Raw genomic sequence first — 68,934 nt, forward strand, 5'->3', positions numbered from 1 at the left:
TGCAAACTGTTTTTCTTTGGCATTTTGGATTAAAATATTGTTTTAGAGGGCATATGCAGTAGATGTATGTACTGAAATAGTTAAATTTTGCAAACTTTGATTTTGTCGTTACCTCTCATTTTTTACATTTTGATTAAACTTTTGTGGGAGACCGTCGGTATGCGAAGGACCAAAATAAGAGATTTTAGTATTATTTAGAATTTGTATTTTGTGTTGCAAAATTGGTGCAAAAATTGACATAAAATGAACTTATATACAGATTGATTGCTGTTGTTTAACATGACTCATTATGACTTATATATATATTTTATGAAAATTTGTGACAGAATACTATGTGAGATTTGAAATTTTGTTTACTCTATTGATGGTAAAACAGCATGCAAATTGCTAAAAGGACTTTATTAATTTTAGATTTAAACAATGTTATTTTGTTGGCATTTTGTCTAAAGTTTGGTGAGGAAGGACTGTATGCAATATATCAAATAATGTTTTATTGCATTATAATTTGTCCTTGCAAATCCCTTTTTTTACACCTTAGATAAAAAATTCTGTCAGAGGCACAATTTATTGTTTATTTTTCACATTGTGTGTCAACCTTTGGCAGGGTTTGCAATAAACTAACTGATTTTAACATATACAATGAGAGAGATTTGTGTTTGACATTGATCAGCTTTTTTGTATATATGTGGCGTTTTGAGTGATTTAAATTTTATGGGTGACATGTATGTTGAAATGCTTTTGGAAACTTCTTTCCGAATAATTTTCGCATTTGTCAGATGGTCAGAGCAAGTAATTTTAGTAGATTTAAATTTAAATGTCACATAAATACTGCAGTTGTTGAAAACCTTTAATTTTTTTGGTCATTTATATAATAATGCAGATGTAAGATGCGCACTGCTGTATTGTTTGTTTTTTGAGGGACATATATCTGCTACATAAATTAAATGGAATACAGTGGATTCTTCCACGGGAAACAGCTAGTATTTCATTAATTCAATATTTCATTATTCCTATTACCTGTACCTTAAAATCTAACATTCGGGAATCATCAAAAGCTACCAATTTAAGGTATAGGTAATAGTATTACTGAATATTATAATCCTAAATGTTAATACAAATTAGAACGACAAACAATTTATCCACTTTGACAGTCTTAACGATAACATCATCAAATTTGTTATTATAAATTTAAGGATTTTGTAGGTTATTTAATGTGGCGTGACGCCAACATTTATTAATAAGATAATCCAAGAAATAGGACTTTATCGCGATATCCAGCAACAGAATAGCATATTTTGGCAGTTTTAATTGGTTATTGCTACACCTCTGCAAGCTACTTCAAGCTTCATTAAACTTTGGCACCATAAATACAGAAGAGAAACAGAGAAAACTCAACCAGAAGGGGGCTAAAGTCGTGAAGAAACTACAAGTACAAGATTCGTGCCAAGGTATGAATATTTATGTCTCTAGGTAAAGCTGTAGATGTAGTATTTCAAGTTTTAAATCAAGCTTTCTCTTTTTTTTAGATGAAGATTATTTTTGTGGTGATGATTGCGGTTATTGCAACGGTATCCGCTTTTAATACTTATCCAGAACGCAGAGGTATGTAAAAACTTTGTTTGGCACTAAATAGAAGTAACATAGCTTTAAAAGGATAAACAAACAGAAAATATGTTCACACTATTTTTTTGAAGAAACACTAACAATCCTTGACTTTAAACCCGATTTAAGGCCACCTCCCACCTCAATGCTGGTAAGGCTGAGCACGCCGGATGGGAAATTTAACTATCTTTTATGTGGGTCTGTATTTTGATATTTTAAAGTTGAGTAAACACAACTTATGGGTAAAAGACGGAATTTCGGTATTTCCACACTGCTGAGACACCATACGGCGTACTTTGGTGTCTAAGTGTTAATGATAGTATTCAAAAATAGTTAAGGTCGGCCACTATAGTCTTCTTAGCGTATTTGACTGTAGTAATTTTTTTTCAGCGTTGTAATTAATTTTCCTCGTCATTTAGAAGCTGAATCTCCAACATACGAGGAAGGCTATAGAAGAGGATACGCTGATGCAGAAATAAGTATGTAAAAGTAAATACATTAATAAATACATTAATTTGATTTTTCGCTACCTTAAAACTTTTATACATAGACAATCGAGTTGCAGACCCCCGTCGTCGTTTCTTCGGCACTGTTACCAAAGACTGCAGCTCAAGTGTAAAGAACTGCAATGGATGCCGAGGCTATTTGTCAAGTTGTTGTTCGGATAAGAATTGCAGCGGTGGTAGGAGATGCAAAAGAGGACTTTGGAGTTACTCGTGCGATAATTAATATGTATTGCTAGTGTAATGTGTATTGGTTTAATATACATATTCGTACAAAAGTATTTTTTAGAATACAAATCCTTCTCTATTGCTACACGTTAATGACAAAATATACGAGTTATATTTAATATCTTGAGTCTTAGCCTCTATAGCAATTATTCGCAGAACCCCAAATTTCCATTATTTTTTTCCCTGAAGATCTTTCGACTTTGAACTTGGTTTCTTTTTAGCTACCTCCCACCTCAATGCTGGTCAGCCTGAGCGCTGGTGGGCATAAGAAGTTCAATTCTTATTTATACGGGCTCCATCTTGATAACTTAAAGTTTAGTGATCATGAGTAATGGGTAATAGAAGGCATGTTGGAATTTTCACCAAGAACTGGAAACGTATTAAATTATTCACCTACACAAAAATCCCCCAAAAACGTAAATGAAGTTAGAATTTTTTAAAAAAAACATAATGCTGACATCAGCAAGTTTTAGATTTATCCCAAATTTGCGAAAACAATTCACCAGCTCAGTTTTTTTGAGGCAAAAAACTTAGTTTTAAAGCGCTATCATTTGGTTAATAGTTAAATTCGATTCTTTTGGTTCTTTAGACCTGGGACAAAATCTATTTAAGGCACCAAATACACACAAAAGATTAAACAAAATTTTAATATCACTTTTACCGCGAAATGCCGCTTATCTGTAGCATATTTTGTCTATATTTTTATATCATGTTCATGAATATATAGAAAGATACATGAAGATATAAAAAGGCGTGAAAGGGCGTACATTTAGACAATATTAACGCCTATGTACAAAAACTAGCCCAACTATTTTATGCATGTAAGTCACACAGTTATTAACAGCGTTAAATTGTAAGGCATGTTCAGGTATAAATAGCATTAAGAGGGGGGCGGTGGGACTAACATAGCCCTCCCCACTTAAAATTTGATGAGGGACACATCGTGTCGTTGTAATGTATCACTTTGTATTCCCGTCGCACATTGTAATCCAATTTTGTCGCACTTTGTAATTCAATCGCACTTTGTAATCCAATTTTGTCGCATTTTTTAATCTCATCGCACTTTGTAACCCATTTGATCGCACTTTGTAATCCCACCTTCTCACATTTTGTACAGGACGTATATTTATAACAGTATTTGTTTACTGAATACTCATCCTGTATATAAATTCGCAATTAATAATAATAATAAAAATAATAATAATCCCTTACAGATGATGACCATAAGATTTTTTTTTTGATTCATACATACACTTTTAGCTTCTTTCACATGAATTTAAATACTACGTATAATACTGAGTATTTCGTGGATATTTTGATGATATGCATGTATTTTCGTGTTAATCTTTTTTAGTCACTGTCTATTCTATTTTGTTTGCATTAATTGTGTTACCCATCTTTTTTTTAAACATAAAAGTCTGTCTAGAAGTTTCTCGTGAGAATCTCAACACTCAATAACTTTGTCTTTTTGGAATAAATCAGCTACCAACATATCGAACGTTGCGTTGCTGATGTCTTATGAACTGGAAATAAACTGGAGCATGCACGGGGTCTTGCCTCTTGTGTTAATACTTACAATATGGCGACTACTGAAGTACGCATTATTTTATAAATAATGTGACGTAGTTATCGGAGAGAATAAAGAGTCAGAAGTTGAGATAGATATACCCCAATTACGTTAAACTTTTGGTTATTTGATTTACTTGAATTATCGCTTTAGCGAACTACAATAATGTAAAAACCTTGATAAGCAATAGAAATGTCACCTGTTAGAATTTATTTCTATGTGCAGTGTTAACTGGAAAAAACATGTAGCTGTAATTGTCATCTCTTTTATAAATATTTAATACAAAAAGTGTTTAGAAACATTCGCAGAAATATACGAGAGAATATTCTATGGCAAAAATATCGGAGATTACAAAGTGCCACCAAATCGTCCATCCTTTTAATGATCTGACTGACGTACTAGTATGGAAATTTTACAAAATTGTATTGCTTTTAATCCTGGAGGAAAGTAAACTCTTCTGTCTTTATTTTAGATCTATTGCCATGAAGCGGTCACTGATCTATGCATTGTAGCCACTTTTTGCAAGTACGGAAAAGTGCTAAACAGAATGGGGCACGAGATTAAAATTAAGATTTTAAAAAGAATTTTATCCTGTTGAAACTCCTTGTAAGCAAATACAAATCTAGCTTCATAAAATTTCAGATCACAAAAAAAATAACAAACGACCGTTGTAGTGGCTTGGTGAAACCATGGTGAAACTGGCGAAAACAACTGAACATAAAATAATAATTCAAAATGATTTATTTGTAAAAATAATAGGTTTTTGTACCTTTTGTACCGTTTAACAAGGTAGTTCTGTTGTCAACAATCAAAACTAATAATTTACGTACCACTACACTAGACTGGAACCATTCCGTGCTTCACTAGTCTTGATAGTAAAAACGGCGACAAAAAAACAAGCCCTTTTTATAGTTCTACCGGCTAAAGCCGTAGAACAAAAAGTAGCAAATTAATTATTCATAAACAGGTTGTCTGTGTGGTTCTGAAGAGTGTATAATTTCTGGCACCTGGACCTTTTGAGTGGTCAGTTTATTTTTTCGGAAATGGCGGGGATTGAGCTTATTGAATCATTTTGTAGCCCCTTTAATACTTCAGCTATTTACAGTTCATGTATTTTATTAAAAAGTAAAAATGTAAAATCACACAAAGACATTAGGTTTAAAAAAAATCGTTACGTCATCGTCACTTTTAAGGAAAAGGTGTTTTACAACCCTTTTGAATCGTCATATACTCATAGGCTTTTCATTATAATTTAATCGTTGTTACATCTTTTTAAAAATCTCGCCTCTCGTCCCCAGGGCGTTTTGTATCTTCTCTGTCATCGGGACGGTGATACGGACATGTGTGTTTAAAAAGAAGACAACAGGCGCTGGGAACAACAGGCATTATATTTTGGACTTTATAAATATATTTGAGCACAAATCTATAACTTTAGAGCAAAAAAAATTCAAAACTGTCAATATACTTTCTGTGCTGTGTCGTTGCATGCCTACGAATAGCAAATCTCTAACGCGGTAAAGTTCCAAACCCATAAAACCACGAAGCCGCAAAATCGTGGAGCTACGGAGCTTTAAAGCTATGAAGTGAAGATTATAAAAGCTAAAGCGGAAGAAAAGCTGTGAAACATTTTTACTCAGGTTCTACAAGAACTTTTCTGTTCTGTCCTGTAATCCTGCATTTGCGTACTTTAGGGCCAGATTAACTCTTTCAACGAAAATGCAACAATTGTGAAGAGATAGTTGAGGGTACTAACGTTTGGGTATTTCGGTCAAAAGAGATTATCTGAGTTACGGAAAATACCCTGTTTACGCTATGTGGTTCTGTCTTTTTTGCCTGTGAAAATGCACTCGTCTATCCGAAACTTTTTTTAAGTAGCTTAAGCTCGCCTATCAGCATAACTATTCACCAAGCAGTTTGTTTACCAAATTAAAAGGAATTAAAATTTGGTTCGTAAATTCAATATAGGTGATTTTGTTTGACGTCGTATATCTGTTCAAGTTTTTTTTTTTAATTAGCTCTAGTAGAATTAAATCGTCTGTTTGATGGCTGATATAATTAATACGAACAATAACATTCTTGCACAACAATTTTTATGTATTAGTTTCTTATCGTGCGTTATCGAAAGTTTTAGGTTTATTTTGTAGAGCCCTGGGGACGAGAAGATCACATGATACGCAATACGAAAAATATTCTACTGTACTGGACTTTGTCCAGTCAAAAATTAACTTATAAACGAATTTCTGGGAACTAAACAAACGAGAGTTCCATCATCCAGTGTTGTAGGTATTGGTGTTTACGTACAATTTAGGGAAAAGAGAATCGCCAGTTTCATCAATTAGTTGTATTTCACGACGCATAAGGTTATTATCAAGTCATATTTACAAAAACCTATTTCGTAATAGGCGATATAAATTCATAGTATGCGGTGCGATAAAACAATCTTGCGATATATCACTGTACAAACTGTCCTTCAGATCTAGATTGTAGTTATCCCTAACGGTAAAGAGTATCAAAAAATTCTCCAAACGAGACTTAGACTCGCCCTATATCACCTTTTACATTTTTCTTGATTTCAAAGCCTGAGTGATATTTTCTTAAAAATGGAAATATGATCAGAACGTCACGCATAGGAACAGTTTAAGGGATATTTGAAAGGACCAATAAGCATGTAAGTTCAGCATTACCCCAACTGTAATACAATAAAGTATCACAGGGAGCATTTTAATAAGACAGCAAAGATGTTTTTCTTCCTTATTCGCCACTGACATATCTGTTATGGAATATTTTTGAATACTTTTCGATTCGTCTAACTCCCACAAATTTATGTTGAAGTTGTCTCATAACAAAACTTTTTAATTAAATAAAACTGTCAGTTCAAAGATCACAGTCTGTAGGTAATTAATTTATGTCCACGATTAAAATAGTTCATAGCAAGGTATAAGTGAATTTTTTATCATGGCATATCCGTGTGTCCATTCTTGACAGGAAATATTTCCACCCAATCGAACCTTCTAGCACGACGGGCTAGTAATATTGGTACCTAAGGAAAATGGACATGCTGATTTTTCATGATGAAGACTTACCTTCATATACACGCCAACTGCATGCCTTACTAAGATGTTGCCGCACGCAGTGTACCAGGCTTGTCTGTCACTCGTATATCTAACTCTATATGAATGATAGTTATAGGTGCAATTTCCTAGGCCGTTATGGCGGTACCTGATAGCTCTTTTTAAGGTACTGCAAGAAATATACAAAAGCTAATGCACCCCTATTTTCATGAAGATTTTCATGAACTAGTAATAGCTAGCCAACTGCCTTTGTAATGCACCCTTAAAATCTACAAGTGTAGCTGAAATCTTAAAATTTGTTTTGTTGAGATTAATATATGGCTTTAAAATATGACCAAATATTTCTCCTAACATGCATAAAAGGTAGGACCAACCTCGTACACAGTTATTTAATTTGTACGAAGTTGGTATGGATGAGAAAAGTTCAAGTTAAGTATGAGAAGTGAAGTAGGACAAACCTCGTAAACAGTTATTTAATTTGTATGAAGTTGGTATGGATAAGAAAAGTTTAAGTTACGTATGAGAAGTGAGTTAGGACAAACCTCGTACACAGTTATTTAATTTGTACGATGTGGGTATGGATGAGAAAAGTTCAAGTTAAGTATGAGAAGTGAAGTACTCTCAACCTCGTGCACAGTTATTCAATTTGTTCTCCTTTGTTGATGATTGTGGAAATTAGGAAGAGATTGTTAGGTTTTCTTTAGTTTTTAGGTTCGCTTGTGTTAGTCCCCAGTCCTCCTCACGTTTCTCACGCCTTCGGCCTTCTTGTGGCAGTTCGTTTATAACTCTTATCGCAATTAGTCGTTCTTTCTGTGCAAGAGACAGAAAAGAGATATCTGTAATGCTCAGGTGAGGCCACATCAGCATTCCATTTTTTTCTCCTAGCCAACCTGTCTGTACTTCTAAGGGATTTGGAATATTTTTATGCTGATAGCTAAACTGTTTTGCTCTAATATCAAACTTCTTTCTAGTGAATGCTAGTAAACGATGTCTATTCATGCACTGTTAACTGAGTTGCAAAAGATGTCTAGCAAACGTTTTTAATGTGTAAGTAGTAAAGCCGTTTTTAGCTAGCTAGCTAGCTCAATTATACAACCTAAGTAAATGTTAAAGTTATCCTCTATATGTTATTTAACCTTCGCCAGGATATTGTTTTCCTAAGATTTAGCCCACCGAAATTATCAACGCAGTCGTAGTGTGTTCTTTGTACCTGGCTGCAAGCTCTTCATCACTTCCAACAACGTGTTTTTTTCGTATGGAGAGAAGTTTTGTGAGTGCCAGATGACTCCATAGCTTGAAATCATTTAACGTAACCTTGCTAAGCCATGACAAACCAACAATAACAGTTGTCTGACTTAACTTGAGGCACCGGTGACTTAAAATTTTCGTGACTTCGTGGCACAGATTCAATATAAGATGCACGAAATTAAATTCTGGCAGGCTCGGCGAGATTGTAATAATGGCTTATTAACCGTTTAGTCGGTCTATACGGGAAAATATAGACCGATGTCATGACGTCATGGACCGAACGCAGTGAGGTCCATGCGAGTGACAGAGGTCTATATTTTCCCGTATAGACAGGCTAATAAGGTTAATAAGTCATTTATTACCCCACTGATTATTTCATAACCATTAATGAAAAAAAGGTTTTAGAGTCCAGGGGTCTTTAACAAAAACAAGGCTTAGGTGGAAACCATGTAACTTTCTTTATATTTCGAACGTACACAGACATTCGATCCACAAGTCGTTCAAAAATAAACAATACAATACAACTTTTAAAAATAGAATATTTTCAAAACAGTTTTAAAATTCAATTCTTTGTCGTTTCGCTGGTGGAGTGTTCGTATTAAAATTAAATGTACAATTGTTAAAATTTCCTCCGGAAAAAAATGAAGAGAGGGTTGAAGACTGCGTGGAACTGGAAGTATTAAGAGCTGTCGATTGGTTATGTACGTCAAGTTGGTTATTATTTGAGCTCAAGATGTTTGACATTTTGTAACGGTTAGTGGTACTAGCTGATTTGTAATTTCTTAACGAATCAATATTTTTGTGACCACTGTGTTGGGCTACATTAACTTTCTTGTTTTGTTTTTGTTTTGATGTCGGTTAATACGGCGTCATATAGACTGGTCACGTGAAAAAAAAAACCAATCAAATTTTCCGAAAACGTTCGAATAAACGTAAACATTCGAAAATACTCAACAGTGGGGTATTAATACGGTGTAATGAAAATCTTACAAGGCAGAGAAAGACATTTTCAAGAGCGTTGAGGATACGTAAGTCACAAGTTAGCACGCGTTAGTACAAAGGAAAATCGTATCACCAAGATGCACAAATGATAACAGGTTTCATACTTTTACGTACTAAAACCAGTAAATCAAAATTCTCGCCTGTTACTATATATTTATATATATATATCATTTCCAATATCTAAAAATGACAAATGGAGTGTTCACTTGGGTAGATATTCTGTCAAATGTCCCAACAATTTCTCCTATGGTTTGATGGACGTCACAGTAGAAGTTCTGACAAAAGCAATTCTCCGGCCTTTTACATATACCTTTCGATATGATCAGTCAGGTATACTCTAACTTTACAAATCACTTAAAATTTTACGCACAACTTCAAACTTTTCGCTAAACTTTTTCCATGCATTGACATACACGCAAAAAAATTTTCATGTAATGTATGTTTACCAACATATATTAGGTATATTCTCTATGCAAGTTTTGCTCGGCAGCGATCTGTTAGAGCTAGATTTCAACGTTATAAAGTAAGTCCCTAATAAAAAAAAATTGGAATTTGGTCATTCTTTTGCAAAAGAAAAGACTCGTTTGAGCTCTTTGCGCTCTAATTTTTTTGAAATTAAGGACCATAGAAAATTTAACACATAGCATACAGAAAATGTTTGGTTCAACTTTTTTTCTGTTTTCCCTCCAAGCTTATAGTAATGGCGTAAAATAAAAAGTAAGATATGAATCATATTGTATTTAAAAAACTTGTTATGACTTTCTTTGTCAAAACAGTAAAATAACATCGAAAAGTGTGCTATGATATTAAAATGACATTGTTCCGCGTTCTAACTTTGAAGCGTTAAAACTTATCAATAAAACGTGTTAAGATTCCAAAGCAGTACAAGCGAAATGACTTTATAAGCCTAAATTTCCCGGAAATCTTTAAAGTCAATTGACAATATCAGTAGTCTATATCGGCTAAGGATTCTAGAGTTTCATGTTGTTTCTCGAATGTTAAACACTGTTACATTTTCCTTTCACGATTGGCATAAATTTAATTTGACATAAATTTAAGGCATCAACGAAAGTCTAAATAATGTTTCATTGTTCATAAAGAAATTCTGAAAAGATGTAATATCTATTTTATATCCAAAAAGCTGCATAAATATAGCATCTTTGCTGTACTCGGCAAGGTATTTGTTATAAAAAACGGTTGTCTTTATTCTTCTATTCGTCTTGTTTGAAATTTAAGAAAATATATCGACCCATTTTGAAATAACAGGAAATACAATCGTCATCTATGATAGCATCATCGCAATTAGATATCAGATTTATTTTGTAAAAATAATCTGTTCCTTTATCATATCTCCTATTATCTTCCATTGCATTTAATAAGCCTTTAAATCTTTCTTCCGTCGATAAGGCAATTTCAAAATATTTCTGCTTTTTATCTATCATTAATTCTATAAATGTTTTTCTGACTTGGGCCTTCACATTTTCATTTATGGTATCACCAATGAAAATATCTTTCTTTATCAGCGACATACATTCTGAAAAGCATTTATCTAAAAGAGGCTACAAGTATCTAATTTATCCAACCTTGACTTTAAATTAAGTAGATTGTCCTAAAAAAGCCCAAAACCTGAATCAAATTCCTCCAGATATTCTTTGTAAAATAAGCCCAGCCCACGGTTTTTGTCTCTTAACATGTCTTTCATCGTAGGATGGATTTTTGTAGCATACCAGTTTGTTTCTTGAACCTGCGTATCTTTGAATTTCTTTTCTACTACTTCCATCGCTGTAATTTTACGGAGGGTTAACGATAAATGCTGTTGCAGAAAATCTTGAGAATTAACTGATAATTTTTTTCTGGAGCACCAGAAATACAACAAGATGATATAAGCACATGTCTTTTTTATTGTATATTTACATTAGCGTTTGTGGAAATGCGCATTTCTTTTTTAAATGATCCTAAGTATAGTGAGATACTGACAACACGGGTTACCATTCTAATTACAAAGCAGAACTTTGGAATTTAAAGTAGCTGTTGAAGTCAGCATTTCTTTTTTTTAAATTTGTTTTTCTTTGTTTTAGAACAACAAATTTTTAACCCTATCTATGCCAGGGGGTGGGATGCTGATGTGAACAAAAATTATTGCTAACAGTCATCATTTAAGGCATGATTGTCTTGCGACAGACATCGCTCGTACCAAGTTCTATGACTTCCAACCTAATACAAAGGAATTTGCAGGGGTAGGGCATTTCTAACCCGCACCATGTGACTGTGAAGTTACATGTTATACAACGTAAGTTGTTCTTGCAAAATGGCAATGACCGTAGATTTTGTTAGGACGCTGTAACTGCTTTCAAAAATGTTTAAAAAACAATTTCTAAAATCTATTGGTGTATTTATTTACTTACTCTAACATTTTTTTGGCAAAAATTCAGCGTTTATTTCTGGCTTTTTAACTTTTGTAAAATTGCGAATGTTACACATTGACTTGCTTTCATCTAAACTGTCTTTAACTTTATGTTTAAATCTATATTTTCTGGTACAGCTGTAACTACATTGCACGATGTTTTGCTTTGATTTCACAAGTAGTGCATACTTTCTGTCTTTGACCATTAAATTTTCTTATACACTTTACAGTAATAATCTAACAATATTTACCTTCATATTGCTAATTTCACCAATCCATTTACATCCATTTGTTGACATGTTCACATTTCACTTTGACTGATGAAATGATCCTTTTTATCATCGTAGCTGGAGTCGCCTATGAATATTTAGAATCGTAAGTAAAATGTGTCGATTAAAAGCTGTTACAAAGTTTCCATACTCACGAAATTGCAGTCTATTTTTGTTCGACAAGTTGGACAGACAGGATGCAAATGGCTAAAATGAATAATTCGAAAAGTCAATATTTTATTATTTCCTAGATAGATAATGACATTCAATTTGGAAAAGTGCTGCTTTTCCCGACCTGGGAAACAATTAGTGTCATAGTTGATCCAAAGATATGCTATATTGTTTAATATATCGATGGTGGGTGAAGTAAAGCTCTAGAAATACCTTCTTTACCTGCTATCTTCCCATCAATCTAAACAACTCGTGCACATTCCATGGCCACATCTTAGCTGCATCGCGTCTTTCATCGAATTCATGCAGATGATGCAATAAAAATCATCCCTTACTTCTTCAGCAACTTCAAAACGAAATCCTCCAGACATAGTTATGCTTCTATTTCTTACCTATTTACAATCAAAAAGAAGAACATTGTACCATAGGTTAAATGGATGCTAATAAAAAAAAGCAATAATTGAGAAATGACATCTTTCATTTAGTGTTAAATCCCGCTCACTGCTTGCCAGTATGTTAGTGACGAACAAAGTAGTTCTTCCTCAATATGACTTACACGCATTATACTCGCCCGTCATGATCAGAGGTCTGATCGGGGTGAAGCATTCTCTGTTGAGAATAAAATACAGATGTGCTATGATAAATATTCACCTATATAAAAACTTTTATGGTATAAATAAATACGCAGCCATGATGGTGTATTTCATTCCTCTATCGCAGAAAAAATAATTCACATAAAACTTAGCATGTGTTTATGTGGAATAATCTAAAGGTATTTTTTTATGATATCAACACTTTAAATTTAAATATTAAGGACAAAAAGTTCGAAGAGAGTCAATTATGTAGTAGCTCAACTTTTGTAAGCATACCTAACAAATCTGGCATTCAGTACAATTTGCAAGGTAGTAATACTTTTGTATTTCACTACTCTTAAGTGTATTTAGTGTGTGTGTTAAAGCCGCTGTTGGATAAAATTATTTAGAATTTACTGGTGAATTTCTAAGTATTTGCTGATCATTACAAATTTAAAAGGTTGTTTTTTATGCAAACATATCTGATGTTCTTCAATTTCTTTTGCCAACCCTTGACAAGATTTGCTTTAAAGGTTAATAAAGCTACAATCATTTCTAACTTGCCTAAAGTTAATTATGTTTTTCTTTGGAATAAGAATGTCTTTATTCTCAGGGAGCAAAGCTGTAAACGGTAAAGTAATATCTACTGAACAATAAACAAGTTTAAAATAACATAATCAAATATTAGATCGAATCTTTTTTCATCTCAAACACGCAACTCGGTCCCATTTCTGTTACTTTTAAGCTGACTCTTTTTCTCTACCTTGGGCTTCTTATCTTAAGCAATATGTTTTTGTTCTTACAGTCCGCTGTATACGAATTCTAAAGGAAAGATCTTGTGTATGGAAAATATTCACGAACAAACTCAGTCATTTTCCAGAAATTTGGAATACCCTGAAATTAAGAAATTCGTACCTGCGGACTATAAAATTCAGATAAATTACTTAATAAGTGCCAATAATATAAATGGAATGCAGCTAGTTTGTGATACTTATAAAATATTACACTTCATAAATTGATTACAGTATCTTAAAAAGTTCAATTGGATGCTCCTGCTTCCCAACGTAAATTCCCAATATTAGCCATAATTCCCAACTGCTTTCACTGTCCGTTCAACAGAACTATTACTATCGTTTTCGCCCTTATCGCCACAACGCAAAAAGCGCTGACTCATTGCGCAGTGCATGTGCAATGGACAGCAATTTCCGATGAACAGGTGAAAATGAATTCATTTGCGGAGATCAAAAGGTTTAACTAATTCGACTTTTGCGCCTAGCTCGCCGGCGCTTTAACTTTTTGACCAATTAAACTTAGGGGAAAAACAATTCTGCATAATTTTGGTTACATTGCATAACAGCAAAGTGAAATGACATTACAACTTCCAAACAACAAACTTTTTTTCTTTAACCAATCCTTCGACATTATTTGGTTAATAAGTGAAAAAATATACCCTTTTTTAAAGGCTAATAATGATGGCAATTTCTCAGAAACAAAGAGTATTAAAAACTAATATTTAGAGCTAAAAACCTAAACTTAAAACTTTTGTAAAAAAGACTTTTATGCTCCTTTACTTTTAAATTCCCATACTTTTTTTTGGCTAGCCTTTGCGGTTGGTTATTTAGCAAGTCAGGAATGGTAAATTTTGCAGAGGTTCTCCCGTTTGTTTAAAAAACTTTTTGTGCGCTACACTCTATTGATTTATGAAAATCAATCTCGCTTGCAAGATGAGTAAATGGAAGTCAGTATTAAAACACTGTTTCAAATATAAACAAACTCATTCACACGACTGCCAAATATTTTGTGTCTATAAACAAATAAAGAATATTTATAATAAATTTCCTGAATTGACTAGATATGGTTTCCAGTAAACACTTACGCACTTTAATATACTTATAGTTTTATTTGGATACTTTTTAGCTACAACACAGAGCATGGATACTGTTAGTAGAAACCAGGTATTCTATACAATATAAAAGATAAGTAAATATGATGTACAGTAGACATGAAATCCTGGTAAAAATTACTTCAGTTGCAGAGTTTTGTACCGAGCAGGTCTTGGCACTAGCAAAGCCCTAGTAGGGAAAAATTTTAAAATCTCTGACAGAGCGTAAAGAGTTTGCTAGGGAAAAGTAGAGCTGCACAGAAAATTAGTCACTTTTTCCTTTTTTTTTGAATTTTTTATTCTGGTGGACAATATAGATTTTACAATAATTTGAAAGAAAGAAACACAGTAATGACATAAGAGTGTATAATATAAAAAAGAGACAAAATTCAAAGCCTAAGCTTGGTTATTGAATAATAAAAGCTACAGCCATATCTTGTAGTCTTAATGTTACCTCAAGTAAAGAAACCTTAGTTTTGGTAGCTAATTTCATCGCAGATTTTCACTATATATTGTCTTAAAGATACCAAAGTGTTGGTAAAAAAGGACTTAATAACCACTGTCTACAAGCCTCCACAAAACTAGTGAGGCAAAATACCCCACCCCATTTTTCAGTGTTGTTGTGACTTTTTTTGTCTAGCTAGGCACCTTGCTCTATCCCACTGCAACTGTCCACGTGGTCACACAGGCCTTCAACATTGATTTGAGGAGAGGGAGTGTTTCCATGTGATTTGTTGTTTTTTCTTACCATATATTGAGTGGTGTCATTTAATTTTGTAAACTGTTGTAGCTTTAACTAGTTTGCTATAATCGGGTTAAATGATGACACGACAAACATATTGGAATAATTTCACTTATAGATGTCGATTTTTTTTTAGCATCATTCGTACGGTAATTTGGTAGGCGGGTAAGTGTAAAAATGCTCTAAGGTCCAAAATAAGCGAAATCCAACTTTACCTTTGTTACGCCTTAGTATGTTGCATTGGAACAATTTTAATCTGTAAAATAGCAAGTTTCAGCCGCTGTGAAAAATAAAACAAAACAATATACTGTGGTTAAAATCAACAAATCAATGGAAATAACTTTTAAAACAAGTTAACTATTCTCATCAAAATTAGATATTACATACAAAAATTTTCCGGAAATTGTGCAAAATATAAGCAAAATTTTTCATGATGTCAATGTTCTATAAAATTGGAAAGTGGACCTTGCAAAAATTCCTCTTGTATTGTGTCTCCAATATTTACTAAAATTTAGAAAACTTTTAAAACAAAAACAATTTTATAAGCACAATACAGTGTAACATGCACATTATATATATCCCTGGGTAGCTAGCTACGTAGTATATACAATACTAATTTTCAACAAAAGTTAACTTTAGAAGAAGAGTAAAGTTACACAGGTGATCAATGTTCCGTCAAACTCAGTCATTTTACTATCATTTAAGTGTGTATTTCATTTTACATCGATTTTATCTGTGCTCTTCTTTAAATAGCTATCTATACTTTTCAAATTAATTCTTTGATAATTGCTCTACCACGTTAATCCATGTCAAACTTGCTTGCACATAGCTAGCTTACTTGAGAAAAACTTGCTTTGGGTAAAAGCAGAAACATCAGACAGAATTGTGCACTTTGACTTTATTTTTAGTATTAACCAGAACAGATATTTATTTAGGCTATCAAAACAAAATAACACAAACAAAAAAATGAGTTACTACAAGCGCTTTGCTACTACTCAGATCTGTGCGGTGTAAAACACAGTGATAATATAAGTACCTGTTTATAATTCATGCGTAAGTACTTGAATCTAATTCATGCGTAAGTATTTGATTCTAATTCTTCTGCTTTTTAAAAACATGAAGCGACACGCATGAAATTTAACATGGACTCTTTAAACAGCACATGCTCCACGCTCGATATACAGTTGAGCACTATATCTTCAATGCTGGAATTAAGCACACCCCTTCGTATAAGCATAAAATACTTTTAATAAATTTGTTAAAAGTATCAAATACCAATGAAATATTCACCGAATTTTTTGTTAGCTAGCTAACTAGATAGCTAACTATAACCATTTGCCAACCTTTACAGCGACAAAAATTTCCTCTTTTGTGCTGAAACTGATTTGTTTTCAATTTGTTTTTATTATATTATAGGAACTAAATTACCTCGTACGACATAAAAAAAACTTTTAATTTTGACCCTGATGCATCATACCTGGTCTTTCTACAAATGAAAATTTTTTAAAAATATTAGCAATACGGGAGTCGGTTAAATTCTGATGCAGCAATAAACAATTCATCAGTTACATTTTTTTTCACTAGTGAAAAACTCGCGAGTAAGAAAATTTCAACTTTTGAATATATTTTAAGATGAATATATTTTTGAATATCTTCACTTTGTATCTAAAATTTAAAAATTTACCTCATATTAAAATGTTAAAGTGTATTTTTTCAAAGTCTTCTTGTACCCACTCCTTCGCTTTGCAGCGCGGAGTCGGTATCAAATCTGTTTACTACATCATATTCTGAGAATGCTGCGTTAAAGTGGGCAGTGAGGACAATTCTGGTGATCTGAAAAACCTAAGCTCCATTGTGTGATGACAGTTTGTCGCTCTTTTGACCAAAAAATTAAAACTTGTCCGTTGCTAAGACTTGACCGTTAAGTTGTAAGTTTCCTGTTTACTCTTTTATTCTTGTTTCTTAAAAAATCAAATGGTGTGAGTCTATAAGAATAATAAAAGTGAGAATTTGCAGAACTACAGCGTTTTACAGCGACACAGATAATTTGCTGTTTCTTGTCAGGATGAAAACGTTTGAGAAACAGAGGTTAATGTCATATTGAACATTGCCTGGCAGTGAGGAGGATTAGATCCGCGTTCCCCAGAATGATGAAAGCCGATGACTACGTACTGCAATATAATAGTGATGACGAACGCGGACAGTTGATCCGAATGGTGTATAAATGGCTAGAGGTGATTTTTTATCATTGTGCATCCGCCGTTGATGTGTTGGCGAACTCCTATATGGCATTTTTTTTTGGGGGGGGAGGGGAGGGAGAATATGGTCTGCAGAATATTAAACACGGTCAAAATAAACATGGCGCACAAGCTGCACGTAAAGGTACAGGGTGGCATTTTACACTCTAACCAATTTTTTTTGACTTCAGCGCTTAAATTGTAACTGTAAGTGGTAAATTTGGATGTTATATTTTAATTAGAAGAACTTTGATTGCAAGTAATCGCAATTATATAATTACGATTTTGGATAATGGATGATGTTGTATATTATTTGTGCATTTGTGCAGGTCCAGACCGTGCCATAAAAAGTGATTTTATCATCTTTGCTGTAGAAATCTTTAGGACATATATACTTGCTAATTTAAGAACTATATATGTGACAGATAATAATGCTTAATAATATTCATCACTGTAGTATACCACCCCATAAAGTGACTTATTACACCATAAAAGTTTTGCGGGAAGAAAAAAAAGAAAGATTTCTGAGAAGAAATAAGACTTTTTAGTGTGATAAGAAAAAAGATTTGCTAGAAAAACCAAAACTATTTTTAGAACAATAAGAAAACACACTTGAAGAATTAAAACTTTCTTTAGCGTGATGTTAAAAATACGTAGATGGTTATAAATATCTAAACTTTTTTAGTGCAGTAAAAAGAGTGTTAATATTATTCCCAAATATTATAGTTCATATTTTGTGATTGTTAGCACATTTATACAATAGCATGCATGTCTTAAATTTGAACAAAATTTTTTCGTATATATTATTGTTAACACACGCAATTATAGATAACAATAGAAACATGCAAAATACATGTGATAACAAAGGGCACATGAAGTTTGTTATGTAAACATGACTTCATTACGGGACATCGTGAAATGCGAGTACATGTAACATTACATTCAGGCGGTACTGTACAGATGTTTTTACACGCATGTATTTTGATATTTTATTATTTATACTAGCGCATTACTTTGCAAGACATACAAAAAAGAATATTGTAAAGCAACATGCGTAATGTGATGAGATTTAAGGATTGTTTCAACAACGTATGTATCTATAATAATACAGAGAGTGTGTGCGTCTGTGAAAGGCGAAGTGGATGCGTTCATATCCCTTTGCTGTATAGTACAGTCCAGATGTAAGCATACGCGTACGCTAAACTTGCAAAAATAATTGCTTTGTGTTAAAAGCATAAGCATAGCAAGAAACATTGTTTAAAAACAATACTCTGCGCGAGAAAAAATTAAACATGAAGGCCATTGAATTTTTATTTTTTTTAACAACAAAACTAATTATAGTAACACGATTTTAATCTCGATATATTTAAAAACACAAGCTCTTTTAAAAAACAACAAATCCAATGATCTAAATATTTAAAAAAAGCTAATGCTGCTTTTAGAACTTTTAGTAATATTTCTTTATCGTCGAAACGTATTTTTTAACATGGCAAACTTTTAAAAGTTCTTTCTATAAAAAACAACGTTTAGCAACGCAAACGGAAAAACCCTACGTTCGGGACTTTTTCTTTCGCGATAAGATTTCGAAAACAAATTAAATTTTTATACCGAAGAAAGAAAAAATCTAAAAATATAACTTGACGTTTTATAGTATCAACCTACATTTTATTGTTAAAAACATTGTCTTTGTTTTTTCTAGCACACAACAGCTCTATCTCTTAAAAGATTTAAACAATGCATCTCGCTGTCTATTTATTTTCGCGCAAATCTTTTATTTTATAAAACTATCAAGCAATGGCTAGCCGTGTTACATTGATAGAGTTGATAACATTTTAAATACTTAAAACACTATCTAACAAAGCTATCCTATCGCCATTCTTCGTTCTATAACTTTCTAAAAAATCATTTCTATCGCTGCTCTTCATTATTAAACTTTTAAAATGTGATATAACGAAGCTTTTCCATCGTCGTCCTTCGTTCTTAAACTTTTAAAATGCGATTTAAAAAACATTTCTATCGCCGCTTTTCGTTTTTAAACTTTTAAAATGTGATCTAAAAAAAACATTTCTATCGCCGTTTTTCATTTTTAAACTTTTAAAATGCGGTCTAAAAAAAACATTTCTATCGCCGTTTTTCATTTTTAAACTTTTAAAATGCGGTCTAAAAAAACATTCTAAAACACGATATAAAATAGCTTTTCTATCAAAATTAAAGTTTCAATCTTTGTTAAAATATAATAATTTCTATTGCTTAAAAGCTTTATTTAACCCGCGCAACCAACAATGCCTTCCCGCTAGTTTATTTAGTTTCCACACAAAACTTTTGTTTAATAAAAATAGTAAACAATGGCTCTTCGTGTCACATTGACAGAGTTGATTACATTTGCAATTTTGCTATTGGGAATAGTTTTGTTAACACTATTTAACAATAGTTACGCGCAGTTATAATAAGCCATTTTTTCTTCAATAATCTTTTGTTTATTACGCGCAAGTTAATGACTTACAAGACTCGCAAGATAATTAATAAGAACAAAAGACAAACAACTACCGCCTCCGAGAAAAAGGTGTGAAACTTGAGCGTCTGCATACGCTTACATCTGGACTGTACTGTAGGCGAAAAACTTATGTCTCAGGCGATTACTAATAAGAATCAATTGGTGGTGGAGTTTACTTGTGTTGAACCAATCTTGCTGGTGAAATCATTGTATTTATAATAGTGGTATATATTGTGTTGTGTGTAAATCAATTGGGTATATTTGGTGTTGTGTTATTAGGAGAACTGTGAAGATAACCTACAGGAGAACTGTGAAGATAACCTACAGGTTAGTCATACACATATTGCGATTTTAACAAATGGTAGCAGAGGAATAAAATTGCAAAGTATCATAGAGAAATGTCAAAAAGTTGGGTACCCCCACCATCATTGAATACAGAGTCCAGTTACAAAGACTGAAAAAAAGAAGTTCAAATATGGCAAGCACTTACAGAACTAAAGGCGGAAAAACAAGGGCCAGCTATATTCATGGGTTTGAAAGGAAAAGCCAAAGAAGCAGTATTAGAATTGGAAATTGAACAAACCAGTGCCACAACTGGGGTAAAAGCTATTACTGACAGATTGGACAAAATTTACTTAAAGGATGAAAAGCAAACTGCGTACCTGGCTTATGAAACCTTTGAAAAATTTAAACGACCCTCTGAGATGAGCATGAATGATTACCTTATAGAGTTTGAACGATTATATCACAAAATCCAAGTTCACCGTATGGAACTTCCTGATGGAGTTTTGGCATACCGAGTTTTACAAAGCGCTAATCTTACACCAGAGCAGCAACAGTTGGCTAGAGCAACTATAAATGAATTACGCTATGATTCAATGGTATTACAGTTAAAGAAAATATTTGGTGATACTGTGGCTTCATCTGTGTCAAATGATGCTGTAAAGATAGAGGCTGTTTTACAGGCAAGCGCAGATTCTACGGAGCAGAATTACTTCACCAAAAGAGGTGGATATCAGCGTTCAAGGTTTAAAAAAGGAAGGGCTGCAGCACTAAATCAAAAATATGGATGGAGGAAAACCAGATCCAGTAACAGAGTAATGAATCCGCCTGATGAATTTAGAAATATTATAAAGTGCAATATTTGTCAATCCATTTATCACTGGGCTCTGAATTGTCCCCATTCTTATGAGAATCAGGAGTCTGAAGATGTAAAAAAGGAAGAGAGTCGTTCAAAAGTTACATTTTTTTCTAAAATTAAAGAAAGTGAAATGCAATCCCTTGTTGGTGAAACTTTGTCATGTGCAGTTTTAGACTGTGGTTGTACCAAAACAGTCTGCGGTAAGAATTGGTACCAATGTTTCATTAATAATATTGATAGTGAAGAGTATCCAGGTGGAACAAGATTTAAATTTGGAGATAGCGAGGCAGTTTGTTCCATAAAACGAGTAATCTTACCTGTAATCATTGGTTCAAAAGAGGTTAATCTAGAAACAGAAGTTGTACCCAATGAAATACCTTTGCTTTTAAGTCAAACATCTATGAGAAAAGCAGATGCAGTTTTAGATTTTAGCAACGATACTGTTAAAATGTTTGGAGAATGCCATCCTTTAAAATTTACCACCACAGGTCACTGTTGCATACTTTTAAACAACAACAGAATAGACTTAGATGAAAAGAATTATGACCATTTGCTTCCTCAAGTTGCCTTTGTATGCGCAAGTGAAAAATCCAAAAAAAATCGTCAAACTTCATCGTCAGTTCTGTCATCCAAGTGCTGAGAAATTAAAATCTCTTATTAAAGCATTAAATTCCTTTTTAGAGGACCGAAGTGAAATCATGAAATTAATTGATAATGTCTCACACTCTTGTAAAGTGTGCCTTAAGTATAGAAAACCAAGACCACGTCCTATTGTTGGCTTACCAATGTCGTTTGAATTCAATCAGTGTGTGGCTTTAGATTTAGTGCAACTTTCACAATCATTGTGGTTTATTCATATCATAGATACTTTCACAAGATTTTCATCTTCAAAGTTAACAAAGACAAAAGATAAAGATGTGATAACAGACATTATCTTTGAAATTTGGTTAGCAAGATTTGGTCAACCAAGAAAGTTTCTGGCTGACAATGGAGGAGAATTTATCAATAAAGTGTATGAAGAAATGACACAACAGCAGCCGAAAGTCCTTGGTCGAATGGGCTATGTGAGCGACACAATGGTATCATTAAGGAAATGCTGAGTAAGATTATAGAGGATACGAAATGTACACCTAATCGAGCACTTTTCTGGGCTATTAGTGCCAAGAATTCTTTATCAAACAACAATGGATTTTTACCAAACCAGCTTGTTTTTGGTAAAAACTATGACTATCCCTGCATCCTCACTGATCAGTTACCAGCCTTGAATGATACAATTTCAAGTAAGACTGTGGCCCATAACCTTGCTGTGATGCATGCATCACGAAGAGCATTCATAGCAGCAGAATCTTCTGAAAGAATACGCAGAGCATTGCGGCATAATGTCCAGTGTTACAATAATGTGCAGTATGTAACTGGAGATAAAGTCTTTTATAAAAGAAAAGACAGCGAAAAATGGCATGGACCAGGCACGGTAATTGGACAAGAAAATAAACAAGTACTTGTCAAGCATGGTGGAAGTTATGTGAGAGTCCACATTTGTCGGTTGCAAAAGGTAAATCAAGTAGTACATTCACAGAAACCATCACAAGACTCTGAAAAAGAGCCCAGAAGTAACAAGTATGCAGTTGGACAACTGTGTTTCACCGGAAGACGAAATTTTTGACATAGTTGATCTTGAAAGTAATACTACGGAAGTACCAGTAACAGAAGCACCAGTAACTGAGGATGCGGCCATTGATAATTCACAAACCAATGGGACACCAATAGAGGAAACATCTAATGAAACATCAAAAAGTGAAACCACAGTCAATGAAAAAAAAGGCAATACCTCTATATTTCAAGGAATGCCAAAGTTGAAAACCAGAATCATCTATAAGCTAACTCCAGACAGTGAGTGGATTAAAGGATTAGTTCACAGCAGAGCAAGTAAAGTGAGTAGAAAAGGAAAGGAAGGCAGGCAATATGACAGCTGTTTAAATGTGCAAAATGAAAACACAGGTGAAATTAATTGGTTAGATTTCAAAAGATGTGTGAGTGAATGGCAACCGGTTGTTGAAGCCAATGACACTGAAGAAGTATTATTAGCGATAAAACCAACTATTGAAGACGAGGTCTTGAATGCGAAATTTAAAGAATTAACCAACTGGCAAGACAACAATGTTTTCTCCACTGTTGAAGACAGAAGTCAATCTACAATATCCACAAGATGGGTAATCACAACAAAAAATATAGAGGGCAACAAAATTGTCAAAGCTCGTTTGGTCATAAGAGGTTTTGATGAACAGGAGGTTCAAAATCTGACTAAAGACTCCCCAACGTTTTCAAAAGAAAGTCTGCGAATTGTACTCACAATGTTAGCAACTAACGAATGGGAATGCCACACCTTAGATGTCAAAACAGCATTTCTTCAAGGTAACCCGATTGATAGAGAAGTAATTATAAAGGCCCCAAAAGAAGCAAACGTAATAGGGGTTCTTTGGAAATTGAATAAAGTAGTATATGGCCTTGCTGATGCTTCAAGAGCTTGGTATTTACGAGTAAAGGAACAGTTAATTGGTTTGGGAATAAAAATGTCTTTATTTGATGAGGCTTTATTTTATTGGGTTCAAGATGACTCTTGTCAAGGATTGATCGTAATACATGTTGATGATTTTCTTTGGGGAGGATCAGAAGATTTTCAAGTAAAAGTCATTGCATCCATTAGAAAAATACTTCGGGTTGGGTCAGAGAATTGCAGTAATTTTAAATATGTTGGAGTCAACATATTGAACAACAATTCAATAGTTCTATTGAGTATGACCAAAGCAAATGTGGCAAGCATGGAACAGGTTGAGATTCAAAGCACCAAAAACAAACATCAAGAACTCTCACATGAAGAGCAATCTAAGTTTCGATGTATTTGTGGCCAATTAAATTGGGTATCTTCTCAATCAAGGCCAGATATTTCTTTTGATGTTTGTCAGTTAAGCACAAAGTTAAACCGTGCAAATGTTGATGATGTTATGAGAGCTAATAAATTGGTAAAGAAGTTGAAATTGGATCCTGATGTTTGCCTAAAATTTTGGAAGTTGAAACCTCCATTACAATTAATCTTGTACGCTGACGCCTCATTTGGAAATCTACATGACGGAAGCTCTCAAAGTGGAATTTTTGTTTTTCTTAAAGGTGTTGAGAACACCATGACACCTATCACATGGCAGTCAAAAAAGATTAAGAGAGTTGTGTGTAGCACACTTGCAGCAGAAACATTGGCACTTGTTAATGGTATTGATGCATGTATCTGGGTGAAAAATGTAATGATGGAAATTGTGAAGACAGATCTAGAAGGTATCTTGTGCTACACAGATAACAAATCTTTGTATGAAGCTGCATATTCAACAAAAGCTTTAGAAGATAAGCAATTAAGAGTTGACATGGCTTCTCTCAGACAGAGCATCAATCAAAAGGAAGTTATATTGAAGTGGATTCCCACCAAACATCAGTTAGCAGATGTGTTAACAAAGCAAGGAGCAAATAGCACACTTCTACTGAATGTGCTACAAAATGGTCATGATGAGTATTAGTGACCAATCAAATGTTGTGTTTTCAAAATGTTTTATTATAAGGTTTTTTTGAGTTTTATTTTTCAGAATTCATTGCTGAAACACCACTTAGCACTTGGCATCACACAACTAAGGACCCAAGAAAGAATAGTCTTCAGTAACTGTTAGATCAAGACTTGTATAGTAGAGGGCATTGGTGAAAAGTCAATTTCTCCCCAGGACCACTATACTAAGCGAGTAGGAGTCTCTATAAATTCCTCCCATAGCAGCATAAACTGAACAACGTGCAGAAAAGAAAATAGAGGGAGATTGTTAATCTTCCATTCTAGGCGATTACTAATAAGAATCAATTGGTGGTGGGGTTTACTTGTGTTGAACCAATCTTGCTTGTGAAATCATTGTGTTTATAATAGTGGTATATAGTGTGTTGTGTGTAAACCAATTGGGTATATTTTGTGTTGTGTTATTAGGAGAACTGTGAAGATAACCTACAGGTTAGTCATACACATATTGCGAGTTTAACAAAATTTTCTGACGTTACAGCGCGATGTCAATAACACTACTTTAACGTCAATATCTTATATTAAATTAAGCTATTACAGTGCACTTAAAAACTTTGCGGCCAAATAACTTGATGAGTTGGTGACGTCAATTCTTTTTACTGTGTGGGTAGCTAGGGACCACCTGGGATTAATTTGGGTAAGTTTACCAAACCCGGGTCCCCAAATCCGCTTCGGAATGGATGGGTTGATGACGTCATCAAAAAATCTTTTAACCTCAATATCTCTCAACCCTTTGTCAAAGATACATGATCCTATAAATTTTCTTGATCAGCGAAGATCTATACAATGAAGGCAACAGATATACAAATTTCTAAAGAAAATGTTTTTGTACTTTTGGTAGGGACTTTGCTGATGTCCACAAAATTTTTAAACCTTTGTATTTTCTTAACCATTCGTCAATAGCACATGATACAATACATTTTCCTCATCATTGTTTCAAGCTCTGCACATTACAGGAAACCCTGATCTTTTTAATTTATTGTGATGCAATTATTTTCTTTAAAAACCATGGTCTTGTAAGTATGTGAAAGAATTTCAGCTGTACTTTAGGTATTGTGACATCATTTCTGATCCTAATGACGTCATCAAATTAATTTGCTGATTGCTAAGGTAGAAGTGTTGCAAAAATTTCTTTTGCATTGAGAATTGCTCACACAGAATAATTTGTTTGATAGGGATGAATTTTAAATATAAGTATTTGTGATATATACCCCAACGCACTTCATGATTTTCGTTTTTATTAAAAGTTCTTTTAAAAAGCAGGAACCAGAATTCCTAAACCATCTTTTTGTACATACTGTGTTACAATGTTTGTTCTGTTTATGTGGAACTGTGTATCTTTTAAAATGGAGAAAACCATTTTTTTATTTAGTAGAAAATTAAAAAAAATGGCTGCTGTTACATCAAAAACTTTGAAATTGGCTAATGGTTATACTATCCCGGTTGTCGGTTTGGGCACTTGGCAAAGCAAACCAGGTGAAGTTCAAGCTGCTGTAGAAGCTGCTATAGATGCTGGCTACCGTCATATAGATTGTGCATATGTGTATGGCAACGAAAAAGAAATTGGTGAAGCATTGAAAAAGAAGATTGACGAGGTATAAAATTCCTTTTAACAAGAAAAATTAATTAAATTTTAATCAACACAATTTTTAAAACATGATCAAAGCTAAGTTTTAAATAATTGAAAACATTTTGATGCCACACCTGCATAACCACAATAATGCCCTTGCACCAGTAAAATGAAAATTAGTACTAAATGTTAGTTACCTTGAACAGAAAACAATTTCCCCAGTCAAATAATCCAAGTGAAAACAAACAATTAATTAACTCTCGATAAAACCACTATTAATATCATTAACACGACGATTAGCAATTAACAATGTTCTCCAATGTAACCATTAAACAATATCACTGGTATAACTCAAGCTCCTCCACAGCTATGATTTGTTATTACTTTAATTAGTTAATATCTTGTCTAAAGGGAAAAGTATCAATCTCCCTTCTTTTCTTCTTTTGGTTGATTGTAAATTCGTATCAATTGCATTCACAGTATCAGGCCATAGTCTCATGGTTAGCTATCTCCCGAAAATGAATGTCAATCTCAATGTCCCTTTTACAACAATCTATCAACGAGATGTCTATCAACGAAAATCAACGTCTTTTCAATAACAAATTTCTATGAGCAATTATAACATAAATTTGCAATCCCCTTTTTTTTTAACACAAACAATGGTGAAATGTCTATTTTTCACCATCAATGACCGATGTTAAATCCCCTGACTTGAGAACTTCCATCAGGGAAAAAGGAGATTCCCCTTTCTTTTTCAGCACATCGGCCATTTGATGTTTTCCATCGATCCATCGTAGGGTGACTTCATCGTTGTTGATCATCTGCCTTAAGGCATTTATTTCCACTCGGAGTTGTTTGTCTGATACTGCCTTGGTTGAACCAGCACATTCGAAGAGTGATCTACTATCAGTTAAACATACAACTTCAGGTTTTTCGGCTAAAGACTCTTCAATCATTTTAGCCAAGAAGAATGCTGTGTCAGCTCCATCTACAGAAGCTAGTGACTCCGCTGAAAGAGTTGAACGTACTACACGACGAACTTTATTTGAGCTCCAGGAAATTGGTGATGATTTTCCTGAACCATCAGTTAAGAAGGCGATATGACCACCTTGACTTTGACCTCCTTCGAGATTGTTGAAGCTGGCATCAGTGAAAACCTTGATGCTTAGGTTATTCAAGGTAAGTTTTGGCACAATAATGTGGCAATCTTGAGATTTCAAGAACTTTATCGTCTTATTGATGAGTTTAATATCAGCTAGAGTAGCTGTTGTTACTCTTGATGACACATCGCTTACGGTGAAGCTAATTTCTGGTCTTGACATACATGCCAACCAATTGAGCTTCCCAATTGATTGTCTCATTTTAGATCTTTCAACTTCATTGATTGGTTCATCCTTAGAGCATTTTATTCTCTCCATACTGAGAGTGATTGGCTCTAGCTCATTGATATAATCAGCTTGTTTGATGGTGATTGTTCCATCTTCATTTTGATCGAGGTCAATACCAATATATTTGAAGTGTCGCATATGTTCACTACTGGTCTTGAAGATACTCTTCAACTTTGATACCACATTAACGAAGGTAGAACTTCCTGCCCAAATCACGTCATCAATGAAACATACCAATATTCCGAAAATCAATGTATTTGAAGACCAGATGAATATTCCTTGATCTAGTTCAATAGGCTTTCCACCGAGTTGAATTAATTCACTTCGCAGTTTTAGGTACCAGCTACGACTTGCGTCAGCAAGACCATACACCGTTTTTAACAACTTCCAAAGGTTTTTAGTATTAGCCTCCTTCGGCGGCAGAACAATGACTTCTCTGTCAATCTTCTTTCCTTGAAGGAATGCTGTTTTGCTGAATGTCCAGAGAATTCAACATCCAATTTTTGGATGAAATTATCGTCAATGCTAATCTCAATCCTTCCTTAGAGCACGTTGGACTGTCTGTTTTAAAATTTTGGACTTCTTCAAAACCACGTGCCACAAGTCGTGCCTTAACTGAAGGTTGGCCATCAATAATCTTTGGTGTTACAACCCATCGTAGACTCATAGTTTCTTGTCCTTCATTAGGTATCTCGATGTAGACTGAATTGTTAATCCATGACTGTAGTTCTTTTGACTTTGCTGACAGTACTTCACTGCTGTTGGTGATCAGAGTGACTTCTGAAGGGTCATCATTGATTTCAATATCCTTGATGTTTGCAAAGTTTACCGCTCTCTTCATACCAGTTTCTGTTTCTACATTAAACCAGCCATCATGCTTGCCTCCAACTTTCTCTGCTCTTGATATGATTTTAGCCTTTTTCCATTCTCCACCATTGTCCTTATACTTTAGACAAAGATTCGGTCTTAATTTCGGCTTCTCCCTCGGCAGCATGCTATGTGCTTCAGCAGAAATTGGCTGTGTCTGATGAGCTGGTGCATCATTGTTTAAAGGCTCTGATTTTTCCGACGATTGATCTTCATTTTCTGATTTTTCAGACGAATGATCTTCATTTTCATTGCCAGATCCTGATTCTGATTCTGATTCTTGGAATCTAGGTGGTTGTTCCTCAGTGAAGGTGTTGCCCCTGCCTTTGTCGTTTTTTCTGATGAACCACAGCCGCCGTCGTGTACCAATTTTACACGACAAGGATGGACCCGAACGTAATAGCTTCCATGTTTGATCAAAATTTGTTGGCCGTCCTGAGCAAGCACAGTGCCAGGACCTTTCCATTCGTTGCTATCGTTCCGTTTATAGTAAACATTATCACCTGTAAGATATTTGGTTTCTCCTGAAGATCTAATGTTGTGAGATAGTGCCCTTCTGATTCTTTCTGAGTGCTCACTTGCAATAAATGCTTCTCGAGCCTTGTGAAGGGCTTCCAGATTCTCTCTCATTAACTGCGTTGCTGGTTTTCCTGACAAGGCTGGTGGTTTGTCATCCATTAGTGATGGTAGACGTGGATTCGTTCCAATTGCTAATTGATATGGTGTAAAACCGTGTGCATTATGTAGTGAATTCTTTGCATTTACACACCAATAAAGAGCAATATTCAAGCTGCAACTTGTATCATTGAGCACCTTGTCTAGCATGTTGGATAGTGTTTAGTTGTGTCTCTCAACAATACCATTTGACCAAGGGGATTCCGCGTCAGTTGTCTTAATTGTGATGCCAAATTGTTCTGCTAGATTGATGAGCTCTTCGTTAGCAAATTCACCGCTATTGTCGACTAAAAATTTATCACACGAGCCATAAACAGATATCCATGTCTTTAGTATTGCTTCAATAACAGTGGTCGGGTTTTTGTCCTTTATTATTGTTGCAGCAGATAGGCGAGTACAGAGATCGATTAGGTGAAGGATGATTTTCTTGTCGTAGAATTTTAGATCCATCGCAACGGTTTCAAGGAACTTAGATCCCATGGGTAATCCTACTACAGGGCGAGGTGGTGATCGTCGGTAGATTTGGCATGTTGTACATTCTTTATCAATTCTTTTTACTTCTGATATCAATTCTTTATTGTTGTTCCATGGTGGTCCTGCCTTATTGATCAATGACATGAGTTGATTGAGAGATGGGTGAGCAAACTGTCGGTGAAGTTTTTCAGCGATTACAGTCATGTTGTTGTCTTCCCTTGAGATAAAAACAAAATTGCATTCATAAGGTTTGTCGATTGATGCAATTACTTGACGCGGTCGAGTCAAAGGAATGGTATAATGTCCACTTGAGGTTGTGGCCAAGTAAACAGTTTCTCCCAATGCTTTTGCAGTGTCACTCTGGAAGTCAAGAATCATATCGGCCCTTTTCATAAACGATTTTGATAGTAACAGGGGTAGGACTTTTGGTATCACATCTGTATTTATTTTTACCTTTGTGTTGCCAATGATAGCAGGAATAGATGCTCTTCCACAAGCTTGGACTTGTTCACCGTCTCCGAAGCGATATAAACTTTTGCTATGGTGATGTTTTACTTCCCTCTTTTCTTCATCAGATAGAGAGCTTATGTATTGATCTAACCAAACATCCCCACAAACGGTTTTACTGGCACCGCAATCGAGTAGGCCACAATTCCATGTTTCTGATACTAGATGTTTGAGTTGACCTGGTTTATCGCTTTCGTTGAGAAGGACGATTTCATGAACCATGTATGTATCATTTTGCTTTTCCGGACAGTCTTGTTGCCAATGAAAAACACTTTCGCATATCGCACATCGAGATACACGACCATTCCTGTCAAGTGGGTTTTTAGTAGGTTTTCTTGTGCCATCTGCTTTGGGTCGAGAAGCATGTTTATCTTGGCGCCATGTATTCCCTTTTTTGTTGTATCTTGATGATGATGCAAATCTTTGATTTAGATTACGTTTGGTGTAATATATCCCTTCTTCATCTGATGATGATTGTTGACACTCGTCTGGGTATGCTTCATTAGCATAAAACGATGGTTCTGCTTTGATTTTGATGGAGGACATACTACTGTCTAAGTCACCATCAATTGATTCTTCGGCAAATACTTTTATCAATTTCTGTCTCACATCATCATAAACTAAGTTTGTTATTGTTGCTTTTATGAGTCTTTCATGAGAACTGTCAAGATTAGCAGCCTTTATTAATCTATAGGCTAGCAGGTCATCTGGGTAATTGATGTAAGCCTTTATCTTATAGTACCTCTTTTCAAACTCTGTTAAGAAATCTCGAATCTTCTTCTCTTTTGTTCGTTTATAAGTCTCAAATTTTTCAATTGCATCAAATTTTTCTGTCAGTTTATCCTTTGCATATATCTTATCGAGCCTCTTTAAGATATTCTTAACTCCGTCTTCAGATGATATTTGTTCAGATGGAAGTTCCAATGCAGCTTCCTGTGATTTCCCATCAAGAGTAAGTACAATGGACGGTCCTTGTTTCTTTTTATCTAGTGTTGTAAGCTCCGTCCAAATTCCAATTAATTTCTTCCAATCCTCATAGTTCTTACTTTGGGATAGCAGAGGAGGAGCTTTATTGTATGACACCGACGTTGCCATTTTTCTCTGCTACCATGAAAATTAGTACTAAATGTTAGTTACCTTGAACAGAAAACAATTTCTCCAGTCAAATAATCCAAGTGAAAACAAACAATTAATTAACTCTCGATAACACCACTATTAATATCATTAACACGACGATTAGCAATTAACAATGTTCTCCAATGTAACCATTAAACAATATCACTGGTATAACTCAAGCTCCTCCACAGCTATGATTTGTTATTACTTTAATTAGTTAATATCTTGTCTAAAGGGAAAAGTATCAAAAAAGTATCAAAACATTTTGATGCCACACCTGCATAACCACAATAATGCCCTTGCACCAGTAAAAATGTCTGTACCCATTTTAATACAGCTTTATATATGTACTCAATTGGATACATTGGAAAACAAAAATTTGTTATTTGCAAATATTGTACTTATTTTTAAAAAGTTATCCTCTGTAAATATTCATAAATAATAATAATAATGTACTTGCACCCATTATGCACTTTCTTATGTGCCTGTACTAGTATTTTTGTAAAACAAGCAATAACATAAATGTCTTACTTTAATGAGCTAAGAAATACAATTCTTTAAAATCTACACAAAAAAAGCCTTTTTATAAATTGTTTTTTTAAAGGGAGTTGACCGCAAAGAATTATTTATCACTTCCAAACTTTGGAATACAAAACATGCTGCTGCAGATGTTCGTCCAGCATTACTGCAAACCCTGAAAGACCTTCAACTTGATTATCTTGATCTATACCTTATTCATTGGCCAATTGCTTGGCAACCTGGAAATGTTGTCTTTCCTAGAGATGAATCTGGAGCATTGATATACTCCGACATTCATTACAAAGAAACATGGCCAGAAATGGAAAAAGCAGTAGATGATGGCTTAGTTCGCAGTATTGGTACGTTTACATTTATAACACACTTTACCTGTATTTCTAAAAAAGTTGTTGTAGCATTTTTGCCTTCCAAATTGTAATGTAACAAAAAATAAACATTTGAGAGAATTAAATGGATTATTTTTAATATCACATATTTTATGTGTATTTTGGGACCTACTTGAAACTTCCATAGCTTCTAGGGTGTTGGAAACATGGTTTAAATAAACACTTGGAGTGTAAAAAAAGTAACATGTTTGAATTACACTTTTTGACATAACCTATTTTTAACCATAACCTATTTTTATCACAAATTTCTCACAAATAAGTTAGCTAACGACTATGTATTGTTGTTAAACCAAATCCTGTCCTGTTGAAATAATAGCGTTGTCGGAAAAGTTGTAACGTTTTTAGTGGTTGATAATAATTTATCAGATTTCTATATAAGCACTTTTGTTGCAATGGCACATGTGTAAAGTGCCAGTTGCTAGAAAAGACTAGCAGAAGAAATAAGATAATTGGGTTATTGTCAATCAAATGCAAAAAGAAAAATTGCAGAGAAAGAGAAAGCTTGACCTCTTTAATTTTTCCTTTTAGAAATATAAATCGAAACTAAAAATATTTAAGTTGTGAACTTTTGTTATATGGAATATGAATAAATAATGTTCAGGTTAACTTCTTCCTTAACCTTATGCCTAAATTACATATTTTTATCCAGGTTTTTTTTTAATTCTAATATTTTATTCACTGGCTTTAACAAATTAAAAAGAAGAAGAAAAAGAATAATTGAACATTTAATATTATTGTTTAGAAGTAACTAAAAGTAAAAAAACATTGTATCCATCACAAAATAAACATTGATGCATTATCTGATAAAAATTGCAAAACAATTTTCCATATTTTGTTTTACTTATTCATGATCTTGGAAATATCTCATTGTTTTAGCACTCAAAACATTAAGCTTTATTTATTAACAAGATCAACAATAGTGTGTGCAATTTTTGATTGCACGTTTTGTGTATAGGAAATTGATAGTAACGATTGAAGTATTTTCCAATATCTCTGAAAAAATGATTTTATTTTTAATATTTTAGTTAAATTTGTGGTGTTCTTGTAACAATTATATACCTGTCATGAAAACAACTTGTTCAACCAAATTATGTTATAAAAATGCAGCTTTTCCATTTTTTCTTTCGAATGATAGAACATACCAAATGAATAATCATATTTTTGTGATGTGTATGGTAAAACATCTGAGTATCAGAAAATCATTTCAAATGTTAATCACTGTGGACTGCATCAAAAGAAAAAGAATGTCAAGGCACATTTTTTATTAAAAAAAACAGTAATTTTTTCTGCTATTGTTGCTACTTGAACAGGCTAGCTAATACTTTGTGGGTACCACTCATTTGCATGTCGCAAATTCATCAAATACTCCGACTTGCAATTGCTACTGCAATATCGTTTGGAGGTCTGGTGTGTTTTAGTATTTATTTGTTTTAAAAAAGCTGTGCGATTTATCTTTTTTTTTTCAATTCAATAATATATAATTGTCTCCCACATATTGGTAGGATTTCAATATTTCAATATTTTATTATCAACATGTATAATATATATAACAATTTGTTTAACTATACCACATTTAAATGTCTCTATTTTAGGATTGTCTAATTTTAACAGTCAGCAAATTGATGAAGTTGTTAATATGGCACGAATCCAGCCAACAATGTTACAAGTTGAAGTCCATCCTTACCTTGTTCAGAATGAGCTTATTAATCACTGCAAAAAACACAATATGTTAGGTAAGATCTAAATATAATCAACAATGGTTGCATTGTTGTTTAAAGGTCATATTAAGATCATGCCTTCTTCTGTTTTGCTTATTTTGCGATTAATAAAAGTTACAAAATAAATCACATAATAAATTAAAGTTATAGACTATTTGCGAGCATGACAACAAGTTTGCCAGCATGAAACTCCATGTGCAAAAAATCCTAATTCATGAAGCTCTTATGTCAAATAGTAAACATACAAAAAGCCAATAAAATAAGAAACCAAGAATGAAGTTCAAAAAGATATTTGTTAAATTTTGTAGTATAATTTTTATTCCTTTTTAGTAACTGCTTTTAGTCCACTTGGTTCACCTGATCGACCTTGGGCCAAACCTGGAGAGCCTTTACTTTTAGAAGATCCTAAGTTGATTGAGATTGGAAAGAAATACAAGAAATCACCTGCACAAGTTTGTATTCGATATCAAGTACAGCGAGGTCTGTCTGTGATACCAAAGAGTGCACAGCCAGAAAGAATTAAGCAAAATGCAGATGTAAGTACAATTCAGTATTATATGGTGTGATTAATGTGCATCCTAAATTAAGACCACGTTACAATAAATAAATATTTAAAAAAAATTTTGGTTTGTTATGTTTAGTTTTATTTCTTAGTTCTTTTATATCACTAAAATAACCGAACCAATATTCAGTTCTTCCTGCATGTCTTAAATATCTAAAATAAGCAGGCCAGTTAGAAACTATAAATGGCATCAGGCAACTCTTTGATTGATATTAATTAAAATTAACATTTAGAGAGCTTTTTTCGGGCATCTGAGACCAAAAAACGTCAAAATTGGTTGTTCGCTGGAAGTCTCTTACAAAGATTCCCAACTGAGATCTAACGAACTCAGATTATATATTTGTTTTGATTTGTCAGTTGTTTTAGTCATTATCCGCAGAAACGAAAGAACTTTCAAATTAAAATTCTTTCTTGCACAGGTGTTTGATTTTGAGCTCAGTGAAGAAGACATGAAGGTAATAGAGTCATTCAATAGACCTTGGAGAGCATGCAAGCCAATGATTGAGGTATGCTGTCAATTTCTTGTTGTTTTTTTTGGCCTGATTTTGTTTTGTTGTTGTTTTACCATACAGTGAAGCAACATTTCTGTAATAGAAGTCAGAAAATTATTTATTTGCAGTCATAAAAAGTAAAATGAGTTTTTCCCCTTTGTTCTCAGTTCATTTTCAGTATTTCTTAACTTTTTTGTAAATAGTTACCCTATTGTTAACCTAACGATGAAATGAGAGGGGGGGGGGGGGGGTGACCAAAAACCAATCACCATTACATTAAACCATTACAATTAACATTAAAGTTGTCTTTCTTTTTAGCGTGATGGTGTCATGGTTGAACGTGATGCTCACCATTCACTTTACCCGTTTAACATCCCTTATTAAAAAAAAATGTAGTGAGATATAGATAATTTTTAAAATTGTTGTTGTAACCAAATTTTTTACAAAGCCCATGTTAGTATAAAATTATAAAAACTTAGGATAACGTAAAAATGTTTAGCTTCGGAGAAAATTGTTGTGTTTCTTTTCTTTTCAAAGGTAGAAAGAAAAGTTTTTTATCAAGCAATGCTAAAAGATTGTGCTAACAAAAAAGCCTTTTAACTTTGTGCACTATAGCGGAAAATGCATTTGATAGGGTCAATTTTAGTGCTGCTGTTAAATTCCTCTTGCCTAACAAACCAATTTTTTTTCAAAGTGGAACCCAATGCTTTTGTTACTGTAAGTGTTTCTCTTAATGTAACATTTGATAATATGTCAGCAATATTTTGTAAGTATTTGGTATCAAATATTTTTTGTAGTATATCTGCCGTAGAAGAAGTAGAAGAAATATATCAATAAAGATATTTTTTCTCTGATTTGTATTTTTCTATAGCTAGCATTTTTTGTTGGTTGTTTATAAATTATTAGTGGTCTGGCTATGAAAATAGTTTATCATTATTAATAATCCTGTGTATGTTAGTCTTTATTTACTGCAAAAAAACAAATTTCTGTCATCCATCTTTAGCACAAAATCCCTTGGTTTTAGGTTCTTTCAAAATTAATATATATGTTAACATTAGCCGTGTTATTTAATTTAGGCAACATGTAAAATTAAATTCCAAGGTTTCTGTTAGAAAATGAGTCCTAACAAAGCAAGGAAAAGGTTGGCTTGCATACGATGTGTATTGGATACTGTAAAAAGAATTAAATCAAACAAACCATTGCCACAAGAACTTTGCTTTGTCCCTGCTACGATTGAGTATGTGATATCGCCTGATCTAAACACAGTTAAATTTCCATTGCATTTTAATGTTTGGACAAGTCCTTCTAAAAAAGACGGGAAGTTAGTTGGACGGATAACTGTTAGTGAGAGTAAAGTTAAGGAATTTTCTTTGCTTGCATATGGGGAGGAGTTTTCGAACGATGCAGGAGACTGGATCCAAATTGAGAAGGTAAGCATCACCAAAGACCGTTTTTTTGTCATTTGAAATAGTATATTTCTCTATATTTCTCAGGAAAATTCAAAATCTAAAATCGATTTGCTGTTTGAAGCAAAGGATGGAAATTTCTGGATCTTGCTGCAGGCAAGAGATGCTAAACCCGATAGCCCACTCACTCTCACAGCAAAGTATGACATTGCGGAGTCGCCTACCAAATCTTCTGAATCGAAAGATGATATTTTTGGTGGTTTGCTTAGTGTGAGGCATAAGAAAGGCGATAAATCAAAAAAGAAGAAGACATGTTACAGGTCTGACATTTCCTTTGTTGTTGTTATTCTTGCATGATTCTTCTAATACTTTACCTATATAAAAATAAAATTTGCACAACCGGAAAGTGGTGCTACTACTGTGGTTACACCAAATTTATTTTGCACAAATTTTATGCTGTGCTAAAAGGGTTTACTATAGGGTGAAACCGAATTCACAATTTTTTTAAAGCAAATTAATTTATGCTTACTCCAAACTAATAAGCCAAGATAGGCGTATTTCTCTTTAAAATTTGTAGATTCTATAACGTGTTTAGACTATACACTTTTTATATAAGAAGCTATTTTTTAAAATGTTGAGCCTGAGATTTTGTAAAAAAATTAATAACATATAAACATACGAATTATTTTGTTCTATAGGTGTATGTAATGTTTTTAGGGGATTTTGCTTATATACTTCATGTTTTAAAAACTTCAAACTTTTTTTCAACTTCAACCTCAGGTGTTTTTTTCATCCAAAAATCTGACCATATATCCAAATTATCTCACTGAAATATCTAATTTTGCAACTTTTTTGGAAGAGTACAAATAACATTTGCTGCTAAAGTGCAAAAAAAAGAAAATCCAACCTCAACTGAAATAATGAAATTGTGTGTGTGTTTATTTTCAATGAATGATCCATTAGAGTATTTTTTATATTAAAAGGACATCTTTTTGAAAATTGTGCTTTTCTTTTCTTTTCAGTCACTTTACGAAAAGCAAATTTAAAGCAGCATTTCAAATGTGATAAAAAAAATATTGTTACATTTTTAAGGGTCAATAATAATTATAACAAAGTTTTTCTTTTATAAATATCACCTTTTTTTTTTAGTTATAGGGGATTTTTACATCTTATATATTGCTAGTTTTATTTATATTGTGTATTTTTTTAGATGGCAAAATGTGGTTGAGAATAGCTATATGTTGCATATCCTCCCTACCTCACTTCCTCCAAATGCTGATGAAGCAGCTATCAGTCGATTATCCAATCCTCCACCCAACTGGTCCCTTGAGGCTGATGAAGAGCTTGTGCGATTTTTAGTCGATCACTGCAAAACATATGACCAGCAAGTGGGTGGAGCGAGTAAATATGTGGAATCAGTTACTGTATCTACGGTATTGTGTTCTTAAATCCATGGTTTTTCTGTGTGTTCGAAACTGTAAACTTTAGGAAGGGTTTCGTTATCAGATCAATGAAGGTATAATTCAAAAAAACCTTTTTCCTTTTTTTTGCAGTTTTGTTAACCCCAATGACTATTTATTTCCAATGAAGTTGTTAAAAAATAAAACGTTTGCAGGTTTGTTAAATAATGCCATGTTTATTAAATAATTCATTATGTGGTCACTGTCATTTAAGTTTCTGCAAATGTGTTTCGCAAAACAGATTTGAACAAAGAGGACATAATGTGAAGTATAAAACTTTGCAGAAACAGTGCAGCAAAGCATTTATGATATAAAAAGACTCTATCACTACACAGGCTGTGAAGCTGCAATGGCTTTTAATGCATGCATAGCACTCAGAAATAGGGTTCACTTATATATATATATAATGTTCATGCCACGGAACTCCCACAGCTCTCTGTAGAGAATGTGCAGGCTTTCCCTAGAAGAGTAAATTTTGCCAGCTCAGAACCACCTAAATTATTAGAATATTCAAAGAATATTTTTTTGGCTTCAATTAACATTTTTCCTTTTTTTAATTAATTTTTTGAACATATGAAAATGAATGTATACATACCCCGCAACAGCCATTGAGGTCCAATGTGATAACCCAAACGGATGTTTTCTCAAAAAATAGAAAAAAACACTGCTTCTTGTATTTATTATGAGATCCTTTGTTTGGTCATAAACTAAACACCTAATACATGACCCTGTATGTTAATAATACACACCTACAACGAGGTCAATTTATTTAGGAACAAGATTCTGCATATAATCTTCTTGATGGTGATTCTGACACTTTCTGGGAATCTGATGGAAGCCTGGGGAGACATTATATCCGTCTACAGATAGCTACTGGTGTTATCATTCAGTAAGTTGAATATGGTAAAATTTGGCTAGGCTAGTCTATCCTATACTTGTAACTTACTTTAAATATTTTTTAGTACCTAATCTGATGTTCCAATAAATATAAAAATTCGGATCAAACTGACTGGGCAATTGTTGGATATATCAGTAATTTGAGTAAAAAATGTCAGAAATATATAAATACTCTGGTATTGAAATTATTTTTTGCCTCAAATTTTTAATATCTTAAAATGCTGGCTCTTGAGTTTTTTCTACTTTCTAAATTTTGGATTCTGGTGATCAAACATTTTCAAAAATTAAAATCTTGTGTGGATAGTGTCAATTGTAGAATCACTAATAATATAGGAGTTATGTTGTGCTGATCAAAACATTTAATGGAGATGGGTTTATTCAGAAATCATTGAATGAGAAAATAGTGTTAATAGAGGGGTTTAGCATTTTTTATCTTGTAGAATAAGCTTCTCTAGATGTTCAGAAATTATTTGTGAGTGACACTAGGTTGAGCCTTTAGTATAGGGGATCTGGACCTTAAACCCTATTTTTACCAACATAAATTTATGTTCCGGCACCATGCTTAAAAAGTGCAATTTAAGTTTTACTCTGGACTGGAGCACCCAGAAGATTTTTGATTTAAACCTGTATTTGACTTATTTCAATATAAGAATTACTTTAATGTTTTCTACGGATGTTTGTAAACATTAGCATGCTAAAACCAAAATGGTGTGGTGACTATTCAGTTTGAAATTATTTTGTAAATAAGTATGTTTGCTAGCTTCTGTTTACATTGAAAGACTTTATCGATGATATTTTAAAGTAGTAAGTATAACTAAAATATATACAGTAAAATATATGCTGGTATTTAAATTCATGCTATAGCTACAACAACGTCAGCATTTAGTAAAGGTGCAAATTACTTTTCAGAAAATGTATTCCCCAAAATTGTTGTGTCAATGAAACCACAGGTTAAGACATTTTGATGACGTCTGAACATGTTTTGTCTTACAAATTAATTATGGGGGGAAATAATAATTGTGCTCAGTCATTGCACTCAAAATTTAGGTAGCCATGATTAAACATTAAACACTATAGTTATAAATACTTTTTGTTGTATTGGTAGTTAAATGTATAGTTACCTAGCTGCATTAAAGCATCAAAATTAAACTTTGTTTATGAGCCTAAATTTGACTGAATACTTTATAAATGTTCTCTTTTCAGGTAGGTAGCAAAAAACTAGAGGTTATGTTAGAAATCAGCTTAGTGAAGATAAAGGATGCATGTTTGCTAAACTAAATAAGTCAATAGGATAGCCTTTTCAATTAAAAAAAGGTTTTTAAGGAAGAATCTTGGTATATCTTAGCTAAAAGAACAACATACAACGACTAGCCTAATATAGACATAATATAATCCACAGGTTCCCCCATGGTACGTATTCTCTTCATTGAACTTTAATTCGTTGTACATATCCCAGGCATTGCTGTTTCCTGCATTCTTATCATAATGTAGCAATCCAACTGTCATTTTGAATACGGCTAATTCTTATATAAATTATATACATTTATATTGACTGTGAGTCTATTAAAAATTATTATGGTTTCAGGAGACTGGTGATGGGTGTTGACCAATCAGATGATAACTACATGCCAAGTAGAGTGCTGGTATACGGGACAACAACGACTGGTCAGAGCAGGATGCTAAATGAAACCCGCATCGAAAGGTGACTGCTACTTTTGTTTTAAAGTTTATTATGAAAAATATTTAAATTGATTACGCTATAATAAAGAAATGAATGTGGAAACAATGTTTAAGAAAGAAAATATGAAGAAAGAAATTTAATTTTATTGATTGCAAATTGACTTATATTTGCAAACTTTAATTCAGCATTTTTTTAAACCAGGATTTGATATTTTAAATTGATTCCACACTGTATAAAAGTTATTATTTTCTATAGTACACAAACAGGTGATGTTGCTATCTTGGAAAATGCAGCAGAATATTATCCTACAGTGGAAATTCGAATAAAGGAGTGCAAAGGTGTTTATTCATTTGATTTCGAGTTTTAAAATGATTTGTCGTGCTTAATTTTAATGTTAGGTAGGAGAAACAACTAAACTGGTACAAGTCAGATATCAAGCTTTCCATGGTGTGTGTCAAGAATACCATGGCTTTCCATGGTGTGTGTCAAGAATACCATGGCTTTCCATGGTGTGTGTCAAGAATACCATGGCTTTTCATGGTGTGTGTCAAGAATACCATGGCTTTCCATGGTGTGTATCAAGAGTACCATGGCTTTTCATGGTGTGTATCAAGAGTACCATGGCTTTTCATGGTGTGTGTCAAGAATACCATGGCTTTCCATGGTGTGTGTCAAGAATACCATGGCTTTCCATGGTGTGTGTCAAGAATACCATGGCTTTTCATGGTGTGTGTCAAGAATACCATGGCTTTTCATGGTGTGTATCAAGAGTACCATGGCTTTTCATGGTGTGTGTCAAGAATACCATGGCTTTCCATGGTGTGTGTCAAGAATACCATGGCTTTCCATGGTGTGTGTCAAGAATACCATGGCTTTTCATGGTGTGTGTCAAGAATACGATGGCTTTCCATGGTGTGTGTCAAAAATACCATGGCTTTCCATGGTGTGTGTCAAGAATACCATGGCTTTCCATGGTGTGTGTCAAGAATACCATGGCTTTTCATGGTGTGTATCAAGAGTACCATGGCTTTTCATGGTGTGTATCAAGAGTACCATGGCTTTTCATGGTGTGTGTCAAGAATACCATGGCTTTCCATGGTGTGTGTCAAGAATACCATGGCTTTTCATAGTGTGTGTCAAGAATACCATGGCTTTTCATGGTGTGTGTCAAGAATACCATGGCTATCCATGGTGTGTGTCAAGAATACCATGGCTTTCCATGGTGTGTGTCAAGAATACCATGGCTTTCCATGGTGTGTGTCAAGAATACCATGGCTTTCCATGGTGTGTGTCAAGAATACCATGGCTTTTCATGGTGTGTATCAAGAGTACCATGGCTTTTCATGGTGTGTATCAAGAGTACCATGGCTTTTCATGGTGTGTGTCAAGAATACCATGGCTTTCCATGGTGTGTGTCAAGAATACCATGGCTTTTCATGGTGTGTGTCAAGAATACCATGGCTTTCCATGGTGTGTGTCAAGAATACCATGGCTTTTCATGGTGTGTGTCAAGAATACCATGGCTATCCATGGTGTGTGTCAAGAATACCATGGCTTTCCATGGTGTGTGTCAAGAATACCATGGCTTTCCATGGTGTGTGTCAAGAATACCATGGCTTTTCATGGTGTGTATCAAGAGTACCATGGCTTTTCATGGTGTGTATCAAGAGTACCATGGCTTTTCATGGTGTGTATCAAGAGTACCATGGCTTTTCATGGTGTGTATCAAGAGTACCATGGCTTTTCATGGTGTGTGTCAAGAATACCATGGCTTTCCATGGTGTGTGTCAAGAATACCATGGCTTTCCATGGTGTGTGTCAAGAATACCATGGCTTTTCATGGTGTGTATGAAGAGTACCAGGGCTTTTCATGGTGTGTGTCAAGAATACCATGGCTTTTCATGGTGTGTATTAAGAGTACCAGGGCTTTTCATAGTGTGTATCAAGAGTACCATGGCTTTCCATGGTTTGTATCAAGAGTACCAGCCATATTAAGGGCATAATTTTTGCTTGCTCTAAATTAATAGAGAATGGAGAAAACATTTTTTTTTTTCAAAAAATTTGCATATGTTTTCTTGAATCTCTGGTTCAGAATTTTTGCATAATTATTATCTTGAAGTTCTCTTCGATTAGTTGGTTTGAAGGAAAAAACAAAGACAATTTTTTTTTCGTGAGATTAGATTGTTTAATGTTGCCAGAATAAATCCAAAGTTAGCCATGTAATTAAGTGTATCATTATCCGAAAATGAATCAATTGCATGCCCTTTAAAGTGCGAGCTGAACATAAAATTCAAGTAATTGAAAAAATTTTATTTGTATTTTTAAAAACTAGTTTTTATTCTGTAGACGATGGCATTGATTGTCGAGTGCATTACATCAAAATTGCATCTTCGAAGCATAAACAAAACGGATTGAATCGAAACTCATTTGATAAGGATCTCGTCAGGTAGGTAGTTATCTCGTTTTTAGGTGAATTTCCTTAAATAAAACTGGTAGAAACACAATTTGGTTTTATTTAGTAATTCCTATATTCTTGTATATAAACTGTCACTCCAAAGTGCCAATTTTAAAAATTCTTTTGTTTTCTTTCACCACTTTTAATGGTGGCTGCTTTTGTTACGTAAAACAGAATTAAAATTAAACGGTTAGATCCCGTTGGAGATTGGGCTGGTATTTTAAAAAATGTCCCCTTGCAATCTTAAGCCTGATCTTGTATATTTTGAAAGGTATTGCAGGGTTGTGGAAACAGGTTCGCCATTCCAAAAGTATTGTGTTCGACTATTTTTGTTTGAATTTAAATATAAGAAAAAAAGTAAGTATTTGTTTATTTAATACTCTGATTCACTATTACATTTTTATCATTAGATACCCCAAACTGGAGTCTGTTGTGGATAGAGAGCTTTTATACCGTCGTGCTCAAGCTTTGACACCCTTTATGATCCTCTTCGATAGCGTCATATTATACTTACTACCCACCTGGGGATACACAGCCGGTACGTACTCATGTCTTGAGGCGATGCGCCAATTCTTTCCACTCTCTCGTCGAAGACAAGGACTTATTTTGAATTGCTTACGAGAGTCGGTGGGAGCTACGTCGCCCAACATGCCGAAGATATATATCAATCGTCATATTGCCGCAGAACATTTGGTCGATCCATTGGGGGACCCTGATGCAAAAAATTCCATTTTTAATCAGGTGAGTGATCGAAGTTACACTGTCATCTTTTCTGTGCCACCACAGCGGATATAACGGTACCTTTGATTTAAAGTTTAAGATTATGTCCATGCATAAATCTGGGTTACTTTAAAACATATATATATTTCCCAACCAACCTGTGTTAAATAGAGGTGCAGAGCTCTTTTTGTGTTTGTCATAAGGTATGTGCGTACCTGATGAGATAGGAAGCTCTCCAGTCATCGAGTTTTATGTTTTTCGTTTTTAATTACTTATCTTATACGTTAATTGTTTTATACTGCTCCATTTCCGGACTATACAAAACTAAATTTCCTTTTTTATAGTTGTATGAAGCACTACGGCCTGAGAAATGTGATGTAAAACTTGACTACAGGTGGATTTCTTTTCTACATGTTTTCGTTGTTGTTGTTGTTGTTGTTTGTTGTTGATGTTGTTGTTGTTTTCTTTTGTTGTTGTTGTTGTTGTTGTTTTTGTTATTGTTGTTGTTGCTGTTGTTTGTTGTTGTTGTTGTGGATGTCGTGGCTGGTGTTGTTGTTGTTGTTTTTATTGTCAATATTTGTATTATTTATTTGCTTTTAACCTAATTTGTTAAACTTTCATTGTTTAGATGGTCATTAAAATATGATCAGTGGTGGGAATGTAAATTCATTGGCGAGGGTATTATTGATCAAGGTATGTTGCGATTGTGTTTCACATGTCATCGAGCTCCATCGTCTCACAGGCCTCACGACGAAACATTTCTAAGTTGATTTGTAGTCACAAAAAACCAACTTTTTGAGGCGTGTAGTAAGGTCGTCTTAACTTCATACTCAACTTTGTGTTCGTAACTGTTAAGCGTTTTGTGTGTAGCAATATTTGCAAAGTTTTTTATTTTTTCACAAGGCAGCAATTTTTCAAGTTTATCCTGACAAGTAGTTATGTAGGTTCAGACAATTTGGATTTAGGTTATTTGGTTAGCTTCCAACTCTCAAAGTATGCCCTTGTTTGCCGGACGTGGATCGTTCTGTAAAGCAAACGTGTTATAAAGTGCGACTAGCGCAATATAAACGTTGTTTACCTAGTCTACGCATCTGAAAAAGTAGCACTTCCTCAGCCTACCGGCTGCGGAGAATTTTGCCAACTTTGTAAAATGGCCGAAAAGTACAATTGTCTCAATGTTTATGTGACGATGGCCTTCTAAAATCTGCAAGTAGTATCTTGGATTTAATCTTCTCGCTTAACTTTAACGTAAAGTAATCGTTAATTTATTAAGCCTTTTTTAATAGGGGGAGGATTCAGAGACAGTATTGCAGACCTTGCTGAAGAGTTGTGTCCTTCCTCACAAGATAGCTTGCAACCTTTGCCACTCCCATTCTTCGTCAGAAGTCCAAATCAGGTAATAAAAAGGGTTGTTATTGGTGTGTTGTTTGTACTTGAATTCAGTATTTTCGTCGAGACACAATTAGAGTGTCATCAGATTTTGTGGCAGTTACTTTTCCTATTTTTTTGCAAAGAACCATGCTATTTAATCTTGGAATTCATGTATTTTGTTTCTTACTTTTTAACCTTATTCGGTCCACCCCTCTTGCCGGCTTTTTTGATAACTTTCATTTGCTATACTCAATGTTATTGATACTACTCAGTTTTTATATCGATCTTTTAGGCACCTTTATGCCGAGTATTTAGGTAACATACCTCTCTTTAGATATTAGCTATTACTTGAAACTACCCCTAAAAATCTCAATAAATTCCTAAAATGTAGATCGTTAATCGCTAAAGTTTTTTTCTCGCATTGTGTTCCCTAAGAATTTTCCTGACGTGAGACAAAATGTATACACACTAGTTGGTTCTACATGGAAAATCCTGGAGAACAGCAAAAGTTTATGCCCGCAAAATGCAAAAAATTTGAGTTAAAGCTGAACGGGAAAAGATTCTTTCGCGAAAATTGTATTTCCTTATTATAGTTTTCACATATATGTTATAGTTATTTATTGTCTTCTTCAGACGGCAACATCGAATGTGTATCGCGATTGTTACGTACCAAACGCAAAATGCAAGCTGTTTGCTAAATATGAATGGATTGGTCAACTTATGGGAGCGTGCTTAAGAGGGAAAGAAAACCTTGTATGTAGTTTTGGAAATTGTGTCTTGTTTCTTAAAAACATTTATCTCTAGTTATCCTTTTGTTGGCATAAATTTAGTTTCGCTCGCAACGAAATCTTATGAAGAGATCACAAAAGATGATACAGCTTAATTTTTCCTAGTAGCTTTCGTTGTTATGTACTGTATATCAGACGTAATCGCCATGATCATATTATAACATGATATTTTTGTCGCTTGTTAATGTGTAGGTCATTTCGCTTCCTCCCTTCATATGGAAAATATTAAATCACGAGCCAGTATCTTTTGACAAAGATTATTTCACAGTAGACGCTGCTGAGGTTAGTGTGTGTTTTTATGTAACTCTGTGTGTGGGTTTTTTTTTTGCTAGTCATAAAATCTGTGTACCATGTAACTGTAGTTGTTAAGTTAACTCTCTCTAATTTGAATTTCAAGGGGGAATAAATTTTTGTTTGCATTAGAGATAGATTCGAATGACATTGCTTAAGATATTCTCAAGGTTACTTTGACTTTGTTCGAACTATAGAGATATTCTAATTATTGAGATTCAAGTTACAGGGATTTAAATTTCGGAGATTCAAATTACAGAGATTCGAATTACGGGGATTCAAATTACGGAGATTCAACATACGGAGATTTGAATCAGAGAGAGTTAACTGTAAACAGACTTAATTTTTGATAATAAACATCGCGAAATAAATTGCTAGTCAAGATAGAACTGATAGCAAGGCTCAAAATTTTGTCGGAAAAATAAAATTTGCTGTCGTTTTTTTTTAATCGTTGCAGTTTCTATAGGAATTACTATTTTCTGTTGCAGGTGCAATTTCACGAAATGATGGAGAAGATAAATGAAGAAAAATTTAAGGAGATGTACGAAGGTGTTTTGGTGTACACAACAGTGAGATGTTCTTTTGAATTTGGTCTAGTGTCTTGTTTTTCTTAGAGATTAACTGAAGTTAAATTCAGGTGAAGTGAATTTTACATCACAGTTAAAAGTGCAACTGTGTACATGGTGTTTCACTTCGGGTTTTCTTTTGTGTTCATGATTTCTAAACTCTGATTGAAAACCGCATTTCGACCCGAGGTAGAGTTTTACATGAAAACCTTGCACCAATTTGAAATTTTACTTCTGTTAAAATGATCGTAATGAAATGCCACACGAACTTCGTCCGAAGTGATAAAAACTAATGTTCTATGGAGCACAGCGTTGGCTGTAGTGATTCAAATCAGTTTGAGTTCGCTGCGATTAGTCTTTTTTGTTGTGTGTTTTATTGACTATTAAAGTTCTTGCTCTTAAAAAACATGTTTTTATAGGTTTTATCTAACGGCACCGAAGTTTGTGTAAAAGATAATGCCGGCTATGTTAAGTATGAGGACCGCTCAGATTTTTTAAGACTTGTCAGAGAAAATCGCATGGTTGAATTTCAAGAACAGGTAACTTCAGCATCTTTTCTAGTGCATTGAATATTTTTAAATGTTTGGATTATTTTTATTGTGTGCTAATTATCTCAAAATCACGTAATGGTGTCTTCTTAGCCATAGGTATGTTGAATTTCGAAAATGTCGGAAAATGTTTTGTCAAACAAAATTAATTGGCATTGAGAAAAAAATTTATCACAGCCGCCCATGCCTGAAAGTTATTTTTTTTTTATTTATTTTTCTTTTTTAGTCACTTCTATGTGGATAGTAATAACTTTCCGAAAATTTTCCTTTACTTTGGGCCGGCATATTTTTGTTCGAAAGGATGCACGCTTTTTTTAAACGTGACCGAGATTTTACACTGATTTGTTTATAGCATTTTGTCTTTTTGATTAAGCTTATGGCTTGTTCAAAGCTCAATTCTTCCTAAAAGTTTTGTACTCTTATAGTGCAAGTGCTCCTTGAAATATACAAAGCTTGCACTAGTCTTTACTGAGCCTGTCGTTTATTTCTTAAGAAGTATGTCTTTTACGTTCTTAAAGAGCTGGAAAATGAATCTGTAAGAACTGGAATTTTTTTTTTTGCTTAAACTAAATCAAAATCAGAAAACTTTGTTGCATATTTTTGTGTCGCCGTAGCTTAGTAATTATAACTACCGTACTTTGTGCGGGAGATCCCCTTGGCGACGATTCAATATGGGCAAGTGAATGTTATCATAACCTCGGGTTGACCCAAGCAATGTAAGGGAAATTTGGGGAGATGACACACTGTCTGGGCGCCGTTGTATGTTGCAGGGAGCTGTCTTGCAGCGCACGGGCCCTAATTGGGTATGCGTATCTCAAAATGAGCATTGGATGCTCTAGGACTTTCCATCTAAGCCATGGCCCCTCCTGGAAATAATAGACAGGGTACAAGCCATGTAAAATATGCACATCTATCCCTATCTTGCATTATTGGTGTAAACACGTGTCATGTGTAAACCAACTTTTCCAACTTTCATGTGAAACTCTTCTAGATTGTTGCTATACGCAATGGTTTGGAAAAAGTTGTACCCAAGGCTGTTTTGACTTTGCTGACATGGCAAGAGTTGGAGAGAAGAATTTGTGGTGATCCTGAGATTTCTGTGGAAGCATTAAAAAAGTCAGGTGGGATAAATTTGCTGTTATTATTGTGTTCCTTAAGTGCAAGCGTATAAATTTTCGCGCAAAACCTTTTGGAGCGTTATTTATGATGACACAAAGAGCTGCCTTTCTTGAAACAAATTATTTCGTCAATATCAACATCTTTTACCTGACAACACACACGAAAAGATTTTAAAACAGTGTGTAATGTGGTATCTTCACTGAATCTGAGTGTCTACTAAATTATATCGATTTTCATTTTCGAAGCGGCTTATTTTGGATGTACGGTATATACTTGTTATATATATGTATATGTAATTTTTTTTTACTAATATTTTATTTTTTTTGGCACTTTTAGCTCATTACGACGATTTTGAAGATGAATCTGACCCCACTATTAAGTATATGTGGCAAGCTTTAGAAAACTTTACCAACGGTAAGAAAATAAAATTACAATTACAAAAGAAAAGTACTTGTTTAATTTAGGCTATCTTGCCTAAATTTCATGTTTTCCTAACATAATTATTATGTTCCAAATTTTGACTTTTCCTCAGTTTCAATTCCAAACTGATTTTCGCCATAAAATTTGTTTCTAGATTTCTAAAAACTAACTTCACACTTTTTTGTGAATAGGTGCCTAAAAGTTTTTGATTTGCTGACATAAGCAATTTTTTACATTCTTTTTCAGTGATACTTATAGGTAACTCTCAACGTACACTATGTCAGGAATGTCAGGAATTTTGCAAAAATAAGCAAAATGTCAGAAAAATTTGGTCATTTTATGAAATGTCCAGAAATTTGACAGGAATTTTAAACCTCCCCCTCTTTCCGCTTTTTATTTTAATGTTTTTTAATGTCAGTTTTTATCTTCAGCTTGTATATGTTTTATCCTTTGTTTCCTTTTTTTCCTTTGTACATTGCATTTCTTCTTCCTTAAACAGCCAGCGATAACTATAGGAAAAATGAGGAGAGAAAATTTGAAAATGCTATGATTTTTAGATAAAAAAAATCACCACAGACCACATTTGTTTGAGTGGAAACCCGTCGTTAGAATAACCCTTTTTTTCTATTCAATTTTTTGTTGTTTAGTTAATTAAATCAGCCGGTACGGTTTAAATACAACCTCCTGAAAAAAAAGTGTATCATGTTAAAAATCAGTTTTAGTTTTCTCAGCCTCGTCATAACTTTGTGTTTACCATTTTTGTTACAGAAGACAGAAGTCGGTTTTTAAGATTCGTCACTGGTCGACGACGTTTGCCAACGCCGCTGTATATATCGAAAAGCAAATCGTAAGTGACGCTGTTTCTTTTTGTCCTCTCTTCTTTGTTGAAAAATTCTTCAGCAGAGTTAATGCGGTCACTATTTTCTTTAAAAATTATATTCTCTTGGTGATATGATGCAACCAAAGCCTCTTTCCAGTCTTTCGTCGCACCTTTTTTTTACTATTGTAAAATTGTTCTACGCATGCGTGACTTTATTTTAGATCCACGCATGTAAACGCCCTGCCTGAATCAGCGACATGTTCACACACGCTCTTCCTTCCTTCGTACACCAGGTAAGTAAGGTTCCAACTTTGTTCTCTAGCTTATTTAAACTCGCGTAAAAAAAACAAGCTTTTCTAATTGAGGCAGCTTTCGAGCAAACTCCAAAAAACTAAACCCATGAAAGTCGTGGACTTTGCTACTGAGAAATACATGTTGTGAGCAATAACACACAGAAATCTAGAGAGAAGGAGAGAAAGAAAAACTGAGCTTCAGAGACAAACTAAATGAAATTTTAACCCAATTGGAACCGTAGAAAAGGTCTCTAAGAATTTTGCTGCGTTGCCTGGACATAATTTAGAAAAAAGCCTGAGCCTGCTGAACCAACCGCCGCAACTTGGACATGATTTAGGAAAAAGAAGAAAACGTGTTTTGCCAAATCTTCTTACTCCTATTCTAGTAAAATTTATTTTTCAAGCAGACTAAACTTTCTTATTTTTTTTTCGTAATAGTCTTAAATTGCTTCTAACGATATTCTATGGTAAAAGAAAGTTCTACTCTTGTCACTTTAAGCGGTCTCAGGCATTTGGCGAAAACCTGAAAAAAGCCGTTTCCCGTGCCTTGTGGAAATGGAAACCCGAAAAGTCCGATATAAACAAAAATTTGGTAAAAATAAGCATCCATGTACGCAGTTTTACACTTATTTATTAACATTCCAAAGGAGCTAGTATAGCCTAGAATTAGAATGTTCTAGACTCGTTCTAGCGTTGCCCAATGAAAGCCTCTATACGTGTTTTGATATAACTTATATATAACCTTACTAGTAGCTACCATATCAATAATGATTCATCAGGACGATATTACTACAGATATTTTTTGCTTTTATTTCCACAGTTTAGAATATGTAGAATTATTTTGTTAGAATAACAATTTTTTTCTTCTTGTCTAGTGCTACACAAGCTGAAGAGAAACTACGATATGCAGCTTATTACTGCGTCTCTATTGATACTGATATGAGTCCTTGGGAAGATTAGAAGGGAAGCAGTACATCCTGAAGAAACATTAGACCAACTCCTTGCTAAATTTATATCTCACACGTTTTCTGCTGTATATTCGATTTTCTTTCTTCAGTTGCCGGTGTAAAGACGAGTATACTGTTCTTTTTATCGGTGTGTGTCGGCAAATTTTCGTGTTACTGACAATAGAAAGGGCGCAGAACCTTGGACAAATGCTTCATTTTCTATTATGTTAGTGAAAAACCGTAGTACGTTAGGGAGGTGTACCTTTTAAAATTTCTAAACGGTTGTAGAAAGGTCAGCAAAGAATAACTGAATGTACTGATATACTTCCCAGGTAAACAACGTTCTTAAACCAAAATTTGGAATAAAGAATATTTGGTAACAGTCCCGGAAAAGTCAAACAAGTATTAAGTGAATCTCTGTAGCCTTTTCAGCAACCTGACCAGTTTCAAAATTTATTTCGTAGGTGCTTCTTTTTCTCGTTTTACTTTTAAATGATACCTACACAATTGTCAGTGACTGTGTTCTTTTTTTTGCCGCCACACAATAGCTTAAATTTCATTGGCTGACAAATAAAAAAAAATAAAAACGCCGTGAAGATAAAATAGCTATTAATTAATTTCTTTAAAGCTGTGGATAAAGAAAGAATGTTTGACCTCGGATTTATTTTGCTTGGTTATTAACAGGTATTTTCTTTTTTACGGTTTTGTCAGTTTACATTATCGGTGAAAAATCCGTCGGTTAAAAAAGACAAATTTTGTGCTAGCCGACAAATATTTTCGCCGACGAAATCAACGAAATTTAATATAGAATAATTTTTTATATTCATGTGGTTACGGTTTAAAAAAAATTAGAGTAACTTTATTCATAATTCAAATGTAAATAACAACAAACCCAACCTATGTCTTTATTCTCGTGTATGTTAACGCATTTTACTCCAATTTATTCTAACTAGTCGTTAGCCCGTGGAACATCCACGGGTTCGCCCGTCCTTTTTATACCGCATTGCGTGCTTCTCGCTATTGCGCAGCTAAGCTACCATTTTGCGTGACAGACAGACGTATACGGGTATTATAATATAGATAGCCGGGAAACCCGGCGTCGAAACGCCGGGTTAAGCCACAAGTAAAGGTGTGATCCGGCATTGAACACTCTGTGGAGCGCTTAATAAGAGCTGTAAACTGTCCCACACGATCAGGTGGAGCGCTTTAGTACAGGTATACAGTATGTCGTTAATCATTTGAAGCGCATACAACATTATAGTGTGCGACTGTAACATATTTTTCAAAAAATAACTTTCCCGCAACGATAACTGATATAAAAACAGAGTTTACAAAGTGTTGTTACTCCATCATAGCAAAAACAATCGGTCAATATTATTTTATTTTGTGGAAAAGTCTTTTTAAAAGTTAAAAATTAATCGTGACACTGGGCTGAGCGCTTAGTACAGTTAAACCGTGTTGTACAGCGTATAGTAATAATACCCTTTTGAAAAAAACTTTCTCGCAGACACAGGGCTGAGCGGTTAGTCCAGGCGTGATTCCCAAGAAAGTTTAAAAATTAATTGTCACAGTGGTGGGCTGACCTTAGTATATACAGGTAAACGGTGTTGCACATGCCCATAGGCGTAACAGCCTTTTACAAAAAACAGTCTGTTTTTAACACTGGGCTAACCGCTTAGTACAGTTAAACACACAGTTGAACAGGCGCATAAGGCGTATTACCCTTTTCCAAAAATGTTCATTGCAACTTCGGTTTAAATAAAAACACAGGGAACAGCCTGTCGTTACTCGTCCAGCCAAAACAATCGCTCAGCCATTTCATTTGCAGAAAAAGTTTGCAGAAAAATAATAAAATATGTAGCTATACCTAGCTAGCTAACTGCATTTAGCATAAAAATTATATATTGCTTAAGAATATTGTTGTAGCCAAACTGCATTTTTATACTTTCACTTTTTAAGGAGCTAGCTAAATAGCCACAGCCTCAACATAAAAATAAATGTTGGCTAGGATAAAAAGCTCTTATACCATACAGAATAGCAATAAGTGAGGCTCTAGCTAGCTAAGTAGCTATAGCTAGCTAATCTTCGTTCCTAGCCAAACATCCTAAAACTGGTGCGTTTAAGATCTGTACGTGGCTAAAAAACGTGACAATATATTTATCCTAACATTGAAAACAAACAGAAAACAAATATTACAAATATATAAGGCTTTTAGAACATAAAAAAGTCAAACAGGCCTACAAACCTCACACACTGACCACAAACACGACCATTATCAAAATGGCCTTCGTTCCGCGAAGATCTTGGATTCTTTCTGGTCGCGAAAATCTTGGTTTTTTTTAAAGAATCAGGCGTTGTGAATGGTATTCCACGCGCGAGCGGTCAAAACAAAGTCGGTAAAAATATATCGCATTTGGTATCGGCGCGTAATTTACAAAATTTCGTGTTTCCGTTACGGGACGCATCTTTCGCGGACAGACAGGCAAAATACGGCTATTATTAAAGAGATTATGTGCATAAATAAAAGACTAAAAAATACAGTACAAATGTTTGCACCTCTGGAAATCGGAACAATACACCTTTCCCGAATTTCATAAATTATAATAATTATGACGTCATCCAAAATTTTATAATGGTTCTGTGCCTTTCAGATAAGGATATTTAGATAGAATATTAAATTATCATGACGAAAATGGAGTTTTCTGGTTTATATAGATTTGAAGAAAATAATTATTTTGATAACGAGGCTACTCTTGGAAAGATTGGCAATATAAAGGTTTTCACGGCAACTTTCAACTCGGCATTGAGGAACTTAACGAGCAGAAATATTTACGAAATTAGATAATTTGTTCTACCTTTTGCTAAGAAACTTAGAATCATTTTTAGTATCGACCTCTTTAATTAAGTTTGGCATAATTAGGAAATTCGGGAAGGTCTATTAAGGTGGGGAGACCTACGCTAGGTGGCAACGCTCTGCATGATTAGTCACTTCTATTGTTCTTTGCTTACGTGATCATTATCGAGAAATCCTATCTTCTCTAATGTTTGCGAAAGAATGGTCTCACCCGAACAAAGATAATTAATCCGCACTATACAAGAGGGTAGGATGTGGTCACGCCGGCTTTGTGCTCATTGGTTGATTTCAGTTCAAGGTTTGCACTGTGTTTATTGGGGGTATACATTTAGGGATTTGCTCTGTCACATTTTGACGTTTAAGCTTTTTTATGAGAAAAACAAACCTTTTCCCATTGAACATAATTTTGATAAGTTAAATAATTTTGAATTAGGGGTAGTAGTTGACATAAAAGAGGCCTTTCGAATGCGAGAAACAATATTCTTTCAGACTTAACAAGACTGCTCAAACCCGCAGCTAGTGTGCTAGCACTTTATTAAAAAATTAAGACAAAATCATATTTACTTAGATACCAATCCATGAAGATGTAAACACAGTTTCCAAATTACTCGCTTGAAATTTTTAATACACTTTGTTATTATTATTATTATTATTGGATTCGCGATCCAACCCGTTCTGGCCTTTTTGACCTTGAGAGTCGAATAAGCGTTGGTTGTTTTGACATCAGGCAAATTGCATATTTCGGTTTCGTATATCCTATATAGTCGTAATATTTGGCAAAAATGACAAATACGTGCTGAAAACTTCAGGTGGATAGAAGATTTTGTGTTTCAGTTAAACCCTCCGATTAATTCCAAAACTTTATGTGCGATTTTACGCATTTATTTTTCAAAAAAGTGTAAAAAGAGTAAAACAGAAGTTTCACAAACGTCTATATTTTCTATGACAAATCTCGTACAAAAATATCTGTTACAAAAATCGTAAAAATGATCGTGAGATGGTATATACAGTTATCAAAAGCTAAATACACAACACTCTTGTGTTATAGCTAAATACACAACACTTGTGTCATACGTAGTTACGTTTTAAGAGAATAAGCTATTAAAAAATGGTTAATACATCAACCTGTTTTTATGACTCTAATGTTGCAACGTATTATTTTGTTTGTTTGTTTGTTTGTTTGTTTGTTTGTTTGTTTGTTTGTTTGTTTGTTTGTTTGTTTGTTTGTTTGTTTGTTTGTTTGTTTGTTTGTTTGTTTGTTTGTTTGTTTGTTTGTTTGTTTGTTTGTTTGTTTGTTTGTTTGTTTGTTTATTCAACAATCGTTTTATAAAACCTAAACTTAAATCTTATATAGACACACCATAACATAAAACATTCAAAAGCAAGTTTCTAGATAAAGACTTAGTCTCATCATAATTCTTACACATATAAAATATGCCATCTTAAAATGTTAACAAAAAATGTACTCTCATCTTGGAGCAGTGTACACAATGTCGCTTAAAACTCGTTCTCTTCTTCTTTGCTGTTGTATGGTGGAGCTTTTGCATGAAGCAGTCCCGGTGTTCTTTGCGCTTTCAGTTCATGTAACACCTCACTGAACAACGGTATGTTCTTCCGGTAGATGTACTCCAAGTACTCGCACTCACGAAGTGTCAGGCCAGCCGAACTAAAAGAATGAAAAATATTAACGAACGGCCACAAAGTCTTGTTTGTATCTGATGCATGTTTTTATGGCTTTTGGCATGATTTTGATCAAACTTATTCCAAGGGATTTTTTTATGCCCGTTACAAGCAGGCTTAGACTCTCAGCAACTGAGTTCCTTATAAAAAAACGGTTATCCGAGAACACGGTCTTAAAAATTAAAAAGCAAAAAGGCGTTGGAAACGAGACTGCATGGTTTAAAGCATATTAAAGCAGCTGTGTTTACATTTTTAACTTTGTCTCCAGTGCTTCTTAGGCTTTTTCATGTCATGGACCGAAAAATTCCTGGGAATGAAGTTATCTATCTTCAGCACTTAATTTTCATCAAAAATGTTTATATTTGTCAAGCTTGCCCTATTGGTTTGTAAATATCTTAGCTTCAGACATCTTTACGATAATAAATTGCAATTGTCAAAAAAGTGTAATCTTTCATCTATTTTGCACACACAGGACAGAAATATAGTTTTATAAAATATAATAAATATCATATGAAAAATCGCAAATTTTTCTGATTGAAATAATAATTACAGACACTGGAAACATAATCGTATATTATTGATAGCTGTTTACTTTTCAAGTTTTGCGTTGTTTATATCTAACGCACTTCATACTTCATCAACAGCATGCTGATAACAAAAAGCTATCTAACCTGTGTGTCGGAACTTTGTTCTTAATTGACGTCATCGTCATAACGTAATCAATGAACAACATAATCAGTCAAACCACGGACACAATAATGCCAATAACCATGGCCCACCATACTACAATTAAAACGTATTGATACAAGATGTGTTGACTGAGCTCGCAAACAAGGAGGTGCCTATTGGTTAATTGGTCTTTAACATCTTTGGCAAGCTCAGCTACTTCGCAGAAAGCAAATGATGGGAGAAGAACATCTCCAGGTTTTGGTGAATGTCGAGCACCTAGAAAAAAGAAGAAATGATTTTTTTCTTTGTAATTTTCAAATTTTAAATAATATTTATCTAAAAATTTGTAATCATCAAAACCTCTATAAAAGGGTTAGGGTTAAGTGACACATAAAAATAATTGTTTTGTTCATTCCAGTCGTTTTTAAAATGATTTTTACCGATGCATACAGTTTGCAGTGGAATACGTGTTTGCCGTCCTGTGCTTGTTGTTTTTTGTAAAAAAGAAGATCATAAAAAGCAGCTTATTTAAGGTATTTTAGCTACCATCCTTGTCCCCAGGGTCCTTTGGTCCTGAACTGTTATTGCCCTAGAAACGAGCTTGGTATTTTAACTTGTAGCTAACTGCGGTTAGATTGACCATTAAAAATACTTATTATTTTCTTACCCATATAGTCATAAGCAATTGAATTGTCCAGTTTTGCCCATTTGGCATACTGTGTTCCGTATGATTGAAAATTTCCATGAAGAACGTTGTCTGTGAAAACGAAAGCGAGGATGTTGACAATCACATACAACAATTTTGTGGCGATGGAACCAAATATTCGGTAGTTTAACTTTGTCTTTGGGTTTAAGTCATAACTGAAGAAAGTTGCCACAATATTTTTAGCGTTGCCATTTCCTAAAATCACAAGTGAGCAAAATTCTTATCAACAACAATAAGGCAACGAAAAAGCGATGCTATATCGGCAACATTTTTGGCGGTAGAATGAAAAAATGTCATGAATTTCCCCCTTGTATTACAGCGCATATGTTAGAATCTGAGTATACCTTTTACAGTTTTCTTCAGTGACTCTTTATCTGTGTTGACATACTTGAAAAACGAGTATGGTGCGTAATACAGAGCGCCCATCATCACCAAGAAAAAGGTGAAGTATTGATACTGCAGGAAGAATGTTTTGGTCATCGGTGTACAGGTTGCATCACGGCTAGTCACCTTCTTCTTTTCATATTGTTTTGTAGTGTAAACTGAGCATAATTCTCCGTTTGGTCGTATACCATCGTGCGATATGTCACGTGGTAACCCATAGTAACCAAATTCATCCTCATGGTAACGGATATTCTCATAGACATAAAAACCGTTGATCCAGCATGAACTTCCCATGAACCCTCCGTCCAAACCAAAAGGGTTAATGCATTTTAACGAATCATTGTACCAATCCATACCGGTAAAGAAGGCTGCCACGAACATCAATTTAAGTAAAAATATTCGGGAGAATTGATCGGAATATGAATCTTGTCTCGGTTTTATTTTCACCGAGAGAATACCCTTCACATCGTCTACAATACCCATGTTGTTGTTGGTGTTTTTCACTTGTTATTTACCACTTTGAATTTAATCTACACAGGATAGAGAGATTTTATTACATACAAAACAAAGTTATTAATAAAGTTTCGTCAGGAAATCTAGGTTTTAGGGCTAAAAATATTTTAGTTAAAACATCCCTCTTTTGTTTAAGCTTATAATTAAAAATATGTGATACAAGTTTATATTTTTACAAGAATACTAAACTTTTAGGCTAATCATTATTTCTATTTCTTTATATTGTTTTAATATTGTTTTAAGCAATAGATTAATTATTTTTAATTTAGATTCCAGCTTGGTATTCTTATAAACCTTTTTTTGATAAAACGGGTTTAGTCAAGATATTTAACATTACTTAGGCGTGCTTATATTTACGTGTACTAATTTCTGCAAACTTTGCGATAAATTGGGGAAAATTTATACCCTAAAAACTACCTGATATTTATAGTCTGTAAAAATAAAGTTCATCTTTCTGTTTTCTAGCTGTTATGGATAATTAACTTTCAAAAACGCTTCAAAAATCGTGTCTACCTACCTATACTGGCAGATTTTCTAACATATATTATAAAAACTATATCTACATGTGTGAATCGCGAAAATTGCCGTATCCGCAAAATTTGTCCCACAAAAATAAAAAATTCGCGAAACTTAGCACGTTCTTCTTCTTTTGTTTTTATATAAATATATTTCGTTGTTTTTGTTTATGTTAAATCTGTTTATTTATCTTGCAGACGTCACGCTTAGGAAGTATTTTGTGTTATTGAAAGGAAAAAGTATTGTCAGAAGTATGACAAATTCTCATCTTACGTGAAGAAGAATTGATAGTAAAATGTCTTTCTAAACACACAATTTAGGATAATATACCTAAATATACATACCCCATTCTGCTATTTTTTATTTTTATTTTGCTGACTTCCTCTGTCCAGTTTTTTCTATGTGTTGTTAGAACTACAAATGTCTAACAAGACTTCACTTGTGGGCATTGTTTTAAAGACGTCATTTAAACGACGATATCAATTTCCAAGGTTTCCCTGGCAACTTCCACATAATTGTGAAAAAAATCATCACTTTAATTTTAACCCTTAAAGGACGTGTCCCAGAAATATCCGGGGAAAACGCCCCTATCATAAGTTATGAAGAACAACTTTTTATGAAAAGTACCCAACTTGTTTTGTAAAGAGCATCAATTATACTATCCAGCGGTACCGTCTATTTCTTAGGCACCAATTGCGGCTCATGTTTTGATAAACGGACTGTATCAACTGAAAAAATGGCTTTTAAGGGTTGAAAGCTTGGTTGTTTTTTCGTGTAAGCAACTATATACACACTTAAAAAGGTAGCTACACATTAAATACAAGTGAAATTGAGAAGACCAGATATACACCTTTCTTTTAGAATTTGTAAGGACCGCAAGACTTAAATTTCAATTGTAAGAAAAGAAATAGGAATCATTATAAGGCTCATGCCATAAAGTGTTTTATATTTTATTTAACGCCATGACAATATACCACCTCCCACATGTGTGTGTTGTCAAGTTCCTATTACAGAAAAAACATACAAAAACATTTAAATTAGAAAAGGGTCTAGACAAAAAAAAATCTATTTTGTAAAACAAAAGTCTGTATGCTTGAATCAAAAAAATAGCTCTGCTGCTGTACTAAGTTATTATATATATTTCAACTGCACAAAACAAATCCATATAGCTTCGTCTTCTTTTCTAAGCAAAGTTTATTTTGAAAGATTTTGCTTAACTGCTTAAATAAAAATAGTGAAATGTAATACAATATAATATAGTATAAAATAATTTTTTTCGGTTTTAGTATAGAAATACGAATTATAGATTGCAGTTTGCGTTTAATCTTGAAAGGAGAGATGTAAAACTAAAAAAAGCATAATGTTACGCTGTTCTGCGCTCTTGTATATGAGTTGATAATTAAAATGTCTTGATTCTATTTAAAAAAAACAAATGAAAAAAATATTTAAATACCAAATCATAATATATGCTGACGTGTTAAATTTTGGGATTATGGACTGAACACAACTACTTCTGTTACTACTCAAATTTTCCATGTTATGTAAGCCTGCAGCTAGCTAACTGTTTTACTGCAGTTGAATATCGCGTCAATCTGTTATCAGATTTAGAAGCTATAGTGTTAAAATTCTAATTGATTAAATTATTAAATTAACATAAAACTTCCCTCGTCCATAATCTTGACGATACCAATCATTTTTCTCAAAGACTCGTCTCTTTTTTCTTAAAATTGATGACGTCATCAGGAACCCCAAAAATATAAATTGGAACAAGAATTACATCTAATAACGAACAAGACAAATAAATGAATATAAAAATGAATATATAAAATTTTATAACAAAATAATTAGTAAATATCCAGAAAGTTATACAAACTTTCACAAACTTCAAGGCGCACTTTTCTCTTTCTCAATCGTCAATGGTGTGAAAGAATTTATTTCGTAAAGTGTCCTTGCTTAAAATGTCAACAAATGAAGTGACATTTCCTTTGTCTGTTTCGCATACAAAAGAGACGATTTGCGTCGATTTGTTGTTTTAGCACGAAATTTGCAACACTGGTTTCTATACGCGCTTATTAAATGCGACATGCATGAAGTGCGACATGCATGACGTGCGGCATGCATGACGTGCGACATGCATGACGTGCGACATGCATGACGTGCGACATGAAAAAAAGAAGTAAGAAAACTTCTAAGTGTATATAATTTATCTATACTATAATGCCCATATACGTCTGTCCGTCTGTCTATCAGTCTGTCACGCAAAATGGTAGCTTAGCTGCGACAGGCGAACCCGTGGATTTTTCCACGGGCTAACGACTACTATTATAAATATGCAAAAATATATCTGTTTTTAAATAAATGTATGTGTTTGCTTTCATTGAGTCGCTTAATTCAAATAAAAATGAAACAGAATGAAAGAAATACGAACGAAGAGAATAACAGGTATCGTTTCTACCCTGCCTCTGTAAAACATGCTTTACCTGACCTTAAAATTTATCTATTCTTATTAAATAGCCAGACATAAGATAGACAGGATACCTGTCTATCTTTTCTGCTCTCGTGCTTCGATGCCTGTCCTGCTTTTGTAACCCTGTTTTTTTTAGCGCGCTATCGCAAAAAAGAGAGACAGGAATAACCTACCGTAGGAATGCAACTGCTACTTTCTGATTGGCTAATTTTTGCAGGGCAGTTGCGCAACAATTTTGTTGATCCGTGGCTGTATCAACTAAACTAATGAAGAAAGCCACACCCTTTTAAATATATTATAGTGAGACTGATGATTAAAATTATGGATTTAATTTATTTCATTCACTATTTAGGTTTTGAAAGTCATCTGAAACATTTTAGTTCAACTTTATTTTTCGATTAAACCTAAACAAGCTGTAGTTAAAAAAATTAAAATGTAGTTGATGCCTTGTGTATTTAACCAAGTTCTTATCGTAAAAGTTTAATCTGCCAACTTCTACCCAGTGTGTGTTTGGAGTGCACATGTTGTCTCCATGTGTTTCATGAAATTTCGCACTTGAACTTTAAGGACATTAGGCTACTCACTCGGGGTGCTTAAAACCATGTTATAGTATACAGTTGTATACTATTTTAAATGTTCTTATAACAGCAGGAGAGTGTTGGGAGAGGAAATGATCTATCACAACTTCGAGGTGTGGATGATTTTTCCATGCTCAACATAAGATACCATTCTTTCTTGTTCAGAAAAGACAACCAGGCAACTGTAAACAACATTCTATGTAAATGTCATTGCTTAAAAGGTGTTTTAAATGGCGATATATCAAGCTGGCAGCAGCATGTGCGTCGACTGATTTTTTTCAATAAATGTGAGTTTGATAGGATGTTTTTAAATGTTCAAACTTATTAAAAATTATTATGCGGTAACTACATTGTTCTTTCTAAATATTTAAGCCATTTCTGGCGATTTTATTTGACTAACGCTAGAATTTTTGGTCTTTTAAGTCTCGGCTATATAAGCTAGCTAGCTAGCTAGCTACTTAAAACTTAATGTTTGTTTTTAATCCGCCATGTTTGAAAGTTACTTCCAAAATAATTATGCGAATATTTAAAAACAATACCTTGAAATTTAATTGGCTAATATTTTTGAAATTGGAATCAATTTTCAATTTGAATATCAACAGTCAAAGTAGGTTATTCTAAACACTCTTTTTTCTCTTCTCTATCAAAAATATCAAAAAGGGAAAAATGATGAGTTTAGTTTACTAAACTAGACAGAAGAGATTTAAAAGTCTTGCTAAAGAGCAAGAGTTATAAAATTATGATTGGTAGGATAAAGCATTAAATATTTTTTTAGGTGATGAGAACATTTGAAATAAACATGTCACAGAATTTTAAAGAAGAATTTCAACAAATACGAAAGAAGAATAAAACACAATAAAATTGAGTTTCGAGTCAGTCAATATCATATATAATCATGTAAATAAAATCTTGAGACTTCTTATCACCTGTCCCATGTTACAGACTGTCCAAACTTGCACATGGGCGAATGATTTGACTTCGAGAAGCTCAAACTTCAAGTAAAGATTTTGCATGTTTAATAATTTATGTGCACAGATTAAAAAAAAAGAGTTTTAGAACAGAATAAAATAAAATTTGTTGCTGTCATCCTCAAAACATAGTACATAGAAACCTCCCTCTCTTTATTGTTCGCTGTGGCAGATCTGTAGGTGACTCAGTTGTTCATCTTGAAACAAAAACCTTTTCTTTACGCAAACGTGATAAGTAAACAAATTTATACAAGAGAAAGTTTTTAGTTGTCAAGTGTCTGAATGTTGGATAAACATGTAATGAGACACTTAAAATAGCATCCAGTGTGACGACTATAAATGTTCATTTGGGTTATAGCTTTTAGTCAGATGATACTTTTAAGATAACCCCAACATTTAAACCAATGATCATAATGATGGAAAGGAGATACCACTATGTTTTCAATAAACACCCCCTCCACTTCGTTACCTTCGATTAGACGCCATTATTTTAATTTTTTATTCATTTTCTCTATCTTACCAACGCCCTTCAGAAGGGCGTTTATAAGATAGATGCACAATACATTGCCACATGCCCTGCAATTGTCAAAGAACGAATTACTGCAATTATTCAGGAGGGGGGGGGGTTGTCCTGTCAAAATTTCTAACAATAAAGAAATAAAATAAAGTATAAAACAAAAAAACACTTCAGGCTTCATGATGACGACGAATCTTGTTTTCAATTACGTCTTACTGCGGTTGTTGACGACTTACGGCGTTGAACGGTGATGTAATAAAGCTGTTATATCCTTTGAATGAAATTTAAACCAATGTTTCAGCATAAAACGACTATTTTTAGCTTTCGCCCGCTTCATGCGAATTGAACACTTCAGGCTACTTTGTTATGCGCATTTGTCAACCATCACTGCCTTAAATATACGGATTAAGGGGTAGTATTTTACCAGCACCTTTTTTTAGGCTTCTAGGACAAATTGTACCTAGGATAACTCACCCTGGAAATATCTGCCTGGACAATTGCTGCCTGGATAATTACTGCCCGATAATTACTGCCCGGATAATTGCTACCCGGAGAATTACTGCCCGGATAATTGCTACCCGGATAATTGCCCTGGCTGCATTTCCTCTTTCTATTTGTAATAATTATTCTCCCTGTCCCAGATACTTTCCGTCCGGAAAGCTTCCCCCTTCAATAATCCCACCAATTGACACAAGGAATTGCTTATGGGCATGCATTTTGATTAGTACCATAAGGGAGGTAATTTTTGCTGAAGGATAAAAAGATACTTAATCAAGTTTTTTGTAGTTTATTAAAACTCTTTAAAGGTATATTTTCAGTTATTTTATCCCCAAATGCTAGTGAATAAACTTCGAAGAGATTTGCACCAGATCAGTCGGTTGAAACGTTTTAGTGAAAAGAAGACTAAAAATAACGTTTTAAATTGAAGGAAATGGGGTTTTCATCTGACGAACTATACGGAAAAACCATAGCTAAAAGGTAACTTTTTTCTGTGAAACAATCCTATCGTACAATCGGCGCAGTGCATTGATACGATAGCGACTAATGTATGTTTCCTTGAAATGGTCGGGAACTTCGTCAGAATTTCCGGGTCACCTAGCTATTCCTAATCAATGTGGCCACTTAAAAATATATTCAATTTCAGCATCTTGTAGTGGTACGACAGCAAAAGCAGCTATCATATGACGATGTAGGAAAACGTGCGTCGGTAACACAATAATCTTGCAAGCCAGCTCTTTTTTTATATGTTTCCACAGATTCGAAGATAAATGGTTAAAACAACCAGAAGCCTAGGAGAACATTAATTGCTGCTGATTCAAAGTCGACAAGGACCAAACAAGTTGTTGTTCATCTTTCTGACTGAATTAATTACAGTTGTGAGCAAGTTGGTATCAGTAGCTTCTATTTTGGATGGTAGTTGTCTGAAAACACACAACGAAGAACTTTGTTGTTGCTTTATACATCGATAGTATAAATCTGAAAAATATTTTAAGGCAGAGTTTGTAGCTACCATTCCAACAGTTGGATTTGCACCCGCCAGTTCACTATCGAACAACTGAAAGTGATTATTACAGTCAGAATTTCTGCATTTTGTGCGGAATATGCCCTAGGTGGAAAGTTTTTAGGGATAGCGCAATTATTTAGCCGGAATAAGTAGAAGGCGAACATCCAGGGCAAATTTAAGGGGGGTAATCATCAGGGGGAGTTTTCCTAGATGGTAATTGTCCAGGGGCGATAATCCAGGGGAATTAGCGGGGGCAATTATCCAGAGGGCATTTATCGAGGGGATTAGCAGGGGCAATTATACGGGGGCGAATATCCAGGGGAGGCGTTGTCCTGTCACCCCTTTTTAAAGTCACCTTTGTGTAAATGGTAGAAATGACTGTAGATTTAATTACCGTTCGATTTACTGTAGTTTAGTGAAACACCAGTAACAAATTTCCGTTCACTTAATTCGCATAAATTTATGGCGAAATCTGTTATCTATACTAACTTTAATTTCTGTCTTTAAGGTAACTCATTCCTTACCAAATTTGAAAACGTATTTAACGCTTTTTAATATATACATAACATTTCTGCAAGTCTTACCACAAGATTATATGCTTAGAAATCTAAAAAAGCCCTAAGACGTAAGGTCTTGGGTGTACGATGCTTTACAGATTAAAATTGCCGAATGGTTGAACAGCTGAATAGTTACCGCACAGTGCTGAGAAATATTTTTTTGACCTTTCTATGTTCTCGTTTACATATTTTACGAGCCTTTAGGTGAGTGAAATATATGAGACCTGGAAACCAAAAAAATATAACGAGATCAAGTGCGACAAATAGTTTATCATATAAACTGAATATAAATCACTGTAATTTCGGCAAAAGATTGTTTAAACAGCAAAATAATTTGTTGCAAGATGATATATGTGATTTGAATTATGCGCGAGATGGTAATTATTTAAAAGAAAAAAGCTTGTTTATGTCACGCCTTGAAGTTGGAGTATATATATATATATATATATATATATATATATATATATATATATATATATATATATATATATATATATATATATATATATATATATATATATATATATATATATATATATATATATATATATATATATATATATATATATATATATATATATATATATATATATATATATATATATATATATATATATATATATATATATATATATATATATATATACTCCAACTCCAACCAATCCCGTGTTAATCAAGAAAGAAACTTTTCATCATTTCATATTGTATTTTAACTTAGTTCGTTCATATTTAAACTTTAACCCTCCGCTACTTATGAAACTACTGTTTTAATATTACTAAATGATATGTTCTTAAAATCAATTATTTTACAATCACAAATATATATTAAACCAGGTATACAAAAAATAAATGTACGTTTCTGATCTCTTTAGTCATTTCTTTCTCTCACCTCTTGAAGAGCATGTAGCTGCATCTCGTTGTTATAAGCTGCTTTCGTGTTTGTTTCTGGTCGCAAATAAACAATATAAACTCTGTGGCCATACATTGCAATAAGAATTGTAACATTGCAACATAGTATGAACATAATTTACAAAAATTCTTTTGAGGAGGGATTAACGACACTGTAGTACAAGGGAATCATGCAAGTAAACATCAATGCAGACAATAAGTTGAAAATTGCAATGGATTGTGCTTCGTTGAAAAGGGACGGTAATTTCCATGTTCGTAACCCTTGAATAAAAACGACCAACATCAAAACCACACAGCATAAAAGTTGCAGCTTTAGATGATCTCCAGTGTTGCAGTAGATAGCTCTTTCGGTTTTGTCGATGGACTCTATTACTTCTGCTGGAATTCTTCTTAATGTATTGAAAGCTGTAGTGATTTGCAATGAAGCAAAGATTAAAACGCTAACTGCATCACTTAACGAAGCAAATATTTTTTTCTCATCAGAAATCCTTATTCGTGAGTTAAAAATAAGGACGAGCCTTTGGATTCGCAGCAAAACATAATCCTATAACTGCATGTCTGACCTCACATACAATCAAGGTAGGCTTTTCTAAAAATAGTATGGGTGTTACAACAAATATTGCCAAATGGTTAAAGAGCTGAATGATAGTGTGGGTTACACTTGCTGATTTTACAATAGGTGTTTCACGATACTTGTAGAATGTAACTATTACAAAAAGATTACAGATAGCGCCTATTGTGGAAAAAGAAATAACAATTTTTCCTCTCCCACTGTTCATAGATAAAAATGTATTGACATATGGATCAACACACATTGTACGCTGTGCATTTGGAACAGTTATTTCGTTGCATTTTGTGAAATTTTCTGTTCCACTTTGAGATTTGATTTTTCCCTTTGCACAAGGAAAACATTTCCAATCTTTGCGACGATAATATGCAGTGTCATTTATGACAGCAAGATTTTGTTCATATCCCCGTGGACAGTGTTGTTTGGTGCAATGCATTTTTGGAAATCTGTTATTCTGAAACTTTTCCAGTTCGCAGTGAAACCACATTTCTGTGGTTACTTTAATTCCTTCCAGATGTGGATTATTTTCCAAAAATGTTTTAATATGAATTGCTTCACCACACCACAAGTAATTGCATAGACTATTTTAATATTAGATTCAGACTTTTTGAACTTGTCAATATTCAGAGTGGACTTAGGACTTAGAATCTAAGGCTAATTGGTTAATTACAAACTCTTAAAATGTGCTAATTGTTACCGATGTTAGTATGGTGATTCCAAACGAATTTCGCGACTTTCATGGGCAAGGCGGATTATTATGCGACTAGTAACTTTCAACGCGGACTTCCTGGCCTATGTGTGCACATAAGTAGCCATTCACCGCGTGAAGGTTTTGTCCACATTTGAAAAATGACAAAAAAACTACCTTTGTGTCTATATCTTTGTCTGGGATTGTACTTTTCATGGTTTTCCTAACTTAAACATTTTCTCAGAACTGATAAAAACTCTTTTAATTTCTGGAAGTTTGCACTAATTTTTTATCTTATGATTCTTCAAATCTGTACATCAGAATTGAAGCCTAAATTTTGTTTCAACAAAGTACGTACAATGCAAGCGGTGTTAGAATATATGGTTGAGTTTGATTTCTTTCTTAGATTTGAGATTAACATTGGGTCGTTTTGATTTTTTCCATAGAATCTTTAAATTAATACAAGCAAGAGAAACAAACAAGGTGGAAAAGACGATTTTAATACCAACCTCGTCTTTTGACCCCTAAGTCGTTTCTACGGAGTTGATCAACTTTATCAACAAGGCAAAATGCCCTGGGAACGAGATTGCAAAAATACTTTTATTTTTTTTTTCCTTTTTAAAAAATGTAAAAACAACATGATTAATTTTTGTCCATGGATTCAAGATAGTTTTTACACAAGTATCTGCTTTGGTAATAGCATTAGATAAATTCATTGTTTTACTGAAAAAAACTCTTTTTACACATATTCCAATATATCCCATTATATTCCCGATATATCCCCGATATAATCTGATATATCCCGTTAACTAGAATGCTAGATCAAAATGAAGTCATGACCTTGTGACCGTTTTTCTTTAATACGCATATGCAAATGGTTAATCCTTCGAATAATTGTCACGAATAACTTCACATTTTTCAACAATAATGGTAGCAATGCTACGGCCTAAGTGAGGAAGCAACTCCGGTTAAGCCGAATTTCTACTTAAAAAGAAAGGTACGCGTTGCGTGAAAAGTTGAATTTAATTCCTCTTTTTTTGTAGTACGTGTATCAAAATTTAAAGAAACAAAAGAATAATGAAGAACAGTTTTCTTCAAATCCAATCATTGAAACCAATATAATTTATGTTACGTTGTATTTCTATGTGGAAATTGGCTCTACCTCGGACTACTTGAGACCAGTCCTTTTTCATTTCGGGGCCATTTTCAATATCTCAAGTTATAAAGAATCTGGCATAATTTATCATTGTATGAATAATAAAACGCAGAATTCAACTTTTCTAAAAATTTTCGAAGACGTCAAAGGCCAAAAACACCCTTTACCCGCGCTTTTTTTCAAGCGGTTTTCCGCGTCATTAAAGGGTCATGAATTTTACAAGTAGTTTATAAACGCTAAAATTAACACAATGTTTTAGCGCATTGAAATTATGATAAAAGAATGTCATCATGTATTTAAGCATCTGTAAAAAGAAAAAAAAGGAGCAAAGAAAACTTTGGAATAAAAAAGGCCCAATAAGCTATTGATATGTACAAAATAGATAAAAGATAGAAGTAGATAAAAAAACCAAAAAAATCCATACATAACTTAAATAAACACTCAAAACCACCAATCGCGAGTCAAATTTTGGGGAACTGATTATTTCTCAAATGAGAAGATCGTCCTTTAAACGTTAACTGTACGGTATTAATCTCGTCTGTTTGATTGACTGTTATGGAAACACGAATTTCGATATATAAAGGACGGGAAACGCCGTTGATTTATCCACGGCGGCCAATTAGTCCCTGTAATATTAGACGTATTCTTTTTCTGCCTGTTTGTGCGCAAGAAAAACGTGTGGCACGGAAACACAAAATGCGTTATGAAAAGACGATTGACCCCACAAGCTGCCTAGTCTCTATTATTATATCTGTATATGTCTACCTATCTGTCATACAAAATGGTAACTGCAGCAGCAAGGCACACAAAATGCGATTAATAAAGAACATGCGAACCGGTGGATTTATTTATTACCGACTAGTTACAAATATTTTTAATTATTTATTGGC

The 68,934-nt window shown here is 33.8% G+C and overlaps 4 protein-coding genes across 4 annotated transcripts; 3 read left to right on the forward strand and 1 right to left on the reverse strand.

The window, feature by feature from the left end:
• The first annotated feature begins 1,131 nt into the window (after positions 1-1,131).
• On the forward strand, positions 1,132-2,452 carry LOC130629650 (uncharacterized). Its single transcript, XM_057442930.1, has 4 exons — positions 1,132-1,448; positions 1,527-1,602; positions 2,022-2,081; positions 2,153-2,452. Exons 2-4 carry the CDS (start codon positions 1,527-1,529, stop codon positions 2,329-2,331), a joined length of 315 nt encoding a protein of 104 aa, XP_057298913.1. The 5' UTR covers positions 1,132-1,448; the 3' UTR covers positions 2,332-2,452.
• A 22,577-nt stretch (positions 2,453-25,029) lies between these two features.
• LOC130629652 (aldo-keto reductase family 1 member A1-like) lies at positions 25,030-35,882 on the forward strand. The gene is made up of 7 exons (XM_057442932.1): positions 25,030-25,169; positions 26,110-26,332; positions 31,939-32,212; positions 33,850-33,990; positions 34,306-34,511; positions 34,957-35,043; positions 35,347-35,882. Exons 2-7 carry the CDS (start codon positions 26,126-26,128, stop codon positions 35,410-35,412), a joined length of 981 nt encoding a protein of 326 aa, XP_057298915.1. The 5' UTR covers positions 25,030-25,169; positions 26,110-26,125; the 3' UTR covers positions 35,413-35,882.
• A 201-nt stretch (positions 35,883-36,083) lies between these two features.
• On the forward strand, positions 36,084-51,706 carry LOC130629651 (E3 ubiquitin-protein ligase HECTD3-like). Its single transcript, XM_057442931.1, has 20 exons — positions 36,084-36,458; positions 36,522-36,754; positions 37,645-37,867; positions 38,668-38,783; positions 40,377-40,493; positions 40,728-40,810; positions 42,819-42,918; positions 43,338-43,668; positions 43,992-44,041; positions 44,276-44,340; positions 44,934-45,043; positions 45,652-45,771; positions 45,999-46,088; positions 46,586-46,666; positions 47,083-47,202; positions 48,203-48,332; positions 48,667-48,744; positions 49,519-49,597; positions 49,792-49,863; positions 50,739-51,706. The coding sequence occupies exons 1-20, from the start codon at positions 36,144-36,146 to the stop codon at positions 50,821-50,823; spliced, it is 2,598 nt and encodes an 865-aa protein (XP_057298914.1). The 5' UTR covers positions 36,084-36,143; the 3' UTR covers positions 50,824-51,706.
• A 2,877-nt stretch (positions 51,707-54,583) lies between these two features.
• Positions 54,584-57,633, reverse strand: LOC130629653 (uncharacterized). Its single transcript, XM_057442933.1, has 4 exons — positions 57,064-57,633; positions 56,681-56,914; positions 56,016-56,289; positions 54,584-55,330 (listed from the first exon to the last, which is right to left on the reverse strand). Exons 1-3 carry the CDS (start codon positions 57,584-57,586, stop codon positions 56,084-56,086), a joined length of 963 nt encoding a protein of 320 aa, XP_057298916.1. The 5' UTR covers positions 57,587-57,633; the 3' UTR covers positions 54,584-55,330; positions 56,016-56,083.
• Between the last annotated feature and the right edge of the window lie 11,301 nt (positions 57,634-68,934).

The sequence above is a fragment of the Hydractinia symbiolongicarpus genome, chromosome 2 (genome assembly GCF_029227915.1).
Source record: "Hydractinia symbiolongicarpus strain clone_291-10 chromosome 2, HSymV2.1, whole genome shotgun sequence".
Taxonomy (NCBI): Eukaryota; Metazoa; Cnidaria; class Hydrozoa; order Anthoathecata; family Hydractiniidae; genus Hydractinia; species Hydractinia symbiolongicarpus.

What these genes read in the sequence shown, in the direction of transcription:
- LOC130629650 (XM_057442930.1), top strand. Translation starts at nt 1,527, where the DNA reads ATGAAGATTATTTTTGTGGTGATGATTGCGGTTATTGCAACGGTATCC. An exon ending in TACTTATCCAGAACGCAGAG is followed by an intron (nt 1,603 to 2,021) that starts GTATGTAAAAAC and finishes CTCGTCATTTAG; the next exon opens with AAGCTGAATCTCCAACATAC. An exon ending in ATACGCTGATGCAGAAATAA is followed by an intron (nt 2,082 to 2,152) that starts GTATGTAAAAGT and finishes TTTTATACATAG; the next exon opens with ACAATCGAGTTGCAGACCCC.
- LOC130629652 (XM_057442932.1), top strand. Translation starts at nt 26,126, where the DNA reads ATGGCTGCTGTTACATCAAAAACTTTGAAATTGGCTAATGGTTATACT. An exon ending in TGAAAAAGAAGATTGACGAG is followed by an intron (nt 26,333 to 31,938) that starts GTATAAAATTCC and finishes GTTTTTTTAAAG; the next exon opens with GGAGTTGACCGCAAAGAATT. An exon ending in TGGCTTAGTTCGCAGTATTG is followed by an intron (nt 32,213 to 33,849) that starts GTACGTTTACAT and finishes TCTCTATTTTAG; the next exon opens with GATTGTCTAATTTTAACAGT.
- LOC130629651 (XM_057442931.1), top strand. Translation starts at nt 36,144, where the DNA reads ATGAGTCCTAACAAAGCAAGGAAAAGGTTGGCTTGCATACGATGTGTA. An exon ending in GGAAGCATTAAAAAAGTCAG is followed by an intron (nt 48,333 to 48,666) that starts GTGGGATAAATT and finishes TGGCACTTTTAG; the next exon opens with CTCATTACGACGATTTTGAA. An exon ending in TATATATCGAAAAGCAAATC is followed by an intron (nt 49,598 to 49,791) that starts GTAAGTGACGCT and finishes ACTTTATTTTAG; the next exon opens with ATCCACGCATGTAAACGCCC.
- LOC130629653 (XM_057442933.1), bottom strand. Translation starts at nt 57,586, where the DNA reads ATGGGTATTGTAGACGATGTGAAGGGTATTCTCTCGGTGAAAATAAAA. An exon ending in ACTGAAGAAAACTGTAAAAG is followed by an intron (nt 56,915 to 57,063) that starts GTATACTCAGAT and finishes TTGTGATTTTAG; the next exon opens with GAAATGGCAACGCTAAAAAT. An exon ending in AATTGCTTATGACTATATGG is followed by an intron (nt 56,290 to 56,680) that starts GTAAGAAAATAA and finishes TCTTTTTTCTAG; the next exon opens with GTGCTCGACATTCACCAAAA.